This window comes from Lathyrus oleraceus, unplaced genomic scaffold (genome assembly GCF_024323335.1).
Source record: "Lathyrus oleraceus cultivar Zhongwan6 unplaced genomic scaffold, CAAS_Psat_ZW6_1.0 chrUn0004, whole genome shotgun sequence".
NCBI classification, from domain to species: domain Eukaryota; kingdom Viridiplantae; phylum Streptophyta; class Magnoliopsida; order Fabales; family Fabaceae; genus Lathyrus; species Lathyrus oleraceus.
Window position 1 is genome coordinate 148,593 of NW_026112395.1, and position 60,948 is coordinate 209,540.

The 60,948-nt window shown below is 37.3% G+C and overlaps 2 protein-coding genes across 2 annotated transcripts; one reads left to right on the plus strand and one right to left on the minus strand.

Annotated features, from left to right (window-relative positions):
• The first annotated feature begins 29,030 nt into the window (after nucleotides 1–29,030).
• Nucleotides 29,031–30,565, plus strand: LOC127110577 (shewanella-like protein phosphatase 2). Its single transcript, XM_051046149.1, has one exon. The coding sequence runs from the start codon at nucleotides 29,200–29,202 to the stop codon at nucleotides 30,373–30,375; it is 1,176 nt and encodes a 391-aa protein (XP_050902106.1). The 5' UTR covers nucleotides 29,031–29,199; the 3' UTR covers nucleotides 30,376–30,565.
• A 2,129-nt stretch (nucleotides 30,566–32,694) lies between these two features.
• Nucleotides 32,695–39,623, minus strand: LOC127110559 (casein kinase 1-like protein HD16). The gene is made up of 16 exons (XM_051046127.1): nucleotides 39,066–39,623; nucleotides 38,382–38,510; nucleotides 38,228–38,301; nucleotides 38,050–38,119; nucleotides 37,905–37,960; nucleotides 37,091–37,162; nucleotides 36,895–36,989; nucleotides 36,744–36,810; nucleotides 36,467–36,596; nucleotides 36,151–36,369; nucleotides 35,893–36,023; nucleotides 35,305–35,479; nucleotides 35,121–35,211; nucleotides 33,930–34,087; nucleotides 33,126–33,314; nucleotides 32,695–33,041 (listed from the first exon to the last, which is right to left on the minus strand). Exons 1-16 carry the CDS (start codon nucleotides 39,330–39,332, stop codon nucleotides 32,982–32,984), a joined length of 1,983 nt encoding a protein of 660 aa, XP_050902084.1. The 5' UTR covers nucleotides 39,333–39,623; the 3' UTR covers nucleotides 32,695–32,981.
• Between the last annotated feature and the right edge of the window lie 21,325 nt (nucleotides 39,624–60,948).

Here is a 60,948-nt window from a genome sequence, read left to right on the forward strand (position 1 = left end):
TTTCTGGATTTCTCCATTGCATTTTCAATTTGATTGGTATTTTTCATCTTTGTTGGTCAAATGTGCAAGCTCATGTGATATATGTTTGGAATATCTTTGTGAAATGCTCATATGGTATTGGATGAACATGAAATTTGGTATGATGGTTGTAGACACATTGTAGGACATCCCTGTTTTGGTCCCATTCATTTCTTTGTTGTTTTCATTGACTTATGAATTTTTGAAGTGAATGCATGTGTTGATGTTGTGATTTGGCTCATATAATTGTGTCTGTTTTTCTTGATTTTCATTGACATAGTTCCTTTTGTCCAATTGAGCTGAAAATTGACATGCTATACCTTGAATATGTCCTGTTTAGGTGTAAATTATTTGAGGATTTTTGGAATTATTTTGATATGGATTTGAATGCAATAGTTCTGTTTGGACATTGGATGTTGCATTTGACCTAGTTTGATTTGTTTTGTGCATGAAATGAATATGGTGAATGATATAAACATGGGATCAATTGCCTTGGCTTTCTATTTGTGTTAATTTGAGTTTGGTTGGATATCCCTTGCTGTTTAGACATTTTTGTCACTTTTGGACCCTAGGCTTGGCCTAGTGGTCTAGTTTCTCACATTTGCTTGATTTTTCAGGATGAAAAGCACAATGCTTAAGGAGATTGAACCAAGTTAATTCAAATGAGTTTGTTTGATGTTTGTACACTAACATAACTTTGTTTTGTAGGTTGTGAAGCTTGGGCTTGAGCTTATAGCTTGCCTTGTTGTGCATTGACTTGTATAGTTTGACTGATTGACTATTTGCTGTTTATGTTTGTCTGTCTGAGTACTGATGATACTTGATTGTTTTCAGGTACATTTAGTTGCTTATAGTTCTTTTAAGAACTTGCTTGCTGCTGCTTGGTTGTGAAAACCAATTGAGGTAGGTCCTCTTGACTTCATGTAGTATGGGAGACCGGGCCTGTTACCGGGCCGGGCAAATGTCTGAAGTCCTCCTTAAGAGGCAATGATTGTGGTTGTTTACATTTTGTGCCCAAGCAGGTAAAGACCTCTATGAGGCAATTGGTGGAAGGTAGGGATATGCAATCTATCCCCCACTATTCTGTTGAGTCGTCCCTCTGCTCGCACTGCTGTGTGTTGATGCATTGGGGCACAAACCCAAGATCCTGTGTTGTTGCACAATCGAGTCAGAGTCTTTGAGTATAGAAGGGTTCCCACATTCTGGACCCATGCTCTTTTGTCAGAAGCTCTCCCTGGTCAGGGATAAGAGCTGTGAGGTCTCATCCTCACTTCATCCTTTCATCTGTTTCACCTTATCCCCTCAATGGCAAGGTTAAGAGCGACTAACACCCATGTACAGATGAATTGCTTCGGCAGTTAAACCTATTGATTGAGCCCACTTGTTTGGTTATAGTGTGTGCTTTGTGAATATCTGTTTGACATGTTGGTTTGAAATGCTTGATGTATGCTTGTATGCTTGTATGCTTGCTTCTTTCCTGGATAGGAGTAGCTTGCTTATGCAAGTAGGATAGAAACCTGAACTTAGGGCAATGATGCATGATAACACTAGGCTCGAGTACAGCTCCCTGGTAGTGTGTCTCCCTTTGTTTCTGGCTAGAATTTCAGTCCCTTTCGGGGGAACTACATCGCCCTGATCCTTGTTCCAGACGAGGTATGTAGGCAGGAGGTCGTGCGAGACCTCTCCGGGCGCCTTTTTCTTTTCTGTGTGTGTTGTTTGACAAATGCTAGGCTCGAGTCCCCGACTCCTTAGCAAGTTGTTGTTTGTTTGTTTGCTTGTTGTGTGCTTGGAAGCCGGTGTAAGTCCATCAAGTGGCATCTGGGTTCCAGTGTTTGGTGTTTTGGGTTCGGATGTTGACGTAAGCCCAGTGATCGGCTGTCGGGCTCCATGTTTGCCCTTTTGAGTGTGTTTTGGTTCGGATGCTGACGTAATTCCATCAAGTGGTTGTCGGGCTCCATGTTTGCCACCCTTGTGTGTTTGTTTAATTGTTTTGTGTTGTTTGGCGTGCGTAAGCCGAAATACAGTGGCTCTGATTCTCGTTCCAGACGAGATATGTAGGCATAGGATGCGATGTCCTATCGAGCTCCCTTCTCTTAACCCCACCTGCGTTCCCTGTGTGTGTGTGTGTGATGTTTTAGCAACCTATTCTTTATTTTAGAACGTGGATCCCGTCGAGTACGACGGACGTGAGGGGTGCTAATACCTTCCCCTCGCGTAACCGACTCCCTTACCCTTTCTCTTTGGTCGCGAGACCATGCTTTTTCCAGGTTTCTCTGAGCGTTTCCTTTCCCTATCTTGGGATAAATAACGCGCAGTGGCGGCTCTGTGTGTGTTTTGTTTTTAGCTCGCCGGTTGTTTTTTTCGCAGGATGCGACACGATGGAGAAGAGAAATACCTTCAAGGTGACGGTAACGATGGAGAAGAAAGTGAACAGTGACGGTGGACGCAGATAACTCAGTGAACGTGAACGCAGCAGCAGAAAAAGGCGACGACGACGATGACAGTGAGGGAGGGAGAATGAACAAAGGACGAGAGTAATCGCAGTAGAGAGTAATCGCAGTAGAGAGAAAACCCAGTTACGCAAACGAAATAGCTTATAGAGAGGGAAAATAAAGAGACATGCAGTATATGTTATAATTTTAATGTTTACTAAAGGGGACCTTAGAGGGCGCTTTTGTAAAAAAAGCGCCCTCTAAAGGGGGCCTAAGAGGGCGCTTCTGAAAGCGCTCTCTAAGGCTTTCCAAAAGCGCCTTCTAAACTGGAAATGTACATGGACTTAGAGAGCGCTTTTTCAAAAGCGCCCTCTAAGGGTAACCTTAGAGGGCGCTTTCACTAAAGCGCCCTCTATTGTTGTCCCTCCATTTCCTCATTATTATTTTTTTGGCTTCACTTTAGAGGGCGCTTTGTTACAAAACCGCCCTCTAAAGGGGGCCTAAGAGGGCACTTCTAAAAGCGCTCTCTAAGGCTTTCCAAAAGCGCCTTATAAACTAGAAATGTACATGGACATAGAGAGCGCTTTTTAAAAAGCTCCCTCTAAGGTTACCCTTAGAGGGCGCTTTCAATAAAGCGTCCTCTATTGGTGTCCCTCCATTTCCTCATTATTTTTTCGCTTCACTTTAGAGTGCGCTTTGTTACAAAAGCGCCCTCTAAAGTGCGCTGTCTATTCCAATAGTATGCTCCTTATTTTTTCTCTTCACTTTAGAGTGCGCTTTTGTAATAAAGCGCCCTCTAAGGAGCGCTGTCTATTCCAGTTTTTGGCGTAGTGTATGTCATCATTCAACAGTTAATGAAAGTTATATATATTATATTTTTTTTGTGAGAGATGGAAGTTAGTTTATCAATTGGTAACCAATAAAAGATATCAACCACTCAAGTTATTTATAAAAAAGATAAAGGGTAACTTTAGAATAAAAATAGGTCACTCCAAAAACTTGTATCCCATTTATATATAGTTATAGATTATTATTATTATTACTATTATTATTATTATTATTATTATTATTATTATTATTATTATTATTATTATATTATTATTATTATTATTATTATATTATTATTATTATTATTATTATTATTGTATTTCGTTATTATTTATATTTTTATTATTACCATTATTATTATTTATTATCATCACCACTATAATTTCATTTTTATTTATTATCATTATTATTGCTTTATCCATATCCGACGTGAAACAAACAAAGACTTTTGTCTCCAAGAGAGAGCAACAAGTAAAAGTTAATCACTCTATATGTCTAAAGGATCACTCCTTAAAAGCAATCAACACAGTAGTTTTTTCAGAGTAGAACTACGTAGTCTTGAGTTCTTTATAGCATCTGGAGATACGTAGGAGCAGGATTGAGAAATTTTGTCAAGCACCCCTTTAATATAAACCATCTTTCTTTCTTTCTTTTTCTCACTTAATAAGTTGAAGAAAACAATTAATATCACACTAACATTCAATCGCAAATATAACTAAGAGGTTCATGTTGGGTACAACGGACGTGATGGGTGATAATACCTTCCACATGCATAACCGACTCCCGAACCCAAATTTGGTTGAGACGACCATTTTCTTTTTTTCTTTTAAGGGGTTTTATCTATATTTTATCTTTCCTCTTTTGGAATAAATAAATTTTGGTGACGACTCTTTTCTGCGAGCCTGTGAACGCCTTCGTGAAGGATAGCGATTTTCGATATGTGACAACTGACGACTCTGCTAGGAACGTGAAATAGCTTAAGGCTAGAGAGATTCAAACCTAGATTAGTTTAATTTGTGTTAAGTGTTATTTGTTGATTTATTTTATTTTATCCTGTTTTATTGTTATCTCATTGTGTTGTTGATGTATGTTATCTGATGTGGTTCATTGGTATCATTGAGGCTCTCTGATCATTGACACTTTGTGAGATAAGCTATATACTCGAGTTTAAGAAAATATTAGGATTAAGATGGTGGTTGTGTAGTATTGAACCACGAGGAGCCTTCCTCGTTAGGATAATACGAAGACCTCGCCTAGAGTATATTCTCTTGGAGATGTTATTGTCGGATGAGCCTTCCTCATGGCGATAATGTTTTTAAGTTGAACTGATTACTCTAAAGACCTTTTAGAACCTGTTCCATTTTTTGTGGTTGTGTAGTGTTGACCTGTGAGACATTGGACTCGTTGGGTTGATACTAGAACCCCACTCGGATGAGATCCCATGGAAGTATTACTGTCTTATAATTAGTCATTTTGGCGATGATATTTCCAACCTCAATCCGTGATTCTGAGGACCTTTTAGAACCTGTTTCATCTTTTGGTGGTTCTGTAGCATTGATCCCTAGGGAGCACACCTTGTATGATCAATGCAAAGACTCCACCTAGAGTAGTTCTTTTTCATGAAGTTTCTCATAAAACGGTTCGTCGTTGCATGGTGAAATTCTGATTAAGGTCTATGACTCTAGGAACCATTTTATCCAAACTCTTAGAGCTAACCAAGTGACTGGGTTTCATGGCTACACAAAACTTAGAACTACCCCGACATAGGTGGCCCACCTATTTAGGTTGCTCTGTTGTTACCAGTGTTACCCCATACCGTTATCTGCACATGATATTTCATTGCATCCATATGTGGCATGGCATTGCATTTTTGGCATATCAAAGAAAAATATATGCATTCAAATATCATTTGCATCCAATATGGATCATGCATGTCATTTACCAAACAAAAAACTCATTCTACTTTATGTTCATAACCAGCTAGTTGATTACCCAACAATCGCTCAAAACTTGAAGCATGTCTCGAAAAGCTATGGACGAACTCCAACAAGGTCAGGATTTGTTAAGAGATGAGGTCAATCGATTTAAAAGTCAGACGAGCCTAGTTATTGATATCCTTCAATATTTGTTAGGGAAAGAAGGCAACCCTGCACCATTTGCTGCAATAACATTGGTTACTTCTCTATGTTCGTCTGGTGTCATCATTGATAAAGGCGACTATAGGAAGTGAATTTTCCAACTCACGACTCTCTTATGGGATTCCATCCTCGATCCTTTTGTTGGTGTAAGCCCTAGAGGCCAATACTTTTTGGTACTTGTATCGAATTATTTATTAATAATAAAAGGTATTTTCTTTATTATGGTTGATTAATAAAGTCCCTGGAATAGATAGTCCGTTTAATGTATTAAGTGTGACTTAATCATGAGAACACATTAAACATAAGGGCACTATTCTTAAAGTATCCGTAGTCGAGCTTTAGTGTGAAGTGGGATAACATTAAAGCATTAAGACTATTATGTTTATAGACTGATGGTCACATCTCATGGATCATGGATAAAGAGTTATCGAGTCTTAAACATAGGTATGAATATTAGGAGTAATATTTATACCGGATTGACCCGCTATGATGAATTTTAGTTAGAACACCAAAACCTAATTTGCTCGATTCAAAGGATTTAGGAAGAATTGGTTGAAATCGTTTGCATATTTGAGATCCTGAGACTTAGACCGTTCCAACGCATATCTACATGTTGATTTTAGTGGAGATCGAGTGTTCTTGTGTTCATCCCAATTCTGGAAAAATGTTGATGAAATTGATGAAGTTTCTGGAGAATTTTCGTGTTAGATCCAGTTGATCTCCTTGCCCAGTTTGAATCATGTTTCCCGCGGCATTCCAACCAATAGCAAGCCTCCACTGAATTACTTAAGCGCCGCGTTTTGGTCCTGAGGGAAGATATTTACAAGTTTGCCATTGTTAACTTAATTAATTAATATTAATTCAAATAAATATTTTAAAAATCACCAACACATTAAAAAAATCACAAAAAATTATTTAATGATCAGAAAAATATGAGGTTTTTTTGGTAGCTTCCATTTTCCCTATAGAATTTTATGGACATAAATTTCAAAGTTGTGCTTGGTGAAAAATTGGTTTGACCTAGGGTTGTTTGACTTGTGGTATATTTTGACACCTTTTGCCATTTTCATTGTGAAATACTCATACTAAAAAAGAAATTCCTGAAAAATTTTGTGGTGATTGTAGACATGATAATGGTGATTTACATGTAGATTTTGTGAATTTTGGATACCTGGTGATTGAGTTATGAATTTTTGAATCTAGGTGTGACAATTTGTGTCACACCTAGCTAGGTCAACTTTCTGGATTTATTTTCATGGCCAAGGCTTGTTGGATTGACTTGAAATTTTGCATGGATGTTCATAAATATGTTGAGATGCTATGTGAATTTTTCTGGATTTCTCCATTGCATTTTCAATTTGATTGGTATTTTTCATCTTTGTTGGTCAAATGTGCAAGCTCATGTGATATATGTTTGGAATATCTTTGTGAAATGCTCATATGGTATTGGATGAACATGAAATTTGGTATGATGGTTGTAGACACATTGTAGGACATCCCTGTTTTGGTCCCATTCATTTCTTTGTTGTTTTCATTGACTTATGAATTTTTGAAGTGAATGCATGTGTTGATGTTGTGATTTGGCTCATATAATTGTGTCTGTTTTTCTTGATTTTCATTGACATAGTTCCTTTTGTCCAATTGAGCTGAAAATTGACATGCTATACCTTGAATATGTCCTGTTTAGGTGTAAATTATTTGAGGATTTTTGGAATTATTTTGATATGGATTTGAATGCAATAGTTCTGTTTGGACATTGGATGTTGCATTTGACCTAGTTTGATTTGTTTTGTGCATGAAATGAATATGGTGAATGATATAAACATGGGATCAATTGCCTTGGCTTTCTATTTGTGTTAATTTGAGTTTGGTTGGATATCCCTTGCTGTTTAGACATTTTTGTCACTTTTGGACCCTGGGCTTGGCCTAGTGGTCTAGTTTCTCACATTTGCTTGATTTTTCAGGATGAAAAGCACAATGCTTAAGGAGATTGAACCAAGTTAATTCAAATGAGTTTGTTTGATGTTTGTACACTAACATAACTTTGTTTTGTAGGTTGTGAAGCTTGGGCTTGAGCTTATAGCTTGCCTTGTTGTGCATTGACTTGTATAGTTTGACTGATTGACTATTTGCTGTTTATGTTTGTCTGTCTGAGTACTGATGATACTTGATTGTTTTCAGGTACATTTAGTTGCTTATAGTTCTTTTAAGAACTTGCTTGCTGCTGCTTGGTTGTGAAAACCAATTGAGGTAGGTCCTCTTGACTTCATGTAGTCTGGGAGACCGGGCCTGTTACCGGGCCGGGCAAATGTCTGAAGTCCTCCTTAAGAGGCAATGATTGTGGTTGTTTACATTTTGTGCCCAAGCAGGTAAAGACCTCTATGAGGCAATTGGTGGAAGGTAGGGATATGCAATCTATCCCCCACTATTCTGTTGAGTCGTCCCTCTGCTCGCACTGCTGTGTGTTGATGCATTGGGGCACAAACCCAAGATCCTGTGTTGTTGCACAATCGAGTCAGAGTCTTTGAGTATAGAAGGGTTCCCACATTCTGGACCCATGCTCTTTTGTCAGAAGCTCTCCCTGGTCAGGGATAAGAGCTGTGAGGTCTCATCCTCACTTCATCCTTTCATCTGCTTCACCTTAGCCCCTCAATGGCAAGGTTAAGAGCGACTAACACCCATGTACAGATGAATTGCTTCGGCAGTTAAACCTATTGATTGAGCCCACTTGTTTGGTTATAGTGTGTGCTTTGTGAATATCTGTTTGACATGTTGGTTTGAAATGCTTGATGTATGCTTGTATGCTTGTATGCTTGCTTCTTTCCTGGATAGGAGTAGCTTGCTTATGCAAGTAGGATAGAAACCTGAAATTAGGGCAATGATGCATGATAACACTAGGCTCGAGTACAGCTCCCTGGTAGTGTGTCTCCCTTTGTTTCTGGCTAGAATTTCAGTCCCTTTCGGGGGAACTACATCGCCCTGATCCTTGTTCCAGACGAGGTATGTAGGCAGGAGGTCGTGCGAGACCTCTCCGGGCGCCTTTTTCTTTTCTGTGTGTGTTGTTTGACAAATGCTAGGCTCGAGTCCCCGACTCCTTAGCAAGTTGTTGTTTGTTTGTTTGCTTGTTGTGTGCTTGGAAGCCGGTGTAAGTCCATCAAGTGGCATCTGGGTTCCAGTGTTTGGTGTTTTGGGTTCGGATGTTGACGTAAGCCCAGTGATCGGCTGTCGGGCTCCATGTTTGCCCTTTTGAGTGTGTTTTGGTTCGGATGCTGACGTAATTCCATCAAGTGGTTGTCGGGCTCCATGTTTGCCACCCTTGTGTGTTTGTTTAATTGTTTTGTGTTGTTTGGCGTGCGTAAGCCGAAATACAGTGGCTCTGATTCTCGTTCCAGACGAGATATGTAGGCATAGGATGCGATGTCCTATCGAGCTCCCTTCTCTTAACCCCACCTGCGTTCCCTGTGTGTGTGTGATGTTTTAGCAACCTATTCTTTATTTTAGAACGTGGATCCCGTCGAGTACGACGGACGTGAGGGGTGCTAATACCTTCCCCTCGCGTAACCGACTCCCTTACCCTTTCTCTTTGGTCGCGAGACCATGCTTTTTCCAGGTTTCTCTGAGCGTTTCCGTTCCCTATCTTGGGATAAATAACGCGCAGTGGCGGCTCTGTGTGTGTTTTGTTTTTAGCTCGCCGGTTGTTTTTTTCGCAGGATGCGACACGATGGAGAAGAGAAATACCTTCAAGGTGACGGTAACGATGGAGAAGAAAGTGAACAGTGACGGTGGACGCAGATAACTCAGTGAACGTGAACGCAGCAGCAGAAAAAGGCGACGACGACGATGACAGTGAGGGAGGGAGAATGAACAAAGGACGAGAGTAATCGCAGTAGAGAGTAATCGCAGTAGAGAGAAAACCCAGTTACGCAAACGAAATAGCTTATAGAGAGGGAAAATAAAGAGACATGCAGTATATGTTATAATTTTAATGTTTACTAAAGGGGACCTTAGAGGGCGCTTTTGTAAAAAAAGCGCCCTCTAAAGGGGGCCTAAGAGGGCGCTTCTGAAAGCGCTCTCTAAGGCTTTCCAAAAGCGCCTTCTAAACTGGAAATGTACATGGACTTAGAGAGCGCTTTTTCAAAAGCGCCCTCTAAGGGTAACCTTAGAGGGCGCTTTCACTAAAGCGCCCTCTATTGTTGTCCCTCCATTTCCTCATTATTATTTTTTTGGCTTCACTTTAGAGGGCGCTTTGTTACAAAACCGCCCTCTAAAGGGGGCCTAAGAGGGCACTTCTAAAAGCGCTCTCTAAGGCTTTCCAAAAGCGCCTTATAAACTGGAAATGTACATGGACATAGAGAGCGCTTTTTAAAAAGCGCCCTCTAAGGTTACCCTTAGAGGGCGCTTTCAATAAAGCGTCCTCTATTGGTGTCCCTCCATTTCCTCATTATTTTTTCGCTTCACTTTAGAGTGCGCTTTGTTACAAAAGCGCCCTCTAAAGTGCGCTGTCTATTCCAATAGTATGCTCCTTATTTTTTCTCTTCACTTTAGAGTGCGCTTTTGTAATAAAGCGCCCTCTAAGGAGCGCTGTCTATTCCAGTTTTTGGCGTAGTGTGTGTCATCATTCAACAGTTAATGAAAGTTATATATATTATATTTTTTTTGTGAGAGATGGAAGTTAGTTTATCAATTGGTAACCAATAAAAGATATCAACCACTCAAGTTATTTATAAAAAAGATAAAGGGTAATTTTAGAATAAAAATAGGTCACTCCAAAAACTTGTATCCCATTTATATATAGTTATAGATTATTATTATTATTACTATTATTATTATTATTATTATTATTATTATTATTATTATTATTATATTATTATTATTATTATATTATTATTATTATTATTATTATTATTATTATTATTATTGTATTTCGTTATTATTTATATTTTTATTATTACCATTATTATTATTTATTATCATCACCACTATAATTTCATTTTTATTTATTATCATTATTATTGCTTTATCCATATCCGACGTGAAACAAACAAAGACTTTTGTCTCCAAGAGAGAGCAACAAGTAAAAGTCAATCACTCTATATGTCTAAAGGATCACTCCTTAAAAGCAATCAACACAGTAGTTTTTTCAGAGTAGAACTACGTAGTCTTGAGTTCTTTATAGCATCTGGAGATACGTAGGAGCAGGATTGAGAAATTTTGTCAAGCACCCCTTTAATATAAACCATCTTTCTTTCTTTCTTTTTCTCACTTAATAAGTTGAAGAAAACAATTAATATCACACTAACATTCAATCGCAAATATAGCTAAGAGGTTCATGTTGGGTACAACGGACGTGATGGGTGATAATACCTTCCACATGCATAACCGACTCCCGAACCCAAATTTGGTTGAGACGACCATTTTCTTTTTTTCTTTTAAGGGGTTTTATCTATATTTTATCTTTCCTCTTTTGGAATAAATAAATTTTGGTGACGACTCTTTTCTGCGAGCCTGTGAACGCCTTCGTGAAGGATAGCGATTTTCGATATGTGACAACTGACGACTCTGCTAGGAACGTGAAATAGCTTAAGGCTAGAGAGATTCAAACCTAGATTAGTTTAATTTGTGTTAAGTGTTATTTGTTGATTTATTTTATTTTATCCTGTTTTATTGTTATCTCATTGTGTTGTTGATGTATGTTATCTGATGTGGTTCATTGGTATCATTGAGGCTCTCTGATTATTGACACTTTGTGAGATAAGCTATATACTCGAGTTTAAGAAAATATTAGGATTAAGATGGTGGTTGTGTAGTATTGAACCACGAGGAGCCTTCCTCGTTAGGATAATACGAAGACCTCGCCTAGAGTATATTCTCTTGGAGATGTTATTGTCGGATGAGCCTTCCTCATGGCGATAATGTTTTTAAGTTGAACTGATTACTCTAAAGACCTTTTAGAACCTGTTCCATTTTTTGTGGTTGTGTAGTGTTGACCTGTGAGACATTGGACTCGTTGGGTTGATACTAGAACCCCACTCGGATGAGATCCCATGGAAGTGTTACTGTCTTATAATTAGTCATTTTGGCGATGATATTTCCAACCTCAATCCGTGATTCTGAGGACCTTTTAGAACCTGTTTCATCTTTTGGTGGTTCTGTAGCATTGATCCCTAGGGAGCACACCTTGTATGATCAATGCAAAGACTCCACCTAGAGTAGTTCTTTTTCATGAAGTTTCTCATAAAACGGTTCGTCGTTGCATGGTGAAATTCTGATTAAGGTCTATGACTCTAGGAACCATTTTATCCAAACTCTTAGAGCTAACCAAGTGACTGGGTTTCATGGCTACACAAAACTTAGAACTACCCCGACATAGGTGGCCCACCTATTTAGGTTGCTCTGTTGTTACCAGTGTTACCCCATACCGTTATCTGCACATGATATTTCATTGCATCCATATGTGGCATGGCATTGCATTTTTGGCATATCAAAGAAAAATATATGCATTCAAATATCATTTGCATCCAATATGGATCATGCATGTCATTTACCAAACAAAAAACTCATTCTACTTTATGTTCATAACCAGCTAGTTGATTACCCAACAATCGCTCAAAACTTGAAGCATGTCTCGAAAAGCTATGGACGAACTCCAACAAGGTCAGGATTTGTTAAGAGATGAGGTCAATCGATTTAAAAGTCAGATGAGCCTAGTTATTGATATCCTTCAATATTTGTTAGGGAAAGAAGGCAACCCTGCACCATTTGCTGCAATAACATTGGTTACTTCTCTATGTTCGTCTGGTGTCATCATTGATAAAGGCAACTATAGGAAGTGAATTTTCCAACTCACGACTCTCTTATGGGATTCCATCCTCGATCCTTTTGTTGGTGTAAGCCCTAGAGGCCAATACTTTTTGGTACTTGTATCGAATTATTTATTAATAATAAAAGGCATTTTCTTTATTATGGTTGATTAATAAAGTCCCTGGAATAGATAGTCCGTTTAATGTATTAAGTGTGACTTAATCATGAGAACACATTAAACATAAGGACACTATTCTTAAAGTATCCGTAGTCGAGCTTTAGTGTGAAGTGGGATAACATTAAAGCATTAAGACTATTATGTTTATAGACTGATGGTCACATCTCATGGATCATGGATAAAGAGTTATCGAGTCTTAAACATAGGTATGAATATTAGGAGTAATATTTATACCGGATTGACCCGCTATGAGAATACTATATAGAAAGTTATGCAAAGTGTCATAAGTTATTCTCATGGTGATAATAGTGTATTCCACTCTTTGACCTGAAACCACTATGGACCCTAGATGTAGAGTTGAGTGCTTTATTGCTGATCCAACGTTGTCCGTAACTGGATAACCATAAAGACAGTTGATGGGTACTCCACGAAGCATGCTGAGGGACATGAGTGACCTAGATGGAATTTGCCCATCCTGCATAACAGGATAAATGTCTATGGGCCCAATATTAAACTGGACAAGGATGACACGGTCTATGCCTTGTGTTCAATATAGACATAAGGGCAAAAGGATAATTATACACATAAGTATTATCACAGAAGGTTTTGTTAGATCACATGACATTTTCGTGTCTTGGGTAGCAGTGATGTGTTGCTAGATACCGCTCACTGTTTATTATGTTAAATGTGTGATTTAATATAATTGCCAACGTCACGAAACCTACAGGGTCACACACAAAGGACGGATTGATGAGAGATAGAGTAACTAAGGAATACCGTAAGGTACGGTGCCCTTAAGTGAATTATAGAACATCGTAAGGTACGATGTACTTGAATAGAATACGAAATATGGTAAGGTACCATGGGCTTAAGTGATTTTGGGCATATTATAAGATATGGGCCAAAATACACTTAAGTGGGTTTTTTAGCTTGAAGCCCACACAAGTGGTTCTATAAATAGAACCCTTGTGCAGAAGCATTAATGGCGGTTGCATTATTTTTGTTTTCTCTCTCTCTCTCTCACTCAAAGTCTTCATTCGTACCAGCTAGCACTGAGATTGAAGGAATCCGTTCGTGTGGACTGAGTAGAGACGTTGTCATCGTTCAACGTTCGTGATCGCTCTGTGGATCAGCATCAAAGGTTTTGATCGTCACAAGAGATCTGCACCAAAGGTTTCAACCGTCACAAGAGGTAAATATTCTATCACTGATCATGACCATTCGTAAGGATCTCTAAAGGAGAAAATTTTAATTTCCACTGCGTTTTGGACCGCAATTCTCCTTCACCTTTCTCCCAAGGTATCCTCGCCAATATCCATTACCTATTCCCTGACCAAATTAGAGGAATCAGGTTCAAAACCAGAAACATGCTCAAATCAGAACTCAAGTTGATCCAGAAAGAAAGCGCCTAAACGTTGACTTGATACCTGTTACATACAACCAGTTGCTACCTCATTTAATTCGAAATGGGATGGTAGTACCCATATTTTTGCCACCAGTGCCTATGTCACACAAGCCATGGTACGACATGAATGAGGTGTGAGTTTCACGACGGGTCAGAAAGACATAACACTGAGAATTATAGAGACTTTCAAAAGATAGTGCAAGAATTGATTAATGACAAGATTTTGACTTTCAAGAATAACGGCCCAAGCATAGACATCTTGATTGCAAGGTCAGATAATGACGATGTTAAGGGATCCCTAAAGACCCTTGAAACTTATACCTACCAGAAGGATGTCGAAACTCTGAAGCCTAGCATTGGTAACATTGGGGCAGTCATTAGTTCAGCTCAAAATGGTCAAGTGATCACTACAAGAAAACTCAAGGAAGAAATATGGTCCTCAAGCATAAAAGAGATTACAGATTCTAGCAAGGGGAAGCCACCTGTAGTGTCAGTTCAATATCATCAGTCAGAATCTTCCAAGTATACATATCAGCAGCCTCTCTTTGTTCCTCCTCCAGTTCAGAATCAGAATTACAATCGCAATCAGACAGGTCCCCTAAGGCCACCTCAATTTGATCAAATTTCGATGGTGTGCACTAAATTTATTCCTCGGTTGATTCAAAGATCTTTGGTGTTCCCCCAAGAAGCTTAATACATTGGCGACGTACCCACCTAACTTCAAACACAAGGCTATATGTGAGTACCATGATGGATCGTTATGACATACCACTGAGAACTGCAAGGCCTTCAAGTATAGGGTACAAGAGTTGATTGATCAAAAGATATTGTCATTTGTTGGTGTTACGAATATGGTGAACAAACCGACACCATGGAGCTAGAACATCACCACCCACAAAAGTGGAAGCATAGAAGAAACAGGGAATGGATCCAAAGAGGTTGCACCTTATGAAGAATCTGAGAGAGAAGACTCAGAGGATTGTCATATCAGTTCTGTAAAGCATGATGACCTTAATATGTGGGTTGGGAAGGTTTGGTAGTCAATGAAGCAAACAAGGAAGCTCATCCTCAACGCTAGAAATCATTTTGTTGTTTCATTCTATTTTGTAATTTCCTTTGCATGTTTGAATGTTTATTTGCTTTTAAGTATTTTTGTTTTCTTTCAATGGTAATATTATTGAAGTGATAGTGCATTTTATGAATCAATTGTGTTGTATTCACTTATTTTTCATTTATATCAAAAACAAAAATATTTCTTCCATTCACATTTCTTTATCAAACTATTGTTTTTAGCAAAGATCAGAGGGAGGATGACGAAAAACAAAATACCCAAAATTGTTGAAAGTATTCTTTCGAATAAAACTTTATTAATGATGTAAGGCATTTTTTCAACTCCCAAACACCAGAGATATAAGGAAGATAAACCATCATTAACCCCTTTGTGTAACACCCCAATTAAAATAAGACAATTATTTAATTTAAATTAATATTTTATTTATTAATTTAATTGAATAATTAGAAATTTGGATTATTATTATTATTATTTTGGAATAATAATTATTGGAATAATTATTTATTGGAATATATAAGTTGGAATAAAAAGTCCCAATTTTGGAACAAGGGTTTTCACGTGAAAAGGAAAAGAGAAGCGGCTGAAAGAGAGAAAGGGCAAAAGGCAAGCAAGAGAAGAGGAAAAGCTTGAAGCTGCAGAATTGGCCGGATTAACTCAGGTAAGGGGGGTTTATCGTCGATTTAACGGGTATTATGTGATAATATGTCATGGGTAGTGATAGACCTTTGAATTACTTCTGAATTGGATGATTATGGTGAATTTGTGAACTTTTGGATGAACGAAATTGAGGTATGATTGAGAAAGAATTCGTAGGAATTTGATGTAAACGTGTTAGATTTTGTGTAATCGAATAAAATATGAGTTGTATTGACAATATGAACGATTATTTGATGTAATATGGACTGTGGAAGGTTGGAGCGGATAGGTTTCGGAATAGGGAAAACCATTGTAGATCCGAAATCTGGTTCCTGTAGCAGAGGGTTCTGTTCGCGCGCGATTCGCGGCGCGAAGCCCCGTTCGCGGCGCGAACTGTCAATTCCAGAAGGGTTCTGTAACACACCGTTCGCGGCGCGAACCCTGCTGCGCGGCGCGAACTGTGCTGTGCAGAAATGGATATTAAATTGTGATTTCATGTGTTATGGTGGTGCAGTTTTTGGCTGTTTAGGCTGAGTGATGTGACTTAACTGGGGACTGATGGAATAGGGATCATTTCCCGTTGTTTTGAGTGGCATCGGTATTAGTAAGGTGTGCTAATACTATGATTGATTATATGGCATGATATGATATGCTTTTGTGATAAAATGTGATGATATGTGATGGTGTGTATTATACTGTGAATGTATCAGTTATGCATGCATTGTGAATAGACTGTTGTATGACTTATGGTGTGAGCATATTGTCTATTCTTGAGTTGTTGTTGATGTTGCATTGCTAGATGATTAGCATGCATGGCATAGCCTGTGGGGCTGTAGCTAATTCCCATGGTGAGGAATTAGTGAGTGAATTCTTGTTGAATTGTTGTTGATGTTTGCATACTAGATGAGTAGTGTGCATAGTCTAGCCTTTGGGGCTGTAGCTAATTCCCATGGTGAGGAATTAGTGAGTGAGTCACTAGGTCTCAAATGAGTGGGACTAGTGAGCTTAGTAGCCGTATCCGGAGGGATTGGTGAGCTTGAACTGTATGTTCAAGAAGAGTCGGTACCGCATATGTTGAGTCTCATTGCATAATGAATGTATGGCATATAATATGATTGGATGTATTCCAGTATTATATGTGTGTTGTGTGTCGTGTTGTTGATGTTGAGTATGGTTGGAGATTATACATATGTGATATGTTATGGTTGAGTATGATATTTGAATTGATGCTGCCGTTATTGAGTGTGTAGTCTGGTTAGGGTGATTTGATGCGTTATTTACTTAACATTACATAATGTTGTATAATGCTTATTATATTGATTGAGGAACTCACCCTTACACCTATTTTTCAGGTAACGAGCAGTGAGTTGAATAGGAGCTAGTGCTTGGAGTCTAGTGTAGTCTCCTAGCGGGTCATGCTCTGATAGATGTAACATCGGGATGGGATGTTTGAATATTTTATTGATTGGTTGTGAACCATTTTGCATGTAATATGTTACATGTTTGGAATAATTGAGCTGTTTTCTATCCGCTGCGTATTATGCAGATACTTTATAATTTGAGTTAAATAAATGAGCATGACAGGAAATTATGATGATCGTTGTGAAATGATTGTGTGACACCCTTCGGGGCATAATTACTCTGATTGAATTATTATCATTTTAATTAAATATTTTGGGGTATTTAGAAGGGTGTTACATTAGTGGTATCAGAGCATAGTCGGTCGTGTCGAGTCGTAATTATTTTGTTTCCCCTGTACGAGATAGGTGTTGTGTAACCCTATCAGTACTTATTGTTTTGGCTTGTTGGGTTTTCAGAATAGAGATGGATGGAAGAGGTAGAGATGATGCTGCGATTGCTGAGGCTCTGGGTATGCTGGCTGGAGTACTTGGAGGAAATCCGAATGTTGTGGGAATGGGAGCTGCTCGTCAGTTGAGTGAGTTCCAAAAGAACAATCCTCCAATGTTTAAGGGAGCATACGACCCAGATGGTGCTCAGAAGTGGTTGAAAGAGATAGAGAGAATCTTCCGAGTAACTGAGTGTGCTGATAACCAGAAGGTCAGGTTCGGTACGCATATGCTATCAGAAGAAGCTGATGATTGGTGGGTTGCTACCCGCACTGAGTTGGAGGCTGCTGGAGATGCTGAGATTTCTTGGGCTGTGTTCAGAGAGAGATTTCTGAGGAAGTATTTTCCCGAGGATGTCAGAGGAAAGAAGGAGATAGAGTTCTTGGAATTGAAGCAGGGTAACAGGTCTGTTACGGAGTATGCTGCTAAGTTCACAGAGCTGTCGAAGTACTACACTCCCTATGCTGAGGCTGCTGGGGAATTTTCTAAGTGTGTGAAGTTTGAGAACGGGTTGCGTCCCGAGATCAAGCAGGCGATTGGGTATCAAAGGATTAGAGTGTTTTCTGATTTAGTCGACTGCTGCAGGATTTTTGAACAAGATTCCAAGGCCAGAGCTGAGAGCTACCAGCAGAGAGTCGATAGGAAGGGCAAGAATCAGATTGATCATGGAAAACCGTATGCAGCTGGCAAGGGTTTTCAGAGGCAGAGTGGGATGAAGAGGCCTAGTGGGGGAGATTCTAGTGCTCCTGTTAAGTGTTACAGATGTGGTCGGGCTGGACATCGTGTTCATGAGTGTACCAGTGCTGAGATGAAATGTTTCAAGTGTGGAAAAGGTGGTCATTTGGCTGCAGAGTGCCGGTTGAAGACTGTGACTTGTTTCAACTGTGGAGAGTTGGGTCATATCAGTCCACAGTGTCCAAAGCCAAAGAAAGAGAATCAGTCAGGAGGCAAGGTTTTTGCTTTATCGGGTTCTGAGACTTCTGCAGATGATCGTTTGATCCGAGGTACGTGTTGTATTAATGGCTTTCCTCTTGTAGCTATTATTGACACAGGTGCGACTCATTCTTTTATATCTTTGGATTGTGCCGTGAAACTTAAGTTAGAGATATCTGAGATGTTTGGTAGTATGGTGATTGATACTCCTGCGAAGGGTTCAATGACTACTACTTCTGTTTGTTTAAGTTGTCCCTTGAGTATTTTTGGTAGAGAATTTGAGATAGACCTTGTGTGTCTCCCGTTAGTGCAAATTGATGTTATCTTGGGTATGAATTGGTTGGTGTTTAACCGAGTTTCTATCAATTGTTTTGATAAGACTGTGGTATTTCCTGAAGTTGAGGAAGGAAAGAGTTTGTTTTTATCAGCAAGGCAAGTGAATGAGGAAGTAGCTGATGGGGCAGAGCTGTTTATGCTATTAGCGACTTTGGAGGCTAAAGGTAAACTGGTGATTGGCGACTTAGCCGTGGTGTGTGATTTTCCTGATGTGTTTCCTGAAGAAGTGAATGAATTACCGCCAGAGCGTGAAGTTGAGTTCTCAATTGAATTGGTACCTGGTACTAGACCGATATCGATGGCTCCTTATCGTATGTCTGCTGTTGAGTTAACTGAATTGAAGAGTCAGTTGGAAGATTTGTTGGATAAGAAATTTATTCGTCCTAGTGTGTCACCGTGGGGTGCACCAGTGTTGTTGGTTAAGAAGAAAGAAGGTACTATGAGGTTGTGTGTGGACTACAGGCAACTGAATAAAGTGACGATCAAGAATCGGTATCCGTTACCGAGGATTGATGATTTGATGGACCAGTTGGTTGGTGCAAGCGTGTTCAGCAAAATAGATTTGAGATCTGGGTATCATCAGATACGTGTGAAGACTGAGGATATTCAGAAGACTGCTTTCAGAACAAGGTATGGACATTATGAGTATTCTGTAATGCCTTTTGGTGTGACTAATGCGCCTGGAGTATTCATGGAGTATATGAATAGGATTTTCCATCCGTATCTAGATCAGTTTGTTGTGGTGTTTATCGATGACATTTTGGTGTATTCGAAATCTGAAGAAGAACATGCTGAGCATTTGAGGGTGGTTTTGGGAGTTCTACGAGAAAAGAAGTTATTTGCTAAACTATCCAAGTGTGAATTTTGGTTGGAAGAGGTTAGCTTTCTTGGTCATGTGATTTCAAGAGGTGGTGTTGCTGTTGATCCTTCTAAGATAGAAGCGGTATCTAAGTGGGAAGCTCCTAAGTCTGTTGCTGAGATTCGAAGTTTCCTTGGTTTGGCTGGTTATTATAGGAAGTTCATTGAGGGATTTTCCAAGTTGGCGTTACCGTTGACGATGTTGACTAGAAAGGGGCAAGCGTTTGTTTGGGACTCAAAATGTGAGGAAGGTTTCCAAGAGTTAAAGAGACGGTTAACTACTGCTCCTATTCTGATATTACCGAGTTCGTCGGAATTATTTGAGGTTTATTGTGATGCTTCATTGTTGGGTTTAGGTGGTGTGTTAATGCAGAATAAGCAGGTTATAGCTTATGCTTCGAGACAGTTAAGGGTTCATGAGAGGAACTATCCGACGCATGATTTAGAGTTGGCAGCTGTGGTATTTGTTCTTAAGTTATGGAGGCATTACTTATATGGGTCAAGATTTGAAGTTTTCAGTGACCATAAGAGTTTAAAGTATTTGTTTGATCAGAAAGAGCTGAATATGAGACAGAGAAGATGGTTAGAATTTCTGAAGGATTATGATTTTGGTTTGAATTACCATCCGGGTAAAGCAAATGTAGTGGCTGATGCCTTGAGTCGGAAATCGTTACATATGTCTATGTTAATGGTTAAGGAGTTGGATTTAATTGAGCAGTTTAGAGACTTGAGTTTGGTGTGTGAGAGTACTCACAATAGTGTTAAATTGGGAATGTTGAAACTAACAAGTGGTATTTTGGATGAGATCAGAGAGGGTCAGAAATCCGATGTGCTTTTGGTTGATAAGTTGACTTTAGTGAATCAAGGTCAAGGTGGTGAATTCAGAGTTGATGAGAATGGTGTTTTGAGATTTGGTAATCGGGTGTGTATTCCGGATGTTACCGAGCTTAAGAAGAGTATCCTTGAGGAAGGACATCGTAGTGGCTTAAGTATTCATCCTGGAGCTACGAAGATGTATCATGATTTGAAGAAGTTATTTTGGTGGCCGGGAATGAAAAGAGAAATTGCAAGTTTTGTTTATTCCTGTTTGACTTGTCAGAAGTCAAAGATTGAGCATCAGAAGCCGTCTGGGCTAATGCAACCGTTGTCTATTCCAGAGTGGAAGTGGGATAGTATCAATATGGATTTTGTTTCTGGTTTACCGAGAACAGTTAAGAATTTTGAAGCCATTTGGGTGATTGTCGACAGATTGACAAAATCGGCTCATTTCATTCCGATCAGAATGGATTATCCGTTAGAGCGATTAGCTGAGTTGTATATTGAGAAGATTGTAAGTTTGCATGGTATTCCGTTGAGTATTGTTTCGGACAGAGATCCTAGATTTACATCGAAGTTCTGGGAAGGTTTGCAGAAGGCTTTGGGAACTAAGTTGAGATTGAGTTCTGCATATCATCCGCAGACTGATGGTCAGACTGAGAGGACAATTCAGTCACTAGAGGATCTTTTGAGAGCTTGTGTTTTGGAAAAAGGAGGTGCTTGGGATTGTTATTTACCTTTGATTGAGTTTACCTACAACAATAGTTTTCATTCGAGCATTGGTATGGCACCGTTTGAAGCTTTGTATGGTAGGAGATGTCGGACACCTTTATGTTGGTATGAGTCCGGCGAGAGTGCTGTGGTTGGACCGGAAATTGTTCAACAAACTACGGAAAAGATTAAGATGATTCAGGATAAGATGAGAATTGCTCAGAGTCGTCAGAAGAGTTATCATGATAAGAGGAGAAAGTCACTTGAGTTCCAAGAGGGAGATCATGTGTTTCTTCGTGTTACTCCGATAACTGGTGTTGGTCGAGCTTTGAAGTCAAAGAAGTTGACTCCTCGATTTATTGGTCCTTATCAGATTTTGGAGAGGATAGGGGAGGTAGCCTATCGTATCGCTTTACCGCCGTCGCTTGCGAATTTGCATGATGTTTTTCATGTGTCTCAGTTGAGGAGATACATTCATGATCCGTCGCATGTTTTCCAAGTAGATGATGTACAGGTGAGAGATAACCTGACTGTTGAAACATCACCTATGAGGATTGAGGATCGAGAGTTGAAGCAGTTACGGGGTAAAGAGATTGCCTTAGTGAAGGTAGCTTGGGGAGGACCAGCAGGTGGCAATGTGACTTGGGAACTGGAGAGTCAGATGAAGGAGTCTTATCCGGAGTTGTTCGCTTGAGGTATGTTTTCGAGGACGAAAACTCTTTTAGTGGGGGAGAGTTGTAACACCCCAATTAAAATAAGACAATTATTTAATTTAAATTAATATTTTATTTATTAATTTAATTGAATAATTAGAAATTTGGATTATTATTATTATTATTTTGGAATAATAATTATTGGAATAATTATTTATTGGAATATATAAGTTGGAATAAAAAGTCCCAATTTTGGAACAAGGGTTTTCACGTGAAAAGGAAAAGAGAAGCGGCTGAAAGAGAGAAAGGGCAAAAGGCAAGCAAGAGAAGAGGAAAAGCTTGAAGCTGCAGAATTGGCCGGATTAACTCAGGTAAGGGGGGTTTATCGTCGATTTAACGGGTATTATGTGATAATATGTCATGGGTAGTGATAGACCTTTGAATTACTTCTGAATTGGATGATTATGGTGAATTTGTGAACTTTTGGATGAACGAAATTGAGGTATGATTGAGAAAGAATTCGTAGGAATTTGATGTAAACGTGTTAGATTTTGTGTAATCGAATAAAATATGAGTTGTATTGACAATATGAACGATTATTTGATGTAATATGGACTGTGGAAGGTTGGAGCGGATAGGTTTCGGAATAGGGAAAACCATTGTAGATCCGAAATCTGGTTCCTGTAGCAGAGGGTTCTGTTCGCGCGCGATTCGCGGCGCGAAGCCCCGTTCGCGGCGCGAACTGTCAATTCCAGAAGGGTTCTGTAACACACCGTTCGCGGCGCGAACCCTGCTGCGCGGCGCGAACTGTGCTGTGCAGAAATGGATATTAAATTGTGATTTCATGTGTTATGGTGGTGCAGTTTTTGGCTGTTTAGGCTGAGTGATGTGACTTAACTGGGGACTGATGGAATAGGGATCATTTCCCGTTGTTTTGAGTGGCATCGGTATTAGTAAGGTGTGCTAATACTATGATTGATTATATGGCATGATATGATATGCTTTTGTGATAAAATGTGATGATATGTGATGGTGTGTATTATACTGTGAATGTATCAGTTATGCATGCATTGTGAATAGACTGTTGTATGACTTATGGTGTGAGCATATTGTCTATTCTTGAGTTGTTGTTGATGTTGCATTGCTAGATGATTAGCATGCATGGCATAGCCTGTGGGGCTGTAGCTAATTCCCATGGTGAGGAATTAGTGAGTGAATTCTTGTTGAATTGTTGTTGATGTTTGCATACTAGATGAGTAGTGTGCATAGTCTAGCCTTTGGGGCTGTAGCTAATTCCCATGGTGAGGAATTAGTGAGTGAGTCACTAGGTCTCAAATGAGTGGGACTAGTGAGCTTAGTAGCCGTATCCGGAGGGATTGGTGAGCTTGAACTGTATGTTCAAGAAGAGTCGGTACCGCATATGTTGAGTCTCATTGCATAATGAATGTATGGCATATAATATGATTGGATGTATTCCAGTATTATATGTGTGTTGTGTGTCGTGTTGTTGATGTTGAGTATGGTTGGAGATTATACATATGTGATATGTTATGGTTGAGTATGATATTTGAATTGATGCTGCCGTTATTGAGTGTGTAGTCTGGTTAGGGTGATTTGATGCGTTATTTACTTAACATTACATAATGTTGTATAATGCTTATTATATTGATTGAGGAACTCACCCTTACACCTATTTTTCAGGTAACGAGCAGTGAGTTGAATAGGAGCTAGTGCTTGGAGTCTAGTGTAGTCTCCTAGCGGGTCATGCTCTGATAGATGTAACATCGGGATGGGATGTTTGAATATTTTATTGATTGGTTGTGAACCATTTTGCATGTAATATGTTACATGTTTGGAATAATTGAGTTGTTTTCTATCCGCTGCGTATTATGCAGATACTTTATAATTTGAGTTAAATAAATGAGCATGACAGGAAATTATGATGATCGTTGTGAAATGATTGTGTGACACCCTTCGGGGCATAATTACTCTGATTGAATTATTATCATTTTAATTAAATATTTTGGGGTATTTAGAAGGGTGTTACATCAAAAACAAAAATATTTCTTCCATTCACATTTCTTTATCAAACTATTGTTTTTAGCAAAGATCAGAGGGAGGATGACGAAAAACAAAATACCCAAAATTGTTGAAAGTATTCTTTCGAATAAAACTTTATTAATGATGTAAGGCATTTTTTCAACTCCCAAACACCAGAGATATAAGGAAGATAAACCATCATTAACCCCTTTGAGCCTAGAAGTTGGTGTTTCTTTCTGAACAAAAAAAACTTTATTCTGAACTAGGGGCATGGTAGTTTTCAGTTAATTTGATTATGCATTCAAATCTCAAGAGAATCATTACGAACACCTAAGAGGTGTAACCACATGCTTTTCTTCACACACATCAAGAAGTGTCGAAGCAATCATAAAAATCCAAAAGTATTGTGGTTGTTCCTTAATAACCAAGGATACGGCAGTCATAACCCTCTTAAAAAAATAGAAAAAAAGAAAGAGAAAAAAGTCTGCTAAATCGAACACCAGGAAGGCAACTTAGTAAAAAATTAGCGCATCCTGATGGACTTAGAGTTCAAAAGGACCAGTCCAAGCAAATGTTTGGGAAAAAAAATAAAAAGAAAAAGAGAAAAAAGATAGAGATGAAAATAGGTAACCATCGTATCAAGAACCAAATGGTCACCAAAATTCATTATAGATCAAATTTTCTCGTTATGGCTCGCCCGTCTGCCTCTATATAGGCAAACTTCTCTTATGTATGGAATTTACTCGTTCTGGCCTCCTCGGCCTTCAGGCATTCGTCTTGTTGAACCCTATCAGTCAACTGAGCCATATCTCTCAGGTATTGGGTATATAGTTTCTTTCTAATAGAATAATCTAGACCCCAGACAACCATTTCGACCAGTTCATGTTTAGGCACTTGGGTAAGGCATCTTGCTTTCAATAGCCTGAACCTATTTATTTAATCATCTATTGACTCAAGCGTTTTGTGCCTCACACTAGCCAATCATTTTATACTAATCTTCGAATGTCCCATATAAAACTGTTCATAGGATACTCTCTCCATTTGGTTACAATTATGTATGGAATGAGGAGGGAGTGTTGTAAACCATGTAAATGCATTTTTTGTTAGGTAATTTGGAAAAAAAATGTTCGACAGTCGACTCACTTGTGTCTCCTACAAACTTAGTGAATTTAGGGACTTTCCACCCTCTTGGAAATTCTGATTGCAACACATATTCGGACAAAGGAGACACGAAGTTTGGCCTATGTAATCCTATATTAAGGCCATTCTAGGCAAGGATGTTTTCGACTATGTGGGATAGATTATTTTTCCCCCTTAGGTTATCTTGTCGAACATTTCTAACTACCTCCTCGTCATTTTGGTTCATACCCACCATAACTATCCATATGTTAACTTGTCATATATGTTCTTCTCCTCCCTCAAGTACAGCGAGTCTGACTGGTCGAGGCCCTTTTTTCTGTTGTAGCCCTTGATTAATAAGAGAAACCCTATTGTCAGGTATTCCCATTGTCCTGGCTGGCACAATTTGGGGAACCGGTTGTGCTTGTGTCTGAGGGGCGCCGAAAAACTCGATTATTCAACCCATTTGGTTGGCCAGTAATTGGTAACTTTAGTTAGTGTTATGAATTAGGGGATTGAACATTGTACCAATTTGCTGAGTAAGCATATAAACCATCTTGTGGTTACTTTCGTCCATTTGTTGCCTTATGGACAATATGGAATTTGTTGTTAGGGAGAACGTGTTTGGGACAGCAAATGCAGTCCCTCTATGTTGTGTCGCTCGACCAGGGTTTCTAATGGCAGACCCCGACGCCACATATAGATTTAAAGGAGACATTATCGTTGCATTATTATTCGTATACGTTGAAGTGTTACTTTGTAATCTTGCCATCATGGCAGTTGGCATACCATAAGGGAAATCCCTTGAAACTAATGGCATTTTAAAAGTTGGCATATAAGAAGGCCTAATATCTCCAATAGGAGTGTGCATGGGCCTAGGAGTAGTTCGAATACTTGTTTCCACATGCAATTAAATAACTACCTCTGGCATCGACGTTGCACTCGTTACTGCGGTAAGGATATGTTCATTGGTTCCTATGAGATTTGTGTTCTATGTGGTTCCAATTGTTGATGTAACATGTTGTTCAATATCTGGAGCATTATTTTGGGGAAGTGAGGTATTCTTTGGACAAACCATTTTGACTAAAGTTTTACCACTCCTCAAGCGAATAAAGGTCCATATGTATACAACATTATTAGACGTAAGAGAAATTCACATCAGATAAAACAAAAATGCAAACACTTTTTAAATAAAAAACTTGCAGAAACATGTTGCATAGGACGTGCCAATTTGTTCATCGGTGTTTTTGGTAAACAATCACTTAGTTTTAAATTTATTTCTTGAAGGACCGAACTAGTAAATCATGGGGCAAGTTTGTGTTGAATTTATGGGGAAACTAAGTGTGCATTAATATTGTCAGAATATTTTCTTTGATTGTTAACTATCTTTATAAAAATGATTAAGTTTGAAAGTAAATGTGACAACTGATTTCGACTAGGTCGAAATTAGTGACTTGAAAGGTAAATAAAACAGGTAAAAGTAAATTAAATAGAAAAGAACTTTTTTTGCATAAATAAAGAATTGGCAGGTAAGTACATTTTTTCAGTAACTCATTTCTCGTTTGCATATGGGTAATTTGAGTGCATGCTAAAGTTTACAATGATTTTGCTACCCTAAATCCTAACACTAGAATCCCTATTTATAACACAACGAAACTAACAGTATCCAACATTCAAATGTCCTCTTCCGGACACGTCACCTCTGCATGCTTTGCTTGTCTCTAATTGATCTCCATGTGTCCCTGGTGATTTGGATAAGATCAAAAGACAATTATTTGGTTTGAAATTTGAATCTTCTATAGTCGAACCTCTTTCGACTTGTCGAATTGATGAGTGGCCAGATCCTTTGAAAATTTCACTAAGTACCAGACCAAATTTCTTCAATGTCGAACATTGTCCTTTCCCTCAAGGGTCTCTGGTTGAAAGACATGTGACCTTGCCTTGTGTTTGTGCAGAAATTCCAGTTGATTCCTTGTTGAATTTGCATATTGGAATTTCTTTGCTAACAACAACATAACCATGAAGTTTATGTGTCAAGATCACACCTTCAACTTCTCGATTCTAGAGCAAATAATTGTTATCCTGCAACTTTATAAATAACTTTGGAGCAAAAAAGTTTTAAGATGACTTATCAAATGACGAACATGTAACTTATGATGAAGGTCAGTTCTTCGATGTAGTGGACGATTCATCATTGTCTACCGTTGATAGAAGATTTGAATAAACACATAAAAAAGCAATGCATAAGAGGACGATGAAGATTTTCCAGCATAAGATATGATCGACCATGATTTGTACCAAGTTACAACTAAACTTTTATGAATTTAGATTCATTTTTGTTATATTAATTCAAAGTTTGAAATTTTACCAACAATATTAGGGGTGTACATGGATCGGTCTGGATTGAATTTAGCCAAAACCATGACCCAACCCATACAAAATACACCAGTTTGGATGAGGTAAAATAATCACCCACGACATCATTTGGTCAGTTTTGGTAAAACCACAAATTTGTGGTTGGATTGGGTTGAACTGTGGTATATCCAAAAAAAATCTTCCATATATAATTATAAATAATGTGTCACATTTTTTTCTTAATAAATTTTTTAATCTATTACCGTTATTTTTTTAAGCAACAAATGTCTAAATGCGCGATAAAATTTATCATAAACATATTTGCAAAAACTAAAGTTGCATTACGATAATACCTAGAATTGCATAATATACTTGCAACTTAGAAGAATTAGCATAAAAACATTAAAGTGTGGCATTCTAAATAAGTTTATATCACTAATTACAAAATAAAAGATGTTCGAAAAATTGTAATTAAAGCAATTAATATTAAAAGACATCAAAGTCATCATTAATCAAATTATAAAAAAGAGTAAAAGAAATAGTCACACAACAACCCATGAGTTTATTGGGTCGGGTGTGGGTTTAACCAATCCAATTATTTTGAATGATTTATCATTTTTGAAAATTGTGTTCACCCAATAACCCAACCCAACCCATTTTTTGGATCAATTTGGGTGAATTTTACCATATTTAGTGGGTTTATCCAACCCATACACACCCCTAAATAATATAGTGTGGAATAATATATAGACTATTTATTAACGCATCATATATGTTTCTACTGCACCATGCGAATTTCCAAAAATACCTCATGTTTCCGGAGATGCATCTTCAAACGCACCTCTTACATAATCAACAAAGATCATTATGAGAGGCGTCCTATAAATTGAGTTATTTTTATTCCGGAGATACATCTCCTAAACATTTTAAGAAATGCCTTATTTATTTACCAGTTCAGTAAAATTTTTGAAGATGCGTCTCCAGAATTATGGGCAGGATTTTGAAATTTCCTATCACCTTTGCATGTCATATATTTCTAGAGATGCATTTCCGAAAATATCTGATAAAACAAGCATATGCATGATCACACAACCATTGTTGCCAAAGTTGGTTTTCAATCAAAAAATCATTTATTCTCAATCTATTTTTTCACTTCAAATCTCCATTCTATTGGTTCATCACACCAAAGGGAGGAAAAGAAGATAGAATTCCAGGTAAAGATCATTCATTTTCCTCTGAATTGCTCACATTAATCATCTTTTTTTCTGGAAAAAATAGTCTTGTGTCCAGAAATGTATCTCTGGAACAAGTATGAACTTTTTCGGAGATGCATTTCCGTAACTAGTTTGTGTTCAATTTCCAAGTTTGTCTTCAGCAGTAGCGCTTATATATTGTTATGGTTTTAATTGAGCTCAAAACACAAGCGGGTGTAAGGGCTATATGGAATATGTATTTCTGTTTCGAAACAAAAATTTCGCTCGAGTTGGAAGCGACCGTTCAAGATTGGTCGAAGATATTACGAAGATGTTGAAGTGTCCACCTGAATATTGAAGTGTAATGTTCTATTTTATGTGAAAATCATCTATGTAATACTTATTTTATGTTATGAATATTAATTTCATTTTGAAAAATTACTTGGTGTTGAATATACTACTGGTGTGTCTCCAGAAATATTCTAGAGATTCATCTCCGAAGTAAAATAAACAAAAAAAAATACATAATTAAGAAATGATCTTACTTGAATGTATGTTGGGATGCGTTCAAAGATACATTTTCAAAAATAAAGAATATTTGTAAAAAACCACAAAAAAAAAAAATATATAGAGTGCTTTACAAAATGGGAAAGTTAGTTGACTTCTAACCGATTCTTAACTAACTCCACCCCTGTCTTCTAACCTCAATTGAGAATGAGAAGTAACAAACTAAATTAAGACCTTTAGGCTAGTGAAGTAAACTCAAATGATTTCCTAAACAAAGAGATTTTGATTAGAGAGCCATTTTTTGAATTTTGAATCGATTCGAAATGGAAATTGAAAAAGAAAACTCATTTTGCAAACAAATTCCCAGTCTCTTTTCTTCATTCGTCGACACATTCGTTGACTTTTCTGTCAGCGGTTTCTTCCTCCTACCTCCGCCGTCATCTCCGCCACCTCCGCTTCCCACTCGTCTCCCCTCCCCGCAACGTCTCATCGCCATCGGCGACCTCCATGGCGACCTCAAGAAGTCAAAAGAAGCTCTCCGCATCGCCGGCCTCATCGACGCCTCCGATCGCTATACCGGAGGCTCATCCACTGTTGTTCAAATCGGCGATATCCTCGACCGAGGCGGCGACGAGATCAAAATCCTCTACCTAATGGAAAAACTGAAACGCGAAGCAGCACGTTCCGGCGGAAGAATCGTCACCATGAACGGTAACCACGAGATCATGAACGTGGAAGGAGATTTCCGTTTCGCGACGAGAAGCGGCCTCAAGGAATTTAGGGTTTGGTTGTATTGGTACCGCGAAGGTAACAAAATGAAGAGTCTCTGCAAAGGTTTCGAACCGGTTAAAGATCCGTTAGACGGCGTCCACGTGGCGTTTCCTGGCGTGAGGAAGAAGTATCACGACGGATTTAGGGCTAGGGTTGCGGCGTTAAGGCCGAACGGTCCGATTTCTAGAAGATTCTTTTCACAGAACGTTACCGTTTTGGTAGTTGGAGATTCGGTTTTTGTTCATGGTGGTTTGTTGCAAGAACATGTTAATTACGGTTTGGAGAAGATTAACAAGGAAGTTAGTGATTGGTTTAAGGGTTTATATGGTCACCGGTTTTCGCCACAGCATTGCCGTGGGAAGAATGCTGTTGTTTGGCTAAGGAAATTCTCTGATGGAAATTGTGATTGTTCGAGTCTTGAGCATGTTTTGTCTACTATTCCAGGTGTTAAGAGAATGATTATGGGGCATACTATTCAGACCGAAGGGATTAACAGTGTTTGCAGGAACAAGGCTATTCGAATCGATGTTGGTATGTCGAAAGGGTGTGGTGACGGTTTGCCTGAGGTTTTGGAGATTGATAGGATTGCAGGGGTGAGAATATTGACATCAAATGCTTTATATCAGGGTATTCAAGAAAATGTTGATGTTAGGATGGAGGAAGAAGGGTTTGGAATGTTGGTTAATAATCAACATGATAGACCTAGGCAAGTGGAAGTTAAGGCGTAAATTCGATATTCTAGGTTTACAACATATGCAGACGACACCGTGACGATGCGCGCCGACCGTTTGTACTAGATATGGGGCTTCAAGGCTTTGAACTAATGTGTTAGTTTCAACTTTGAAATTGTTTAGATTTGTAAGGCAAATGATGCAATAAAGGTTTCATATTCTTGTGCAATAAAGGTTTCTCATTTTTGTGCATGGGTTTAGTGATCATGATTGGAGATGCTTATTTCCAATCTAAGTTATATGAGTGTTTGTTTAGTTGTTAGTTAACATCATCATTGATCTTGGTTCATGATGATTAATTCCCGGCTGGCTTATTTGGCATGAAAACATAAACTTGTTTTATAGAAAAGTTCTTGCCTAAGAATAGACACAACATGTCACTTTCAGACAAAGCAAATAGAAGTATGGCATGTTATCATAATTGAAAGAAACTTTCAACATAATGAAAAATAGAAGCATGTCAATTTCCTGAGAAAGATTCCATATGCGATGCACATTGTAGTCATCCTTACTTCTATCAGCAATTTCAGCATTTTATACTAAGGAATAGTCAACTTTTTGTGATAGTTAAATAAAAATTTATCTATTATTATAAAATATTAAAAGAGAATCTCATACATCTCTAAAATTTTAATATTTGATTTACATTTTTTTTGTTCTACTAATAATTCATCAATTAATGTAATTAATGTAATTAATGTATTAAATTTTTTTAAGTCACTAACAATTCATCTCTCATTTAACTTTGCAAACCTTTCCCTTTACAAAATATTGAAAATCTCATAACTATTCCTTTCGGGCCTACCCTTAATTTTTCATCTTCCATGTATTCTCTAAATTCTAACGTAGGTTGATAAGTTTTTAACGTGCAACAAGCAAACAAGATTGGCTTGGTTAATAGGATTCTATCTCCAAATTTTTCAGAAGAGATGACTGGTGGAAAAATGTTACAACTACGTAGAGTTTAATGCAGGCATGTAACGTTGAAGTCATCACAAGCAATCTGCGATATACAACAATAACACCCATTTTTCGTTCTCTCTTTCTCTTTCTCACGTAACATCCATCAAATATGTTTCACACTCACCGACCAACATCCCCTCAATTCCAATGTTTATTACAATTTTGTTGCACACTTTAAATATTATTTATTTGATGTCATCTAATTTTATTTGTGCCACCTCTTATTTTTCGAGTTTTTATGCCTAAAATCTCATTTGCTTATATTATAATTAAGCTTCATGCCTAAAATCTCATTTGCTTATATTATAATTAAGCTTCATCTTCGAAGAATTTTACATTGCATGTGAACTACCTTAGAGAAGAGTACATGCAATTTAAATCTAAGATACATTGACTCTCCGCATCACACGTCTAGAAAATAATAAGTTGTTATAACCATCTTACTATATATATCTTATATATATCTGATAGGCGTGAAGAATTCAATTTCTATGGACTCTTTTCCCTCACATACTGACTTGAGAGATGGAATGTTAATTTTGCAGGTCAGACTCCTCTCCACCACATCAGAAACTCAAATCCACCGTAATCCTTCACAACCACCGATCATCAATCCAATTTAGGTTCCACAATGGAATATTGACATCGTATGAGAATCGATTTCTCACTCATGCGTTTTCCACAATTACACTTTCTCTCTTTTATTCATCTGTTGGAAAACTTTTAAGTTCAAGAATTCTCAAAATAAGACACGAAGTTCCATCGCATTCGACCTAATCAAGTAGCATATCAGCTTTGATTTCCTGAATTAACTTAGTAAATTCCTGACTTCCAAACTTCTTAGTAACGGCTGAATTTAGAGCTATTTGTTCTGCCTCATTAAGCGAAGTTGCATCCGTTGTAGCTTGAAGCAAGCGACGATAAATTAACCTTCTATTCCTCATCATTCTCAAGGTATTTTAGATCAAGTAGAAGACACTCTTCTCTTATACCACCACCAGCTGCACAACCAGAAGGATTTCCTGATTTCCAACTATTACAAGCCAATCTCAGAATACAAGGTGTCAATGAATTGTTGAACAACATGTACAACATTATTCGACAACATAACCCATAGGAAATAGAGGAGAGGTTGCTTCGTCTCGAAGAAAGCCTGCACAACGCTCTTGTGAAATTATGTTCCATTTGATTTGGATTTTAGTAAAATAATTCAAAGTTTGATCATATTCAAACAACTTTTACAAAAAAAATCCAAAAACATTCAACTAAGCTTTCAAATTCCACCATGCAAGAAAATTCATTTTCAATTACACCAGTATAGAACATGCATGGAAGGGAAAGTGCAATGAAATGTGTACACAAATAAATATTCTATTTTATTTCTTATTACAAGTATAGAGACAACAATTGAAAAATTAGACCTGCATTTACTCAGAGACAAATATAATACATTAACTAACTGCTACATCCACCACCTAAACAAGGGGTGCGAAGAGCAACACTATATATAACATAATGCACAACATACAATTCTTTGTTGACAAAACTAGCCTTACACACAAACTTATACATTAATTTGGGTAATATGAAATATATAATTTTGTAGTCTACAAAATACCCTTCCTCATTTGTAAAGAGAATCAGCATACTGTACGTCCATAGCACAGACAAGCAAGGTAAAGGTTTTTAGACCATTTTTCCTGAAACATAAATAGAATCAATATGAGAAAAATCAGTTTTTGTAGGTAGTTAAGAACATCAAGTATTGATTTATCACCGCTAACCTTAACATGTGTGCTTGGAAATTGGGATGTCCGGAGAGTTTCTTGTGTTTCGTCGGCAGGTCTGCGCCTTGGTTTGCTTAATATTAGAGCAGATTGATCCCATGTAGCAGCAGTTGCTGTTATTCTGTAACCATTATCCCATCTTCTATGGACTCCTTCGCTAGGGTACAGAAAATCGAGTTCAACGACCTACATATAAAAGGTGGATGATGAGAAAGCTAGGAAAAGAGAAACTGACTGCAGGGCAGAAAAGTTCAACAAAAGTTTGTGCATGTGCAAGGAAGGCAAGGAAAAAACTATAGCGCTAATGAAAGTAACAAGAAATTTAAATTATTTAATTTCAAAATAAAATTTTAAGCCATGGAACCACAGAAAGAAAGCATGGACATGTTTTAAACTAAGTATGTGAGTGTAATCAGACAGGTTTGTGAGCTCTAATTTAATCTGATGACAATAAACAGATTAAATATCATAGGATATCAGTATTAAGCAATCTTAAAATGCTTAACCAGTTTCTCCAGTTGCTGTTATTCTGTAGATGAAGTTAACCTCGAACTAGTCAACAACCACCCTAAAAAATAGGTGAATTTCTTTCGAACTTTGTTGACTTATCCAATCCAAACAAGATTTCAAGCAAACTAGTTTAGAATATTACTCAGAGACCAAACCCAGACCATGTAGGAATAGTGATACTAAATGATATACAGAACATTCAGAACAAAGGCAGGAAAACAAATAATCGAAGCAGAAAAGCTTTTATACCATCGCATCATATCAAACATTAGAAAACAATAAACAGCAAACCTGATCACTGAATCCAGCATTCCGCGACATGACAACACCCCAACGACTTCCAGCAGTGGCCATTGAAGTCACGTGAAAACCTTCTCTCCATTTCTTGTTTATCCATTTGAAGGGGAAAGAGTCGCTTACTTTGTATGACTGTTGTGTATACTGTGTCCCTGAGGAAATCAGAACAAAAATCACAATGAAGTTTTCTCTATCTTGTTCCCTCTCTACTATTGAAAGAAAGAAACCCTCGTGCATGTGGACAAACAACATCCAGATAGAACTTCCAAAAATGGGATGCCGCACAATGTTGCCAATGGCGTGGCGGTAGGGCTCAGCGCAACACTTTTGGCTGCGAGCCCGTCTTCTGCAATATCGGTTATTGCAGCTGCTATTAGGTTTTTTGGGGGAAATTCCTTAGATCCTTTTTCTTAAACCATTGTCTTTTATTTAAAGGTATAAATGTCTATTTGAACCCTTTTAAGGGTAATGTTATGTTCTTCATACTTTTATGTTCTTGCTCACAAACAATCGTTTTGTTGTGCCTACTTAAAGTTCAGTTCTGTTATGTTAATTTCTGTCTTAAGGTTCTTTGATTTTTAATTATGCTGGTCTCTTTATTTGTGTATTTTCCTATTTTTGAGTATTTATGTTTACTTTGTTCGCTGATTGATACTCTTTGCAATAGCGACTGCCTCTATCCACTATACTGCTATAGCATTTTAGGGGGTAAGTGCTATGCGGCGCTATCTAGAATTAACAACATACAAATCACACAGTAAAATTGAGTAGAGCCTCTTCGCCAAATGTATAAGAAATTGGTACAGGAGGGAATAAAAAAGACAAATCATGTAAAATGTAATTTCATGCTAATACAATTTCAAATTGCTCCAAAAATAATATGCAACTGATAAACTTAACTATAAAACTCACCAAGTTTATTCAACCAACAAAAAGTGCTGAACATTTAAATCCTGATGTTCTACAACTATGAATCATGATCTAATCACCTTCACTCCCATTACTGTGAAAGCTACAGATAGTCTGACAGTTCAAAAGAGAGAGACCCAAAATATGACCAAATCGCCCTAAGAATTTGACCAACTAACTTATAGATAAGACCCTAAAAATTTGGATCATATGCATCACAATTTCGCAAAGCAAATATCATTCATGATTTTTAAGTAGTACTGTAAGCAAACAAACCTTTTGACATCACCACAAGAGAGCTCCCATTTGTAACCCCGGCAATAGAAGTAATGTAATAATTCTTCTCCCATTGTTCCATGATCCATTCCTAGAAAGAAACAGAATTGCATTGGTAAGTTTCATCAATTCGAAACAGGTTATAAGGCGTTAGAAATGACTGATGTAGACCATAATATTTAACCTTGTGTAAGAATAAAGGTGACAACTTGTAAACTTGATTTGTAAATCCAGTTCCAGCATCCATAATAAGTGCCCAGAGATTGGAACAAGAAGCCACACAACTAATAAGAAGGCCATCTGCGATTCCCCGTTCTACATGCTGCTCTAATCTTCCATCCGCTACATTGTAATGATACCTAAAAGTACAGCCATGTTTCAGTATAACCACAACATCATGATGATAATAAAACACACATGCAGAATATACGTTTCCCTTCAAGGTATAACTCATTTTTTTGTGAAAATCCCAAATAAATTTACAAAGAATGACGAACTACGTATTCCCTGGCATTTACACGGGTTAAATTTGTATTATTAATATTTTTCCATATATTAACCAATAATCATCTAAGGCGGTTTGAACATGTATTTGGACATCATTATGGTAGATTCAGAGGTAAGCAATTTATCTTTAAACTTAATACATAATAGGGAATTTTAGCATCTCGAGATCCATGTAGCCGAATCCACTTAATGGGATGAGGCCCAGTTATATATATCCAATTGCTCCAATATAGGAAACAACAGCAAAGAGAGATTGCAGTTCTACCTTTGCTTCATTGGCATTCTTGCATTGTAAATTGATATCCATTGTGTAGCAGGAACCCCCAAACGAACCTTCTTCTTGGGCTGTGAATCATCTTCTTCTTCGATATTCAATCTTCCCCTCTTTTGCCCAACCTGGTAAATTTTGATTCGGGAAACGTAGGATCATAATGAATACAATGACACCATCTAAAAATATAAAAGCATGATAATAAAACAAATCCAACGTAAGAGATATAAAAAATAACACCATCAACATTACCTTTTGAGCACCTTCAGTATTAATTGGCCGCAATGCAGGATTTGGTCCAAGCATACTATCAAATAGGGATATTAGCTTGGAATAGTTAGGTTCTTCGTCGAATTTCATGCCCACTACAAACTCAAGAAAATGTCTGAAAGGAGCAGGGCAGAAGCAGCATAACATCTCAGGAGAAGTTCCCATCTTCTTTTTGCAAACAAGATAGGACTTATTATCTCCCTAACAAAGAAAATAAAAACAGATTAAAACAAAATACGTAAAGGAACACAATTGCCACAGCAAATATTTGATGAGAATAAAAAATAAATGTACCCACCTGATAACCTTGCCATGGTAATCGGCCCTTATGAAGAAAAATGAGTGTGTATGCAAGGGATTCAAGATCATCCCTTCTACTAGCAGTTCTTCCCAAATGAGCATGAACACTTGCATATCGAACAGTTCCTCTACGGAAATTAAGAATATCAGCCTCAAGAAGTTTCATAACCATCCAAGAATAAATACACCAATAAAAAGGAGTGAAAATGAAAAATGATGCCAGTAGAATTTAAGAGAAAGGGTTTTCAAAGAAAGGAGAAGGGGAAAAAAGAAACCTGAACATATCAGGGCGTTGATCGTATTCAACATGCTGCCCATTGGACGTGTCTCTCCACTTTGTGGCTGAAAATAAAAAGCCTCATAAGACTAAAAAGAAAAGGACCAGTAAGAACGAAACATATCATCCTTCACATTCAAACTACTCACCTAATCCGAGGTCAACAAGAAACAATTTCTTCTCTTGTGCTGTACCTGGCTGACCTAGTAAAAAGTTTTCTGGTTTTACATCTCCATGCACATATCTAATAATGAAAAATAGCAATATTTAGAAACACGGAACTCAAAACTCAATCAATATAACCGACTACAGGCTGAATATAAATCTGTTTGATCCATAACATACCCCTTTGAATGCATCTTGTCTAAGATAGACAGTGACTCAACAGCAATACAAGCAGTCATTTCTGCAGACATCCTACACATTCAAGAGACAAGCAATGAATTCCAATAAAAAAGCAGACAATCACAAAAAGGTAAGGAAAAAACAAGAAACAGATTAGTCATAGGTTTACTGTTGAAGAAAAAAATGAAAAAGATAAGAAAGAGGACAAAGCCAGAAGTAGAAAGCACAGATATAATATAGCATTCATGAAGAAAAAAATTGAAAAAATAAGAAAGAGGACAAAGCCAAAAGTAGAAAGCAGATATAATATAACATTCATGAATGAAAATAAACAATTAATGCACAAAGCAGGTCAAAGTTAAAATGGTAGAAGTATTAAATTCAGTATAGATTTACATGAAAAATATAATTCAAGATCACTACAAAGCTCAATATCAAATTTTCTTCGTAAAAAAAAAACAGAAGACTGACATCTCAAAGACTTTTAATATAAAGCATTTGCACACAACAAAAGCAACCAAACCTTATCCCATTAAGGGAATAGGCTACATGGACCAAACGGCATCATATCGTTCTGCATAAATCAAGTCAATAGCCAAACCAAAAACCAGATATAACAAATACAACTAATCTTGTTGTTTTAGTTACCTACGCATATGGAAGAAATTGAAACTACAAACTGAGTCTTACCTAACTACAATATAAATCTTAGCAAAGAAAACTTAAAAAACATAAAATCAAAGTATAATGGCCATTATTGTAAAACACAAGACCGATAAAGAAGCAGATAAAAAGATAAAGGGCTTATACTCACGCCTGGCCTGTGGTATTCCACACATCCCACAAACTTGGACCAAGCATGTCCATAACCTGCATATGATATGACGATAATAATTAAAAATTAGTTAATTGGGAAAGCTGGCAATGAAACAATACAATACTTGTTGTGTAGATCATACCATCACGTAATATTCTCCTTGCCTTCCTTTATAATGTACTTTAGGTATTCCGTGACTTCCACCAAGGGTGCTTCAAAACAAATTACAAAAATCAAATCTCAGGCATATTTTCTTTTCCCCAAAACTTGTATACATAAATGCAAACCAATTTACAACATACTGCAATTAATACACCTACTTGTACACTTGCCATTCATAAGGAGGGCCATAGTTACAGCCTTTACTATTTCTATGTTCAAATTTCAAAGCCACCTGAAATATGAAAGATAGCAATCAACTTAAAGCCAAAGACAAACTCTTTAACCACTTCAAAGCAATAACCCTCAGCATACCTCAGTGGCACCGGGGCCATTAAGGCGATCATTACCACCAGTAACTCGACGACCAACGAAAACCTGTCCAAACCCACCTTTGCCAAGTTTCCTCTCCACTTTGTACACAGGCGAACCTCCTACTTGAACCTTTGGGTCAAAACAAATTAAAGGAAAGAAAAAAAATATAGAAATGAATAAGCACGGATGTATTAACGTGGTTACATCAATCAATAATAAAAAAATAATGAATGAATAAATACACTACACTATGGCCACATTTAACCAAACAGCTTAATTTTTTTTATTTCCCTTTGTTTGTTCGAAGCACTTTCAGGCACTAAATGCGGGCATCTCTCCCCGCCGGTATTCGAACAAACAACTTAATTTCGAAAAGCTTAATTAAGTATAACATTTAAAGATATTAAAATAAGTTCAAAAGAGCTTATTAGTAAGTCAATTTGGATTTTAAAAAAGAGAATCTTGCAACATAAATGAACTTCTTAAATCATAGCTCCTTGTATTAGATTAAATTGATTTTTTTCCATAAGCTCTCTTATTTAACTTCTACATAGTCACCATAAATTCATACAAATTACAATCATTTATGCAATCAAGTTACCACAAATACTAAATTTCTTTTAATCAAAGCAATCTAAAATGTTTACATGAAATGAAAAATTGAAAAAGTTCATAAATTCATACCCTTTCAGGAAAAGGAGTAGTATTTCCCTCATCCTCTTGAGGAACGCCTTTATTAGCACTCAAACCCCCACTTTCATCGCCCATCTCTTCCTCCTCTTTCCTTACGTCGTTATCCGACTCAGATATCTCGATAACCGATATCTTCTGCTCGTTTTTCTTTGCCGCCGCGACAGCGGCGCGTGTCTTCACGTATTTGTCCGCTTGTTCGGTTTTTTCACGGCTTACCGGAGCAAGACGACGTCGGCGTCCGCTACGAAGCACCCGCATTCTCTAAACCCATGCAATCGGTTGGAAAAGCTGATGATTATCCCGATCATCATATGCGTTGATTCATCGATGAAATTGTTGATTGGGTTTGCAAAATAATTGTATAGAAAGAGGAAATAAAATTGGTTGGGTTAATTTGGATAATTAGGGTTAGGGTTATGCACGAAGTGAACGAATTTTGAATTGGGGGAAGGATGATATGAGAGTGAGATAAGATCCAAAAAAAAAAAATCTTTTATCTTAGATTATCTTTGGTAGGACAAAACCTACCTAAATCTTATTTTTATTTTGAGTCTAAGAAATAAACATAGATATGTGGTATTGGCCACATTTTTTTAATGAGAGATTCTTCTAGAAATTATTTATTTTAGTTGGATTGATTTTCATTTCACTACAGGGGAGTCGGCTAAACTTGATTGAATTGATTGTCGAGCTCGATTTTTAATTTAGAATATTTTAAAATATAAATAAATTTTGAAACGTTGTATTAGTCGTTGGAAGATTTTTATTGATTTGTGTATTGGTATATTTTAGTGAAGGTTGTAAGATGCGACGTGGGGTTTTTAGTCGCCCATTTATCGAATCAATCGTCTATTTATTAGATATGTTGCTCTTCTATTGGATATCTCTCATTCCTCAATATAAATTATCAGACATGGGAACTGGGGAGTGATGTGTCTTTATCTTGGAATGACATGGAAGAAGTCATGAGAAAAGTGGGTCACACTTCTCTAAATAATAGGAGATAAACTGTTCAATTTCTCAGTGGTTGCTATTTCCAATGAAGTATTGGATCCAGACCCAGTATGCCTATAAATACCTCTAATAGCCCTTACACATGGAAATACACCCATATAGAGTTTTTCACCCCACGTGAGGTAAATCTCAACCTCACAGGAACCTTAAAACCTATAATAGTCTTTAATCACTAAGGATTGTCACGCATTTGTACTTTTAGCAAGTACAATTGACGCCCATCGTGGGACCCTGATAAAATTGACATGGGCGACCATTGCAGTATTCAGTCGGATTATTGTCCTCGCATTCATTATCCATGTCCATCATGGTGAATAAAAAAATTGCAACTCAGTCCAGCGAGGAAAGTGTCATAACAGAGATATGTGTTGGTATGGGCAGTCTTTGTCACCATAACCAAACCCTGTAGAATAACGTCCTTCATATCCATCAGCATCAACAAGAGACAGACATAGCGGAAAATTTGGAGATATCGGATTCCCAATCTCCATCCAATGAAATATGGGAGGTGTATGTCTCAGATAACTCCAATATATCATCATTGGCTATGTTCGACTAACGCATCGACCTGTATGAACATGTGCCCTCCATCAACACTCAGATGGTCATTATCGGGGCACCTTGCTTTTTGAAGTGCAAGCTCTTATCTGGCAGCTTTAGAGATGCAACTTTGAGGTGGTATATGGGCCTCCCTCGACTATTTGTCACTAGCTAACAAGACTTAGTGAAGAAGTTAGTCCACCAATTCACCACAAGAAGGCATAGGAAGTTTACTGCCACCAGTTTATTCAAGATTTTCCAAGGCCCCTTAGAGTTGATGTGGGGGTATCTTATTTGCTTTAATGAAGTAACAATCAAGGTAATCCATCCACATTGGGAAAAGTTTGTTTGAGCATTCCAAAACTGGCTCGAGGCGGGACACTTCAACAAATCTATTTCCTAGAGGCCAATGGTGTCCTTGGCTGAGATAGTAACACAAGCAGAATGTTGCATCAAAGATGAGGAGAGAAATGCTAAAAAAGAAGGCTCAGGATGCAAAATAATTCACTACCAATACATACATCTCACAAAGGAACTAATACATGTTGCCCATGAAGGACACGACAACGTCCAAACAAAGTGGAAAACCCACTGAAAACCCCATTCTCCTGAATGCCCATCGAGAGAAAATAAGGTTATAGGTCCTACATATACATAACATCCCTCAGCCGCCAACTTCCATAACATCCTCATAGTTAGTTCAAGTTCCATAGGGTTAAGAGTTATTAAACGGAAAATTGTTACCAACTCAAAATGGAGATAGATCGCCTCATCTAAGAATGGAACCTGGAGAAATACATCATGGATAGCCCCGCTAGAGGACTAGTGTCACGTCTTAAAAAATACGATCATTCACGAAGCATTCGCACGCTCGCGGAAAAATGACTCGAACAGAGTCGCCGCCGAACTTTATTTATTCTTAAGAAGTAAAGAGAAAATATTAATAAAACTCTTAAAAGAAAAAGAAGATGGTCGTTGCAACTAAATTCGGGTTCGGGAGTCGATTACGCAAGGGGAATGTATTAACACCTCTTACATCCGTGCTAAAGTCAGAAGATGGCATAAATCAATAAAAACCAACACACAATTCTCTCTTTGCAAATAAATAAATAAGCACAAATTAGGATAGGACATGTGGCCATGCTAAAGTAAAAAAAAATACTCAATTCTCTTTCTCTCTCGCCTCATGTGGAGAACGAAAATAGAAGAAATTAAATTCTTCTTCTTCTTCAATCATGTACACACACGTTCTCTCTCTCTCTCTCTCTCTCTCTCTCTCTCTCTCTCTCTCTCTCTCTCCTTCTTTTGAAAGTTTTATCAATAAGAACAAACTAAAAACAACTCTCTCAACACTAAAATTCAGAAAACTGTAATAACAAAAAGAAAAAGCTACTGGCGGGAGTCATGGAGTTAATGATGGTATCATAGGTTTGAAGTTATTTTGAAAATGGTGGTTTGTTGAATGGTTGTGGATGTATGGTAAGGAGAGTTTGATATGTGAAGGTGTTTAAGGGTGGACGGAAAAAATGAGCCATGATGGAGGGTAGTTTAATGGTGGCAGACGAAGGCGGTTAGGTGATGTTTGGTTTGTTTGATGAGGGATTTGAATAAGAGGTGTGGTTGGGAGGAAGAGATAAATAGTAAAATGAATAGTGATATGGTGATGATGGAAACAAGAAAAGGTTAACAGAAGATGGAAAACAGAGGGAATGGGTGGTGAGTAGAGGAGGAGGTTGTGAGTTTGTTGTGTTGTGGTGATGAGATGTGGAGAAGGGCAGTTACGCATGTATAGAAGAAGAAGAGGGGAAATTGAAAAACACTTCTGTCTTTTTTATGAATGAGTAAGACTTTAATTTTTATGTTATGTCCTCCCTATTAATGTGTAGTTAATTTTCAACAAATATGCATCAATGATCATTATTAGTTTTTTTTAAACAAAATTAGTCTTAATGCCTTTTTTAGAGACCAAATGATTAACACCAATTAAAAATTAAAATAAACTTAAACACTTAAAAATAAATAAAATAAAGTCGAACAAAAAATAACAATAGTTCTATTTATTTATTCTGAACATTCTGACAAAGAGATAAAAATAAAACGACTTAAAACGAATAAAAATCGGATGCAAAAATGCCCTAAAAATTAAAAAGAATGTACTAAAATGATCAGCGCAAAATAAACCTCTGGAAAACAGACAGGTTTTGATCAAATTTTGAAGTAAAAAATGATTGATTAAAAAGGCTTAGTATGATCAAAATGCAACCAAAAAATAGTTGAAAAAAATAAAATGAACACGTCAGACTAAACTATGTGAATCGTAGATTAATAAACTTGACGTTTGCAAGCCCATTTTTGAAGTTTTTCGCCCATTAATTCCACATACATTTGAAAATTAATTCAACCGGTCTGTCTGTAGATCCGAGAATTTATTTTGGTTGACATTTGAAGCATTATGCGGAACAAAATGCATTCTATAGTGAGTAGATGATGCAAACGTCTAGTGAATGCATTGGTTTATTGATTGAAGAATTATGAATAGGTAATCATATGCAAAGTAATCAACTTTTGGACCCCTTTGCTTCTAATTCTCAACCATAATGACAACCAAAATCCTACAAAGATTCAGATGACGATAGTATTCTTGATTGTCACCCTCTAACCTCTGAAACATGATGCAATGGGATGGATGATGCATTGAGATTGAGAGGACAATCTTTTAACTTCTTAATCAAAAGATGACTTAATGAATATCATCAAGACCAGATAAAATGTCAGAACTTCATACTTTTCATCTAAACCTTAATGAATGCTTTTGATTGGTGGAATATATGATTGAACAAAATGATTACGCTATGTTTATGCAGGTGAAAACTTAGGGTAAAATTTAGGGTATGACAACTAGGAGAATCCAACTCTTTAGGGTGAGATTCCTTAGATAGTCTTGGATACAAAAAGAGGAAGGGGCCAAATAAAGGAGGAGAGGGAATGTCCATTCGCCACACCATCAACACCATCGCATGAGGATTCACGAGGTGGAAATACCATTTCCACTTGGAAGATATATGCCCGCCAAATCCTAGTTGTTGGTGGTTCACTTATCGACTCTAAGACAGGAGAATCAAAAGCTCTAGAGGCAAAGGTTACCTTTTCCAATAAGGATGTTGTCAGGATTCACCTACACAATGATGACCCCGTAGTTATGATCATTTGATGCAACTATTGGGAAATTAAAAGAGTCATGATTGATCAAGAGAACTCTGTGGACATCCTATAATAAGGTGCACTTGAGAGGTCCGTCTGGATTTGGATGATCTCAAACCCTTCCATGGATTGTTGGCGGGGTTCTCTGGAAAGCTAGTACATGTTAATGATTTCATAACGTTGAAGACCATCTTTGGAGTAGAAGAAAATGCAAGACAAATCAAGATAATATATATAGTCATTGATGCACCTTCATATAATATGATCATATAGAGGTTCTATTTTGACCAACTAGGGGCCTTCTTATCTACTTTGTATATATGTATGAAGTATTCACTCCCAAATGGGAGAGTCAGTGTTATCTATGGGGACCAGGACATTTCTAGAAAGTGTTGTGTAGAAAGCTTGAAGTTCAAAAAGGTGGTGAAGGTAAAGTCACCAAGAGAATCTCATGTTAGGTGGAGGAATATTAATTGGAAGTTTGTCACTATAATCCAATAATGGTTGGATTTGAGTGTATATCCACATGTCGAAGCTGAAACTGAAGCGCGGAAAGTGTTGAATAAATTAAAAGAGTTATATAAACGCAAAAATATGCAAAATAAAGCATATTTGATTAGGAAGTTGGTTAATATGAAATACAAGAATATTAACTCAATGGCAGGTTGAAGGTTCAAGTAAGGGACTTATTGTCATCATGATTAATTCCATGTATAGGTCATCATGAGGGGAAACATTCATATTGGGTCAAAAAATTGTCTAAAGATCAAAGACTCACCCAAACAAGTGAGAGAGACACTGTATATTCACCTAAAATTGTAAGGCAATGGGTGTATGGATCCTCTCACTTATAAAGTGTTCAACCGCAACTTTTTCAAACAATGTGGGACTTACACTTTGTTTCTCAATAATTTATCCCTCAAGTGTGAGTCCATCCACTATGATTCTCCTCAAGCAGAAGCTCTTTCATCCACATACTTGTACCACCATTGACAAACACCCTTACAATGTCACATGCACTTCAATTGGACGCGTCGCCTAACCACCACCATGTTAGGAAAACTTTTGATACAAAAAGTTGATCCCTTACTCGATCCTGTCTCTGATACCACTTACGAGTCATCATGAGAGGAAACATTTATATCGAGTCAAAGACTCTTCTAAAGGTTAAAGACTCGCCTAAACAAGTGAGAGAAACACCACATATTCAGCCAAAACCTTAAGGCAATAGGTGTATGAGTCATTTCACTTATAAAGTGTTCAACTTTCATTTTTTTTAAATGTGGCGCTTACATAAGTCACACTTATTTTTCAACAAAGATCTTAAAAACTATTGAATGATCTTTGAAACCACCAATTTTTGGGGATATGATAATTACATATCTCACTTTTGTTGCTCAGCGAAAAATGCCTTTGGACAATACTCGCAGTAACAAACGATTTAACGATGAAGTTACTGCTCTCGAGGGCTTGAATTTTGTTGTTCGATTTCAATGTATTTGTCACCAAAATCATAGGAGCATTTGTTCATCATTTACTTCACATCTCTTTTTCTCCCTTCAATATGTCGAAATCGTCGTTCTCAGGGGCATTCATTCAAAATTCAAATAGAATATTGCATATCGGCATCCCTACTATGAGCACATGTTTATGTCATATATTATTTGTAGTCAATCTTAACTTCAATTGTTATAGTAATTAAACGTAGAAAATGATGGGATAATATTGTCATCTTCGGTATATATTCAGGGCGTTGCTTGTCTTATTTGTTGAATGAAAAATGTTATTCTTACACTACATTATACATCTACACTGTATTTAATATTCACCAATATAGTGAATAGTAAAATATTATAATAATATATTATTTAAAATATATATGTAAAAATATTATTTTTTATTATTTTTTATTATTTTTTATTATCTGAACGTTTATTAATCAATTTCATAACTTTTTTTTATTAATTTCATAACTTGTATTAACCAATTTTGATGGCTATTCAAAATTATTTTTAATATCTGAACGTTTATTAATCAATTTCATACCTTCACTAACCAACTTTTTACTTTTCATTAACCAACTTTAATTTATCACTAAAAGCTATTTTTAATATTTTGACGTTTATTAACCAACTTCATTGCTTCATTGACCAATTTTTTACATTTAATTAACCAACTTTTTTCACTATTTTAATTTGCGTGCATTATTCATAGACAATGTTCATGTGTACTATTCATATCATATTCATGCACTGTTCATAAATATATATTTTTTTAATTTAAAAATACAATGTTCACCGTATAAACACGGTAAACAATATAAACAATATATGAATGGAAACCTGCTTTCTATGGAAAAATGCCCAAAGGTGACCCATAATTTTGGTGTATCAAAGCCAAAAATGCAGTGGAAACCACGACCGAAACCACCTGAGTTAGAAACAAAAACTCTTTATAAACCTAAAGGATTTAGCAGTGTTACTCAAACTGAAGAACAAAATAGAGAATGTACAAAGGTACAAAGCAGTGGCACAGACAAGGGCAAATGAATAGTTCAAAAAGGGACACCAATAAGAGTTCAATGCACCAATGTTTTTGAGGCACTAGGGATTTAGAATGATCCTCTGATGTACTAAGATATTGGAACATGATGCTTGCTTGGAATGTTCGGGGGCTAAATAAAAAGGGTAAGCTCAGGGAGACTAGCTCTCATCTCCTAGAGTTTAGACCCAACATTGCTATATTATTAGAAACTAGGGTGAAGAAAGCTAATGCTACTAGTATCAGGAAGTTGCTTCATATTCAAGGTGCTTATCTTGACAACTATGATAATCATTCTAATGGTAAGATTTGGATAATCTGGGATCATACTTGCATTGACATTAGGGTCATTAGTATTAGAGGTTGGTAATAGAGGAAGTTGCTTCATATTCAAGGTGCTTATCTTGAGCAACCTGAAGAAGCTGCTGCTATCTTCTAATGATACTAGTAGCATTAGCTTTCTTCACCCTAGTAGGGTCTTTGGTACTTGCTTAGTGACTTCAATAATGTTATGAAGAATCAAGATAGAATTAGAGGTAAATGCTTACAATTGTCGAGTACATTGATATTACCAATATGATGACTAACATTGGCATGTATGAAATGGAAAACTCTGTGTATTATTATACATGGTATAATAATCATGTTGCATGTGCTATTTATTCCAGTATTGATAGAGTTTTGGGCAATATGGATTGGTTTCAAAACCACTTGGATGTTACCCTTAATATCATTCCCCTAGTGTGTCTGATCATGCCCTTTTATGGCTTAGGGGTCATGATAATTATATTACGAAAAAGAAGAATTTCAAGTTTATAAATTGTGTTGTTAATCTGGAGGGAGACCTATGTTTGTTCTTTGGGAAAAGCTGAAGAGATTACAACCTATTTTGAGAAGATTGAGTAAGCCTATTTTGTGTTTTCATCAAGATATCATTAAAGCCAGGGCTACTCTTCTCCAAGCCCTGCAAGAGCTTTTGAATGACAGGATGAACTGTCAGAAGATTATGGCAATTAATACTTATACTGAGGACCTTGTTAGATTGAATGAAATAGAAGAGAATGTCCTTAGGAAAAAATATAAAATTGAATGGTTGAAGTTAGGTGATGGTAATAACTCTTATATCCATGCATCTCTTAAAATAAAGTACAAAGTAAAATGTATTAACCTGCTGCATATTGATGATGGTGATGTGGTAACCAGCCAACAAGATATTGAAGATGTTGTTCTTAATTACTATGGAGAGCTGGTGGGACATCGAACTAATAATCTTACTCATATTGATGTTTCAGATACGAGAGAATGTAGCCACCTGAACACTAACCAAAGAGCCAACCTGATAGCTCATATTGGTGATCATGAGATCTTATATGCTCTCCAAGGGATAGGTGACATGAAGTCTCATGATATAAATGGTTTTAGAGCTAGATTCTTCAAGTCTAGTTGGCAAACTATTAAGAGCAATGTGATTGTTGCAGTCCAGAATTTCTTTCAGCATGAGAGGTTCTATAAGGCTGTTAACTGTACTGTGCTCACCCTTATTCCAAAATTTGAAGGCCCCACCTCCATTAAGGATTATAGACCCATTGTTGGGTGTACAACTATGTATAAGATCATCTCTAGGATTCTCACTACAACACTTAGTAAATTTGTTGGTAGTATTGTGAGTCTTTGTTAGGCTACTTTCATTCCAGGCCAGCAAATCCATAACCATATCCTCTTTGACTATGAGTTGATCAAAGGATACTCTAGGAAGGGGGTACTCCCATGTGCATTATCCAACTTGACCTGCAAAAGTAATATGACATGGTTGTTGGACTGCTTTAGAGAATATTCTAAAGGAAACTGGTATGCCTGCATAATTTATCTGTTGGATTATGCTTGTTTTCTCTACAGTTTCATACAAGTACAATGTTAATGGTTCTTATTTTGTAGTGTTGCATGCTAGAAGGGGAATTAGACAATGAAACCCTTTATCACCCTTGCTCTTTGTCATAATTATGGAATACTTGAACAAACTGTTGTTCAAGATGCAGAAAAATCCAGATTTCAACCATCATGCCAAGTGTGAAAGACTCTCAATCACCAATTTGGCCTTTGCTGATGATGTTTTACTTTTTGCTAGAGGTGATTGTGGTTCTATTAAACTGATCATGGATTCCCTTGACCTCTTTGCCAAGTCCACTGGTCTGACTATGAATCCTAGGAAATGTAAAGTATTCTTTGGTGGGGTTGATGCGAATACCAGGGATATGATCACTACCATGACCACTTTTGAGTAGGATACCCTCCCTTTTAGATATATGTGTGTTCCTTTGTCCGATAAACAGTTGAATATTCATCATTATATGAGTCTTGTAGATAATATTGTTAGAAATGTCAGACATTGGAGCATCAACCTTCTTAGTTATGCAGGTAGAATGCAACTTATCAAATTTGTCTCATTTGATGTCACTAACTATTGGATGCAATGCCTCCCCTTCCCAAGGTTGTGATTCATAAAATTGATGCAATTCTGTGTTCTTTTCTTTGGACTGGTAACTCAGATATTAGTCGCAAGAGTCCTATTGCCGGGAAGTAAGTGTGCAGGCCTAAGAAGTATGGTGGTCTAAACATCATTGAGTTGAGTACTTGGAACACCACCACAATGTTAAAAATCCTTTAGAATCTTTGCAAGAAATCCGATAATCTTAGAGTGAAATGGATACATAGTTACTACTTCAAAGAAGGTGAGTTGATGAATATGGATGCTAAGGCTAGCCATTCATAGATTATGCGTACTATTCTTCATCAAAGAGAGAAAATTGCACATATGCAAACCCTTTGGCAACATCAATTGCAATGTGATAGATTCACCACTAAGAAAGTGCACTTGAAGCTTAGAAGCATGCATGAAAATAAAGTGACATTGAACCGAATAATTTATGGTAATGTGGCAAGACCAAGGGCGGTAATGACATTATGGTTGACTTGTCATCGGAGAATCCCTACGAAAGCTAGGCTTTGTAGACTCGGATTGATTGATACTAATGAAATAACAGAAACTTTGTAAAATGTTTCTATGTATTGAATATTCTGCATAATTTACAATCATTATATAACTATACAAAGAGACAAATGGATTCTATTTTAGGAAGTAAATCATTCTAGACCTTGACAAATTAACTCTAAATCATTGTCACAATCTGTCACAATGAATGCTAACAGACAACTTATGACAGCTTGACAATAATACTACAGTTCATTACTCCCCCTCAAGTTGGAGATTGAGGATGATGAGATCCCAGCTTGCCTGATAGTTCTCGAAATTGTTTTATTCCCAAAGACTTTGTGAAAATGTCTGCTTGTTGTGGCTTAGTTGGTATGTGGACAGTAGCTATAATTCCCTTGACAAGAAATTCTCGAATGAAGTGACAATCGACTTCAATGTGTTTCGTTCTTTCGTGGAAAACCGGATTCGAAGCTAAATGAATAGTAACACGGTTGTCGCAATGTAGAACTGTAGGAGAATCACATTTTACTTGTAAGTGTGTAAGTAATCTTCGTAACCATATGACTTCACTTGTGGCGTGGGCCATTGCTCTATACTCTGCTTCACTCGAGGACCTTGATACGGTAGTTTGCTTCTTAGTTTTCCAAGAAATGGGAGATGTTCCTAACTTCATGACATAACCTGATATTGATCTTCTGGTTAATGGACATGACGCATAATCTGAATCACAATATGCAACTAGTCTGAGGTCATTATCTCTTGGTATGATAATTCCTTGCCCCGGTGAAGACTTCAAGTACCTCAAAACATGTATGGTCGCGTCCTAGTGCCCCTGGTGAGGTTCCTGCATAAATTGACTCAGAATATGGACAAAATATGTTAATTCCGGTCTAGTGATTGTGAGATAAATGAGTCGTCCCACCAACCTACGGTACTGTGAAGAATTCTCATATACAGGACTTGAATCCAATGCTAATTTATGGTTTGGTTCAAGTGGGATAGAAGAAGGTTTGCAAGCTAGCATCCCACATTCATTTAGAATATCCAAGGCATATTTTCTTTGACAAATGAATAATCCGGAAGAACCGCGAGCTAACTCTAGTCCAAGAAAATATCTCAACTCTCCCAAATCCTTCATGTGAAAACACTTACTGAGGTATTGCTTGAATTTTTCACATGACTTTGCATCATTCCCAGCCACAACCAGGTCATCAACATAAATTAATACAACTATGAAAATTGAACCATGTGAATATGTAAACAAACTATGATCAGCTTCACATTCTTGGAAACCATACTTCACCAATGCTTAGGATAATTTTGAGTACCAATTGTGTGAGGCTTTCCTAAGACCATATAGTGACTTTCTTAGGCGACACACCATCTCTTTATTGAAAACTTTGTAACTTGGAGGGATCTCCATATATACTTCCTCATCTAATTCTCCATGTAGGAACGCATTACTCACATCCATTTGGTGAAGTATCCATCCTTTGGCTACCGCAAAAGTAAGTAAACACCTCACAATTGTCATTTTGGCAACTGGTGCAAAGGTTTCGTTGAAGTCATCCCCTTCAACTTATGTGTATCCTTTCGCCACGAGTTGCGCTTTGTATTTCTCAACTTCACCGGTCAATTTGTATTTAACCTTGTATACCCATCTATAACCCACTGCCTTCTTTCCTTTAGGGAGCCTTGATATTTCCCATGTTTTATTTTCTTCCAAGGCTTTAAGTTCTCGGGACATGGTTTCTCTCCATTCTTGTTTGTGAATGGCTTGCTTGTATGATTAAGGCTCTTCAATGCTTTCAACCGCTGCAAGATAAGCTTGATGTTTTTGTGAAAACCCATCATAATTTACATAGTTTGATATAGGATAAATTATACCTGAAGAAGTTGACGGCTTTGGCGATGTACATGTGTGGGTTTTCTCAGTTGAGTAGTAATAATAATCATCAAGTCTTTTTGGTGGTTGTCTGTTCCTTGGCCCTGTGAGCAAATTCTTTACTTTGAATAAGTTTTGAATGATAGCAAATTGTGTGATCATTGTCTAATTGTTGGTTGTGCATTATTTTACATGCTTCATTTGTGTTTTTAGCCTATACTATTGTTTCGTGTCTTTACATAAAGCTCCACATTGATACATGTCTTAAAAGAACTCATAAAAACTGTTTTGAGTCAGTATGTATCAATACATGTTCATTTGCATCGATACATAAACTTGCTTTAAATAACAAAACGTTTTTGCTTCAGTATGTATCGATCCATACGAGTCTTGTATCGATACATGCTTAGTTAAAGTGCTCTATGTATCGATACATACGAGCTTTGTATCGATACATGCTTAGTTAAAATGCTCTATGTATCGATACATACGAGGTTTGGATCGATACATGCTTGTATTAATTCTCTAAAATTAATCAAAGCTACAGTATGTATCGATGCATAATCTCTTGTATCAATACATAAGTCTGTTTTGTCTACTAACAGCTTCTTTTATTCATATATATAAGCAGTATTTTGACAGATCATGACATGTACGAATTTTGAGAGGGAAAAACAGTTGAAACACAAATCAAAGGAGTGTGTAGCAGTAATTGTTTTTGAGCAGTTAGAAAGCTGAAAGAGACTTCATCTTCTTCATCTTCTCAATCTCTTTTCTTCAAGAACATCAACACATAATCATTCTTGTTCTTTGGATTAAAAGATCAACGAGATAACGTTCAGTGGAACGATCAAGGATCTAGCTGAGGTGTTCAGTGGAACGATCGAGGATCTAGCTGAGTTGAAGATTGAAGGGGGTTTCGAGGAAAAACCAACTGGTTTGTCCTTCAAGAACTGGAGTGTTCTTGCGGGTTTGTTAGTCACGTTTGCAGAACAGATTCAGCCGTAACGTAGGGTTTGGAAATTGGTTAATTTCGCAAACAGGTCGTGGAACCGGTGAATTGTTTGCAATTTCTTGCAGGAAATTCTTGATCGAGCTCAGATCAAGTGGAGGTTTTATACAAGAAGAAGATCTTGGGATTTAGAATTCTGTCTGTGTATAATAACCTTGTATCAACGAATTCGGCATTATTGATAATTACAGTTCTCAATTTCATTTGAAATTGAGAGGGAGACGTACCCACACGCCAGGACGACAGTGGGGAACTTCCTTACCAAATCTCTGTGTATCGTATTCTTTCCTTATCTCTCTTTACGTTTTCAACAGTTTTGTGAATTCAGTTGGTGTATAGTGACTGTACCTTTTGTGATACAATAGTGGAAAGAAAACTTTATTTAAACTCCACCATTGCTCATCATTGATCACATACACACCAACTGTTTGACAAAACTGTCAGCTGAGTTTTTATTCATTGGAATCAGAATTTAGTGATAAGTGCATTTGATTTGATAAGATTCTGGTGTTAATAATCTCTATCGTTCTAATTCAAATCCAGCATATAAATTCGCGTGTCCGGTTTTCTAGTAGCGGTTCAGAATAGACGGAAGTCGATTCGGGACTGTAACTTTCCGCTAAGTTTCACAAACTCTGATAAGAATTTATAAATCCGTTTATTTTAAAGAGGTGATCTATTCACCCCCCTCTCGATCACTAGCCACACCGTCTAATAAGTGGTATCAGAGCACCGGTTCGTTGGTGTTCTGTGGCTGCCTGTAACGATATGGATTATGAACCAAAGGGGGCGTATAATAGAGCGCCGATTTTCAACGGTGAAAATTACGGCTACTGGAAAGACTGCATGTGAGTTCATATAAATTCTGTGGATAGGCTAGTATGGGCTGCCATTGAAAATGGTCCTTTTCAAATTACAATGACAAATGCGGCTGGCGCCATAGTACCTAAACCAGAAGGTGATTGGAATGAGAAAGATGAGAAAAAGTGGTTGTGTGATTGGAAAGCTCGAAATATGCTAATTTCAGCACTTGGTGTTGATGAGTATTATCGGGTATCCCATTGCACAACAGCTAAAGAAATGTGGGATGCTTTAGAAGTTGCCCATGAGGGTACTACTGAAGTAAAACAGTCCCGCATTAACACACTCAATCAAGAGTTTAAGCTCTTTCGCATGAAACAAGGAGAATCTATATCCGACATGCAAAAGAGATTTACTCATCTCACTAATCGGTTGAATGCACTTGGAAAACCTGTTTCCAATGAAATAGCTACTAATAAAATTCTGAGGTGTCTTAGCAGGGAATGGCAACCTAAAGTAACAGCTATTAAGGAAGCCAACAATCTAACGACACTTACGATTACAACTCTGTTTGGAAAGCTGGAAGAACATCAGCAAGAATTAGAAAATCTTGAAAAGTTTGAGAACAAAAGTAAGAAGGAAAAGGAGAAGAAGAGAGACAAAGAGGGAGAGAAGAAGCCAATAGCTCTTGTGGCCTCTAGCTCTAAGTCCTCACGAAAAGAGCAAAGTGACAATGACTCTAGTAGTGACAAAGATTCGGATGATGAGGAAATGGGACTGTTTATAAGGAGATATAATAAATTCATTCGAAAGAATGGAGTCAAGCATTCCGACAAAAATTTCATGAAGTTTTGAAGACAATCTACTGATTTAAAACAGAAAGAGTATAAGAAGAGTAGAGGAAAAGGATCTTGTTTTAATTGTGGTAAATCCGGACATTATAAAACAGATTGTCCTATGAAGTATAAGGATCAAGGAAAAGCTCCACCAAAAGGGTACAACAAACAAAGAAGAGCTTACATTGCATGGGAAAGTGATAGTGATTCATCAAGCACACAAAGTTCAAGTGATAGTGATGAAACCGCAAATCTGTGCCTTATGGCTCACACCAAAAATCTGCCATACCACAAGAAGAAAACCAATGACAAAAAGGTAAAACAAGCCTATTATAATAATTTCTCTTCTATGTCTTTTTCCGAACTGAAAATAGCTTTTGAAAAACTGCATAACGAAGCTGTAGATGCTTTTAAAAGATTATCTTCCGATAAACAAATTTTTTCATTTCTGGAAGGTAAAGTTTACAAAGCTGAAAATAATTTAGAAAGGTTAAAAGCTAGTATTGCAGAAAATTCAAAAACTATTGACATTGATGGATGTAGTAAAGTTAGGTATTGTGAAGCTTGTCACATTTGGCAACAAGAAGTAAACACTCTCAAGGTCAAATTGGAAAAAGCTTTACAGCCTAAGGTTACTTATGCCGTTGACTCTAGGTTGTTTAAGAAGTCATTAAATCCACCATATGCAAAATACTCTTTTATTCCAAAGGATTTAATGAACAAGAATAAACAAACACGTCATCATGGTTTATGCCATTATTGTTGTCGTGCTGGCCATACCATTGAGAAATGCAAGTTTAGGAGATTTCTTGTTCCTAAAGGCATTTATCAATGGAAGCCAAAAGGCAACCATGTTAGCACTTACCCACTTGGACCCAATGAAACTTGGGTACCAACTTCTCTCTTTTGATATTGTAGGATGAGTGCCTTGCTTCCGTAGATAGAAGATGGTTTCTTGACAGTGGTTGCTCAAGGCACATGACCGGTGATATATCGCTTTTTATAGACTTCAAAGCAAAGAAGAAGGGATATGTTACTTACGGAGACAATAACAAAGGAGCTATACTTGGCAAAGGTAGTGTAGAAGACATACTCAAGGAAGCTGTTATGGAAACTGATCAGTCCAGAACAGTTGCCCATGAGAAGGAGGAAGATACTAGTCATGAAGAAGATGAGGAAGAAAGGACAGCTGAAGTGAATGACCTTCCACCAGCTTGGAAATCTTCAAAGGACCATCCTATTGACAACATCTTGGGAGATATTTCAAAGGGAGTAATGACTCGTTCTAAGATAAGTAATTTTTGTTCTCACTTCGCTTTTGTTTCACAAGTAGAACCTAAAAACGCCAAAGAGGCCTTGATTGATGAATGTTGGCTAATGGCCATGCAAGAAGAGCTTAATCAATTTAAAAGAAATGAAGTTTGGGAACTTGTCCCGCGTCCGCGAGATCATCATATCATAGGTACTAAATGGGTTTTTAGAAATAAGCTTGATGAAAACGGAGTGATAACTAGGAACAAGGCACGTTTAGTAGCACAAGGGTATAACCAAGAGGATGGCATAGACTATGAGGAAACTTATGCTCCAGTTGCTCGCCTTGAAGCTATACGTCTCTTGCTTGCCTATGCGTGTTCTAATAATTTTAAGATTTACCAAATGGACGTAAAGAGTGCGTTTCTAAATGATGTCATAAATGAAGAGGTATATGTCTCACAACCTCCTGGTTTTGAGAATGCTGAAAATCCAGATCATGTTTACAAATTAAAACGAGCTTTGTATGGTCTAAAACAAGCCCCTCGGGTTTGGTATGAAAGGCTTAGCAAGTTTCTAATTAATCATGGATATTCAAGAGGTAAAGTGGATAATACTCTCTTTATTAAACACAAGGGAAAACATATTCTTTTAGTTCAAGTTTATGTAGACGATATAATTTTTGGTTCAACTAACATACACTTGGTCGAAGAATTTTCTAAGGTTATGCAGGGTGAATTTGAGATGAGTCTTATGGAGGAGCTGAATTACTTCCTAGGTCTTCAAATAAAGCAACTTGATGAGGGTACAGCAGTATGTCAAACAAAGTACTGCAGAGAACTACTCAAGCGCTTTGGAATGAACGACTCAAAATCAATTGACACCCCTATGCCTACCAATGGAAATCTAGATAAAGATGAGCATGGTAAGAGTGTAGATGTCAAAAAGTTTAGAGGTATGATAGGGTCTCTTCTTTATCTTTCTGCTTCTAGACCTGACATCATGTTTAGTGTTTGTATGTGTGCACGATATCAATCAAATCCTAAGGAATCACACCTTAAAGCTGTTAAGCGTATATTTAGATATCTTCATGGAACATCTAAATATGGGCTTTGGTATTCCAAAGGAAGTGATTGTAGCTTAGTAGGTTACTCCGATTCTGATTTTGCTGGTTGCAAATCAAATAGGAAAAGCACGAGTGGTACATGTCACCTGTTTTCAAACTCCTTGGTAAGTTGGCATAGCAAAAAGCAGGTATCTGTGGCTTTGTCAACTGCAGAGGTTGAGTACGTTGCAGCCGGTAGTTGTTGCGCTCAGATTTTGTGGCTAAAGCAACAACTACAAGACTTTAACATTCAACTCAAACGTATTCCAATAAAATGTGACAACACTAGTGCCATAAACCTTACTAAAAATCTTGTTTTACACTCACGCACTAAACACATAGAGATTAGACATCACTTTCTTCGCGATCATGTTGAAAAAGAAGACGTTGTATTTGAGCATGTTGATTCTAAAAACCAACTTGCTGACATTTTCACTAAACCTTTGGCAACGGAACCGTTCTTCAACATTCTTCGTGAATTAGGGATCTTAGATCTATCTCCATTGATGTCTTAAGCATGTTTGTTCTTATTTATATTATGCCTCACCCTGGTTGATGAGAGTTGTTTTAGATTTCATTTATACCTCACAAGGTTACATCAACAGAGGTAATATCACTCCTTTCTATATCTCTTTTAGAACTATGTGATTGTGTATGTTAGAACAAAACTCCTTATTTTCGTTTATGTGATTTTTTTTGCATATATTGTTTGAACATAAATATCTTATTTGTGAATTATACTTGAGCATCATTATCATGACATGCTTCATAATGCATAACCATACTGCATAAAATTTAATTAAAATTTGGTTTAGCATCAGTATGTATCGATCCAAAAATGTATGTATCGATTCATGTCTTCTTCATTTCACATTTGTCAAAATTGGTTCAGTATGTATCGATCCATTCGTCGTTTGTATCGATACATAAACCTTTTTAAAAACAAAAACTCGTGACATGGATCGATTCATTCCCACATGTATCGATACATACTGATTGCTTTTGGATTAAATGCATTTTATTTCATTCATGGATCGACACATCAACAATTTTTATCACATCTCTTCACAAGCTTGGTATTAGCTGCTCTCCTACCTCTCAAAACCTGCGGCTAACCCTAATCCCCTTCATCATCTTTCTCTCCAAAACCCTAAATTCATCTCTCTGTTCTGCAACTTCTCTTCACCATGCCTCCAAGAATCATTCCTGCTAGAGCAAAGGGAAAAGGAAAAGGAAAGGAACCGGTTGGCACTTCTCAGCAGTTACCAGTTATTCCTCCTAATGCCTTAGATTTGCTTCATCCTGCCATTGCTACTGAGTTTGAGGATTCTTTCAAGACAAGGTTAGTTATGAAACCCCATGTCTTCGATAAACATGATGTTGTTCGTCTGCATCTCAATGATGTAGTTGATCTCCTAAATGCACAAAAACTTGGCTCCTTTTTAACTACAAAGGATGCTTACCATGAGGATTTTATCCGTGCATTTTATGCTGGCTTACAATCTGGTAAAGGATATATGTTTAAGTGTTCTATTGGTGTCAGAACCTATACTTTTGAGGCGGGTGATTGGGAAACAGTGTTTCAAATTCCGCTTCCGTCGCGTAATTTCAAGTCTTGCCATGACTTGAAGTTTGATACTGACTTTAACGTGAAGGAGTTTACTCCATCTATCTTGAAACTGGACAGACCACTGGGTGAGGATGAACAGGTTACGTCTGGTATGATTAAGCAAATTCCCCGTATACTTCATTGGATTATCTCGCACATCCTGCGTCCAGTAAACAGTGGACATTCTAGGTTAGACAGGGCAAGCATTCATCTCCTGTACATTCTTCAAAATAAGGTTCCCTTGAATTGGGCATATTACTTCGTAAAGCGTCTCTTCTTCGTGCGTAACAGTGCTAAGAACGTTGCTCTTGGTTATGCGTCTCAAATCATGAAAATTCTTAAGTTCTGGAATGTTGCAATCCCTTTAGTTCCTCTCATATCACTATCTGCTGCTCAAGAGTTTGTGTAACATCCCGATTAAAATAAGAGAATTATTTAATTGAGTTAATATTATTTTATTAATTTAATTAAATAAAGTTGAATTATTGGATTATTATTATTATTATTATAGATGTTATTTATTTTAATAATAATTAAATAAATAAATAAATGGAATATGAAGAGTGGAAGGGTAAAAGTGGAAATTGGATAAAAGAGGAAAAAGGGAGAACTCAGAATTGTTTTTCACGTGTTGTTGCCTCAGAGTCAGAAAAAGGGAAAAAGCTGAAGAGAAAGAGAAGGAAGAGGAAAAGGCCAAAGATTGCTCAGAGCTTCCTTCAATCCAAAGAGGTAAGGGGTCTGAACCATTATTAAACGATAATATGCGAGCAATTTCGTGTTATCTGTGTGATTGTTGATGGATTTTGGGAATTTTAGGGAGATTGGGAGAGTTGGGATTTTGATGGAAAATGCATCGATCTGTGAGTTTTGTTGTGTTATATGCCCTGTAATCGAAGTATGTTGTGTATATATGTCTGTTAAATGTCGATTTTGGTTTGTTAGCTGTGGGGTACGGGTTATGGCAAGTAGAGGAGCAAAGCTGCGCTGAATTCTGCAGCAGAGGGTTCTGGTTGCGCGCGATTCGCGGCGCGAAGCCTAGTTCGCGGCGCGAACTGGGCAGGGTTCAGAAGGAGTTCTGTAATTCGCTGTTCGCGACGCGAACCCTGCTTCGCGGCGCGTACTGAAGCGAAATAGGTTGTTCGCGACGCGATCCTTCGTTCGCGGCGCGAACTGTGTTGTATTGGGGAGTTCGCGGCGCGTCCCTATGTTGGCGGCGCGAACTGGAGAAATGCAGAAGCCAATGTTGGTAGGTTTTGAGTACGTTGAGTTGCGAGACTCTTAGTAAGTCACTGTAGTTGTACTATAAACAATTAATAGTGATTACATGATTGCGTGTGAGGTGTTATGATGATGATATGTTGAATTTATGTGTTTAATTATGAATGTGTTATGTGGCGATGTGATATCGTTATGATGTTGTTGTTGTTTTGTTGAGTTGTATGTCATGATATTAATGATGATGATAACATGACTATAAGATGTTGTTGTGCGATGATGATTATGAAGCATGTTTGATGTGCATGCATTCATGAGAGGCCGATGCCTAGTGATGAACGGACATGAGTTCCAATGATGTTGTTGACTCCGGGCTTGTTGAGAGGCTTGGTTCCTTACGGGGGACTCGGATTCTATGGTGATGAATCTGGGAGTGGTGATCCTGTAGCGATCACAAAATGGGTATACCGAGTCGTGTTGAGTCATGCATGGGTGTGTGCATTGCATTTGATGTGTTGTTTTGTTGATGTTCATGAGTTTGTTGATTTTGATGATGATGATGAGTTGTGTTGGCATATGTGAAATTTATAATTGTGTTTATATTTCTGTCGTTATATTATTATTTAATAATGTAATTCTCACCCCTTCTGCATGTGTTTATGTTCATCTATAATGAGCAATGTGCAGATAAAGAGGAGTAGCTTTTGTTGAGGTTCGAAGAATAAGTGTAGAATTATTCTACCGAGTCGAGTCAAATGCTCTGGTCATGTGACACCGGGGATTATGGGATTCGATAGCCAAATTATTTTTACCTACGTTGTTTATGATGAATAATTGTTGAGATGTTTTGTTGAGATAATGTTGAAACATTTTTACGAATTATTATATGATGAATAATAATGATTGTGTTGTTGTCCGCTGCGAAGTTTTAAATACTGCATAATATGTTTTATGTTGTAATGTAATGAGTGTTATGTTGTAAGAAATGTAAACTCTTCTACATGTTGTACTCTGATAAAATATATAAATATGTCGTTTGGGTAGAAGGGTGTTACATTAGTGGTATCAGAGCATGGTCAGTCCAGTCGAGTCGTAGTGTGAGGTTTTCCCTGTTGGTCGATTAGTGTGAATGACACTGTCGATATTTAACGGTTGTGGTTGTGTTGTGCAGAGTATGGCTGGAGAAAATGACCGTGCGATTGCTGAAGCTTTGGCTGCTATGGCGCAGGCTATGCAGGCGCAGCAGAATCCGCCGGTCGACGAGTTTAGGAATTTGGGAAGGTTTCTGAAGAATAACCCTCCTACATTCAAAGGGCGCTATGATCCAGATGGTGCTCAGATTTGGCTGAAGGAAATTGAGAAGATTTTCCGGGTGATGACGTGTACTGAAGCACAGAAGGTGCAGTTTGGTACGCATATGTTATCTGAAGAGGCTGAGAACTGGTGGGATAACACTCGTCAGAGGATTGCAGTACCAGGTGCTGAGATGACTTGGGAGAGGTTCAAGACGGCCTTTCTGGAGAAATATTTTCCTGCTGATGTGCGATGTAAGAAGGAGATGGAATTTCTAGGACTGAAACAGGGTAACATGTCTGTTGCTGATTACGCTTCGAAGTTTGAGGAGCTAGTGCAGTATTGTCCTCATTACAATAATGCTGATGCTGAGGAATCCAAGTGTGTCAAGTTTGAGAATGGGTTGCGTCCAGAGATCAAACAAGGCATTGGTTACCAGGAGATTCGTAGGTTTCCTACACTGGTTAACAAGTGCAGGATATTTGATGAAGATAGTAAGGCTAGGACTGCTCACTACAAGAGTCTTAGTGAGAAGAAGAATAAGGATCGTGGTAGTCCTTATACATCTCCGAATGGTAA

What these genes read in the sequence shown, in the direction of transcription:
- LOC127110559 (XM_051046127.1), bottom strand. Translation starts at nt 39,332, where the DNA reads ATGCGGGTGCTTCGTAGCGGACGCCGACGTCGTCTTGCTCCGGTAAGC. An exon ending in TCTTGTTGACCTCGGATTAG is followed by an intron (nt 36,811 to 36,894) that starts GTGAGTAGTTTG and finishes TTTTATTTTCAG; the next exon opens with CCACAAAGTGGAGAGACACG. An exon ending in ATACTGAAGGTGCTCAAAAG is followed by an intron (nt 36,024 to 36,150) that starts GTAATGTTGATG and finishes AAAATTTACCAG; the next exon opens with GTTGGGCAAAAGAGGGGAAG.
- LOC127110577 (XM_051046149.1), top strand. Translation starts at nt 29,200, where the DNA reads ATGGAAATTGAAAAAGAAAACTCATTTTGCAAACAAATTCCCAGTCTC.